Below are 72,089 nucleotides of genomic sequence, written 5' to 3'. Positions count from 1 at the left end.
CATACTATTCTCCATAGTGGTTTTACCAATTGACAGTCCCATCAACAATGTGGGAGGGTTCAGTTTTCTCCACACCCTCTCCAACATTTATTGTTTGTAGACTTTTTGATGATGGTCATTCTGGCCGGTGTGAGGTGATACCTCATTGTAGTTTTGATTTGCATTTCTCTAATGATTAGTGATATTGAGCATCTTTTCATGTGCTTTTTGGCCATCTGTATGTCTTCTTTGGAGAATTGTCTACTTAGATCTTCTGCTCATTTTTGATTGGGTTGTTTGTTTTTTCAACAATAATAAGCAACTTTTAACATCCTTGTCAACTATGTTCCAGATCCACTTCATCACATTACCTTTGATCCAATCTCACTGCTACGTATACCCACTTGAAGGCTCCCAAACTGTTCCCCTTAAAGTGTAAAATATTTTTATAATTTTTACTAACTTTTTCAACAACAGTAATTGAAATATCCTGTTACCTCATTTACTGATATAAATATTTTCTACTACTGTAACAAACCCGTGTTTTTCAAACCAGTGGTTGGAAAAAGTTGCTCTCTTCCAAATTTCCTGAAGTTTATTTATTTATTTATTTTAAAAAATTAATTAATTTTTTTTTTTGGCCACACAGCACGTGGAATCTTAGTTCCCCAACCAGATATCGAACCCATGCCCCCCTGCAGCAGAAGCGCAGTCTTAACCACTGGGCCACCAGGGAAGTCCCTACTGAAGTTTATATTTCATGAAATATTAGAACACAAAAAGGACCTTACATATGATCTAGTTCAGCAGTTTTCAGACTTGAGTACCTGTATCTTTGGTGGTATTTCCAAAGGTCATGCTGGCAAAGAGAGCTTAAAGGGAATCATTGCCCAGATCTTCAATTTCATATGAACTTTGCTAAAATTTCTCCCTTCCAAATTCCCCCATCACAAGTGCCTTTCTCTACCTCACAAAAGAAAGAAATATATCTTTCTTTCCTCTCAATTTGATCAAGGTGCACTTCCCTGGAGTGTAGTAAACTCCAATGTGTCAATTAATATAACATGAAATACTGGTTCAGGTTTAAAAGAGAATTTCTCTACTTGTAGGTGACAACTACATTTGAACGAATGTTTCCATTTCTTTGCTTTTAGTAAAATTGTAACCGAGCAGGACCTTAAGAGGCCTTCCCAGAATAGACCCCCATTCATGTCCTCCCCCTGCCTTTTGAATTATTCTATATTTGGATTTTAAGTTTATACATAACAGGAGCTGTTGGCCATTATATATGCCTCTTGTCTTTTTTTTTTTTTCTCAGTTTAGTTTCTACTAATTGAACCAAGGTGGTAGTCTCCGTCAATGTGGGCTGTGTTTATATTTCAAGGACATGATAAGAGTTAACTTCAAGTTTTCTCCTAAGAATATTTTTGTCCTCTCAGGGTCAGTGTTCCGAAAAAAAGTATTTTATTAAGCCAGCTTTCTCTAACTGCACATGCCAAAAGAACAAGTTTTGGAATTTCAAGAGAGTTTCACCTTAACCAATTTTCTCCAGAGTCTAAAGAATATTGTGGCCACACAGCATTAAATCACTTTTTTCCTTAGTCATAGACTCATAGCTATAGGCACTTCTGGGAAGCATGCTGTTAACTTCTTCCACCTGGTAGGGGTTTCAGTATCTGCGAAACAGCTCAAAGGACATGGCTCAGAATGTTATCTATAATCCTTGAGGAAGAACTAAAAGTCCTTGCCTTTTTTGAATGGCTGAAGTATTTTTATTTTGTCTTGCTTGACTGTTTTCCTTTCTGCATTTTCTCACTTCTCTGATTAAATTTATTCTTTGACTAAAGTTTTTCTATAGACAAAAAACAGGCAGAGGACATGGGTCCGGGGTCTATTCTGGGAAGGTCTCATAGGGTCCTGCTTGGTTACAAAATTGAAGGAGTATCTGTTAGAATGGTTGACGGAGTCATCATTAGTAATAATTATTAATCATACTTCATTACATGATTTTTTTATTGGAGTATAGTTGATTTACAATGTTGTGTTAGTTTTTGCTGTACAGCAAAGTGAATCAGTTATACGTATACATGTATCCACTCTTTTCTAGATTCTTTTCCCATATAGGTCATTACAGCGTATTGAGTAGAGTTCCCTGTGCTATACAATAGGTTCTTATTAGTTATTTATTATATATGTAGTATTGTGTATTTGTCAATCCCAGTCTCCCAGTTTATCCCTCCCCCCTGCCCCCACTTAACCCTCTCATCACAATAAGTTTGTTTTCTAAATCTGTGACTCTATTTCTGTTTTGTAAATAAGTTCATTTGTACCATATATGTACCACACCATCTTTATCCATTCCTCTGTAGATGGACATTTAGGTTGCTTCCATGCCCTGGCTATTGTAAACAGTGCTGCAATGAACATTGGGGTGCATGTATCATTTCATTACATGATTTTTGGAATATACCTTAAAAGGAGTTCAACAAATCAAATGGCATTGCTATAACAAAACTTTCTCCACTTCTATTTCCATTATTTATCTGAACAAGATTTCTCAGCATCTTTTTTTTTTAAACATCTTTATTGGAGTATAATTGCTCTACAATGGTGTGCTAGCTTCTGCCCCACAACAAAGTGAATCAGCTATACATATACATATGTCCCCATACCTCTTCGCTCGTGCATCTCCCTCCCTCCCATCCTCCCTATCCCACCCCTCTAGGTGGTCACAAAGCACCGAGCTGATCTCCCTGTGCTATGTGGCTGCTTCCCACTAGCTATCTATTTTACATTTGGTAGTGTATATATGTCCATGCCACTCTCTCACTTTGTCCCAGCTTACCCTTCCCCCTCCCCGTATCCTCAAGTCCATTCTCTAGTAGGTCTGCATCTTTATTCCCGTCTTGCCCCTAGGTTCTTCATGACCATTTTTTTTTTTAGATTCCATATATATGTGTTAGCATACGGTATTTGTTTTTCTCTTTCTGACTTATTTCCCTCTGTATGACAGTCTCTAGGTCCATCCACCTCATTACAAATAACTCAGTTTTGTTCCTTTTTATGGCTGAGTAATATTCGATTGCACATATGTGCCACATATTCTTTAGCCATTCATCTGTTGATGGACACTTAGGTTGCTTCCATGTCCTGGCTATTGTAAATAGAGCTGCAATAAACATTTGGTACATAACTCTTTTTGAATTATGATTTTCTCAGGGAATATGCCCAGTAATGGAATTGCTGGGTCGTATGGTAGTTCTAGTTTTAGTTTTTTAAGGAACCTCCATAGTGTTCTCCATAGTGGCTGTATCAATTTACATTCCCACCAACAATGCAAGAGGGTTCCCTTTTCTCCACAACCTCTCCAACATTTATTGTTTGTAGATTTTTGATGATGGCCATTCTGACTGGTGTGAGGTGATACCTCATTGTAGTTTTGATTTGCATTTCTCTAATGATTAATGATGTTGAGCATTCTTTCATGTGTCTGCTGGCAATCTGTATATCTTCTTTGGTGAAATGTCTATTTAGGTCTTCAGCCCATTTATGGATTGGGCTGTTTGTTTTTTTGATATTGAGCTGCATGAGTGCTTGTAAATTTTAGAGATTAATCATTTGTCAGTTGCTTCATTTGCAAATATTTTCTCCCATTCTGAGGGTTGTCTTTTCGTCTTGTTTATGGTTTCCTTTGCTGTGCAAAAGCTTTTAAGTTTCATTAGGTCCCATTTGTTTATTTGTGTTTTTATTTCCATTTCTCTAGGAGGTGGGTCAAAATGGATCTTGCTGTGATGTATGTCATAGAGTGTTCTGCCTATGTTTTCCTCTAAGAGTTTGATGGTATCTGGCCTTACATTTACGTCTTTAATCCATTTTGAGTTTATTTTTGTGTATGGCATTAGGGAGTGTTCTAATTTCATTCTTTCACATGTAGCTGTCCAGTTTTCCCAGCACCACTTATTGAAGAGGCTGTGTTTCTCCACTGTATATTCTTGCCTCCTTTCTCAAAGATAAGGTGACCATATGTGCGTGGGTTTATGTCTGGGCTTTCTATCCTGTTCCATTGAACTATATTTCTGTTTCTGTGCCAGTACCATAGTGTCTTGATTACTGTAGTTTTGTAGTATAGTCGGAAGTCAGGAAGCCTGATTCCTCCAGCTCCGTTTTTCTTTCTCAAGATTGCTTTGGCTATCTGGGGTCTTTTGTATTTCCATACAAATTGTGAAATTTTATGTTCTAATTCTGTGAAAAATGCCAGTGGTGGTTTCATAGGGATTGCACTGAATCTGTAGATTGCTTTGGGTAGTATAGTCATTTTCACAATGTTGATTCTTCCAATCCAAGAACATGGTATATCTCTCCATCTAATTGTATCATCTTTACTTTCTTTCATCAGTGTCATAATTTTCTGCATACAGGTCTTTTGTCTCCTTAGGTAGGTTTATTCCTAGGTATTTTATTCTGTTTGTTGCAATGGTAAATGGGAGTGTTTTCTTAATTTCACTTTCAGATTTTTCATCTTTAGTGTATAGGAATGCAAGAGATTTCTGTGCGTTAATTTTGTATCCTGCTACTTTACCAAATTCATTGATTAGCTCTAGTAGTTTTCTGGTAGCATCTTTACAGTCTCTATGTATAGTATCATGTCATCTGCAAACAGTGACAGCTTTACTTCTTCTTTTCCGATTTGGATTCCTTTTATTTATTTTTCTTCTATGATTGCTGTGGCTAAAACTTCCAAAACTATGTTGAATAATTGTGGTGAGAGTGGGCAACCTTGTCTCGTTCCTGATCTTAGTGGAAATGGTTTCAGTTTTTCACCATTGAGAATGATGTTGGCTGTGGGTTTGTCACATATGGCCTTTATTATGTTGAGGTAAGTTCCCTCTATGCCTACTTTCTGGAGGGTTTTTATCATAAATCAGTGTTGAATTTTGTCAAAAGCTTTCTCTGCATCTATTGAGATGATCATATGGTTTTTCTCCTTCAATTTTTTAATATGGTGTATCACATTGATTGATTTGCATATATTGAAGAATCCTTGCATTCCTGGGATAAACCCCACTTGATCATAGTGTATGATCCTTTTAATGTGCTGTTGGATTCTGTTTGCTAGTATTTTGTTAAGGATTTTTGCATCTATGTTCATCAGTGATATTGGCCTGTAGTTTTGTTTCTTTGTGACATCTTTGTCTGGTTTTGGTATCAGGGTGATGGTGGCCTCGTAGAATGAGTTTGGGAATGTTCTTCCCTCTGCTATATTTTGGAAGAGTTTGAGAAGGATAGGTGTTAGCTCGTCTCTAAATGTTTGATAGAGTTCACCTGTGAAGCCATCTGGTCCTGGGCTTTTGTTTGTTGGAAGATTTTTAATCACAGTTTCAATTTCAGTGCTTGTGATTGGTCTGTTCAAATTTTCTATTTCTTCCTGGTTCAGTCTCGGCAGGTTGTGCATTTCTAAGACGTTGTCCATTTCTTCCAGGTTGTCCACTTTATTGGCATATAGTTGCTTGTAGTAATCTCTCATGATCCTTTGTATTTCTGCAGTGTCAGTTGTTACTTCTCCTTTTTCATTTCTAATTCTATTGATTTGAGTTTTTTACCTTTTTTTCTTGATAAGTTTGGCTAATGGTTTATCAATTTTTTTAATCTTCTCAAAGAACCAGCTTTTAGTTTTATTGATCTTTACTATCGTTTCCTTCATTTCTTTTTCATTTATTTCTGCTCTGATCTTTATGATGTCTTTCCTTCTGCTAACTTTGGGTTTGTTTTGTTCTTCTTTCTCTAATTGCTTTAGGTGTAAGGTTAGGTTGTTTATTTGAGATGTTTCTTGTTTCTTGAGGTAGGATTGTATTGCTATAAACTTCCTTCTTAGAACTGCTTTTGCTGCATCCCATAGGTTTTGGGTTGTCGTGTTTTCATTGTCATTTGTTTCTAGGTATTTTTTTGCTTTCCTCTTTGATTTCTTCAGTGATCTCTTGGTTATTAAGTAGTGTGTTGTTTAGCCTCCATGTGTTTGCATTTCTTACAGATTTTTTCCTGTAATTGATCTCTACTCTCATAGCGCTGTGTTCGAAAAAGATACTTGATATGATTTCAATTTTCTTAAATTTACCAAGGCTTGATTTGTGACCCAACATATGATCTATCCTGGAGAATGTTCCATGAGCACTTGAGAAGAAAGTGTATTCTGTTGTTTTTGGATGGAATGTCCTATCAATATCAATTAAGTCCATCTTGTTTAATGTATCATTTAAAGCTTGTGTTTCCTTATTTATTTTCATTTTGGATGATCTGTCCATTGGTGAAAGTGGAGTGTTAAAGATCCCTACTATGATTGTGTTACTGTTGATTTCCCCTATTATGGCTGTTAGTGTTTGCCCTATGTAATGGGGTGCTCCTACGTTGGGTGCATAAATATTTACAATTGTTATATCTTCTTCTTGGATTGATCCCTTAATCATTATGTAGTGTCCTTCTTTGTCTCTTGCAATAGTCTTTGTTTTAAGGTCTATATTGTCTGATATGAGAATTGCTACTCCAGCTTTCTTTTGATTTCCATTCGCATAGAATATCTTTTTCCATCCCCTCACTTTTAGTCTGTTTGTGTCCCTAGGTCTGAAGTGGGTCTCTTGTAGACAGCATATGTATGGGTCTTGTTTTTATATCCATTCAGCCAAACTATGTCTTTTGGTTGGAGCATTTAATCCATTTACATTTAAGGTAATTATCGATATGTATGTTTCTATTACCATTTTCTTAATTGTTTTGGGTTTATTATTGTAGGTCTTTTCCTTCTCTTGTGTTTCCTGCCTAGAGAAGTTCCTTTAGAATTTGTTGTAAAGCTGGTTTGGTGGTGCTGAATTCTCTTAGCTTTTGCTTGTCTGTAAAGGTTTTAATTTCTCCGTCAACTCTGAATGAGATCCTTGCTGGGTGGAGTAATCTTGGTTGTAGGTTTTTCTCCTTCATCAGTTTAAATATGTCCTGCCACTCCCTTCTGGCTTGCAGAGTTTCTGCTGAAAGATCAGCTGTTAACCTTATGGGGATTCTCTTGTATGTTATTTGTTGTTTTTCCCTTGCTGATTTTAATATTTTTTCTTTGTATTTAATTTTTGATAGTTTGATTAATATGTGTCTTGGCGTGTTTCTCCTTGGATTTATCCTGTATGGGATTCTCTGCACTTCCTGGACTTGATTAACTGTTTCCTTTTCCATATTAGGGAAGTTTTCAACTAACGAAAATAGTTATAGGCTTTTCTCTTCCAGGCTGGAATCAGCCATTTATGTAAGGAATCCTGGTTCTTTTTGTAGAGAAAGGTATTTAGAAATTAATATCTCAGCACTAAATGAGTTTACTGCTCTGGGGTGTCATTGCTTTTAGGTTCTCAAATCAGTCAGAGCCACTTACACACACATACACACACACACACACATCTATATCTCCATGTCTCTATTTATCTGTCTATTAAAAACTATGAATTCATACTGATACTTCTAAATCCAATTCAGTATCCCAGGGTTCACTTTAATGGCTCTCTTCCATATTTTTAACTCTCTTCTCTCATAATGAGAAATCTGTCTCCCAGCGTATTTACTCAGTCCTAGAATACATGGAAACTTTAGCCAGCGGATCAAAGTTAACCTTATCAGTGGTGGAACTAATTGACATTCTTTGCCTCTGATATAATATATTGAGAAGAATTTTTTAAATGCCTAACTCTAATTCTTCTAGATTTGTTGTTATTAACATTTCTATTCATGCACAATCAAAATAAAATGATCATAATCACAATGAATTTTGGTAAATAATTATTAAACATAAATGTACAATTTTACCAGAAAAGCCTCTTAAATGCATTGTACTTTAAAAAATGATGGCATGTGTCATAATTGAATATTAATTATTATAAAATCAGAAAAACTTTTACAAAGTAACTGCCAGACACATTCTTCAAAAGTAATATACTCATAGGAAATTGGTTCAAGATGGCAGAGTAGAAGGACGTGTGCTCACTCCCTCTTGCGAGAGCACCGGAATCACAACTAACTGCTGAACAATAATCGACAGGAGGACACTGGAACTCACCAAAGGGGATACCTCACATCCAAAGACAGGGGAGAGGCCATGGTGAGACAGTAGGAGGGGCACAATCACAATAAAATCAAACCCTGTAACCACTGGGTGGGTGACTCACAAACTGGAGAACAATTACAACACAGAAATCCACCCACTGAAGTGAAGGTTCTGAGCCTCATGTCATGCTTCCCAACCTGGGGGTCCAGCAATGGGAGGAGGAATTCCCAGAGAGTGTGACTTTGAAGGCTGGTGGGATTTGATTGCAAGACTTCAGCAGGACTGGCGGAAACAAGGACTCTACTCTTGCAGGGCACACACAGAGTAGTGTGTGCATCAGGACCCAGGGGGAAGGAGAAGTGACCCCATGGGAGACTGAACCAGACCTAACTGCTAATGTTGGAGGGTCTCCTGCAGAGGCGGGAGGTGGCTATGGCTCACCGTGGGGAAAAGGACACAGGCAACAGAGGTTCTGGGAAGTGTTCCTTGGCATGGGCCCTCCCGGAGTCCACCATTAGCCCCACCAAAGAGCCTGTAGCCTCCAGTGCTGGGTCATCTCAGGCCAAACAACCAACAGGGAGGGAACTCAGCCCCACTCATCAGCAGACAAGGGGATTAAAGTTTTACTGAGCTCTGCCTAGCAGAGCAACAACCAGCTCTACCGACCACCAGTCCCTCCCATCAGGAAGCTTGCACGAGTCTCTCAGATAGCCTCATCCACACAGGGCAGACAGCAAAAACAAGAAGAACTACAATCCTGCAGCCTGTGGAACAAAAAGCACATTCACAGAAAGATAGACAAAATCAAAAGGCAAAGGACTATGTACCAGATGAAGGAACAAGATAAAACCCCAGAAAAACAACTAAACAAAGTGGAGATAGGCTACCTTCCAGAAAAAGAATTCAGAATAATGATAGTGAAGATGATCCAGGATCTCAGAAAAAGAATGGAGGCAAAGATAAGAGAAGATTCAAGAAATGTTTAACAAAGACCTAGAAGAATTAAAGAACAAACACCTAGAAGAATTAAAGAACAAACAAACAGAGATGAACAATACAATAATGAAATGAAAAATACACTAGAAGGAATCAATAGCAGAATAACTGAGGCAGAAGAACGGATAAGTGACCTGGAAGACAGAATGGTGAAATTCACTGCCGCAGAACAGAATAAAGAAAAAAGAATGAAAAGAAATGAAGACAGCCTGAGAGACCTCTGGGACAACATTAAATGCACCAACATTCACATTATAAGGGTCCCAGAAGGAGAAGAGAGAGAGAAAGGACCAGAGAAAATATTTGAAGAGATTAGAGTCGAAAAATTCCCTAACATGGGAAAGGAAATAGCCACCCAAGTCTAGGAAGTGCAGAGAGTCCCATACAGGATAAACCCAAGGAGAAACACGCTAAGACACATAGTAATCAAATTCACAAAAATTAAAGACAAAGAAAAATTATTAAAAGCAACAAGGGAAAAACGAGAAATAACATACAAGGGAACTCCCATAAGATTAACAGTTAATTTCTCAGCAGAAACTCTACAAGCCAGAAGGGAGTGGTAAGATATATTTAAAGTGATGAAAGGGAAAAATCTACAACCAACATTACTCTATTCAGCAAGGATCTCAGATTCAATGGAGAAATCAAAAGCTTTACAGACAAGCAAACCCTAAGAGAATTCAGCACCACCAAACCAGCTCTACAACAAATGCTAAAGGAACTTCTCTAGGCAGAAAACACAAGAGAAAGAAAAGACCTACAAAAACAAACACAAAACAATTAAGAAAATGGTAATAGGAACATACATATCGATAATTACCTTAAATGTGAATGGATTAAATGCTCCAACCAAAAGACACAGGCTCGCTGAATGGATACAGAAACAAGACCCATATATATGCTGTCTACAAGACACCCACTTCAGGCCTAGGGACACATACAAACTGAAAGTGAGGGGATGGAAAAAGATATTCCATGCAAATGGGAATCAAAAGAAAGCTGGAGTAGCAATACTCATATCAGATAAATTAGACTTTAAAAAAAGAATGTTACAAGAGACAAGGAAGGACACTACATAACGATCAAGGGATGCATCCAAGAAGAAGATATAACAATTATAAATATATATGCACCCAACATAGGAACACCTCAATACATAAGGCAAATGCTAACAGTATAAAAGAAGAAATCGACAGTAACACAATAATAGTGGGGGGCTTTAACACCTCAGTTACACCAATGGACAGATCCTCCAGACAGAAAATTAATAAGGAAACACAAGCTTTAAATGACACAATAGACCAGATAGACTTAATTGATATTTATAGGACATTCCATCAGAAAATAGCAGATTACACTTTCTTCTCAAGTGCACACAGAACATTCTCCAAGATAGATCACATCTAAGGTCACAAATCAGGCCTCAGTAAATTTAAGAAAATTGAAATGATATCAAGAATCTTTTCCAACCACAGCTATGAGATTAGAAATAAATTACAGGGAAAAAAACATAAAAAACACAAACACAGGGAGGTTAAACAATACATTACTGAATAACCAAGAGATAACTGAAGAAATCAAAGAGGAAATCAAAAAATACCTAGAGACAAAAGACACTGAAAACACGATGATCCAAAACCTATGGGATACAGCAAAAGCAGTTCTAAGCGGGAAGTTTATCGCAATACAATCCTATCTCAAGAAACAAGAAAAATCTCAAATAATCAGTCTAACCTTACACCTAAAGGAACTAGAGAAGGAAGAACAAACAAAACCCAAAGTTAGTAGAAGGAAAGAAATCATAAAGATCAGAGCAGAAATAAATGAAATAGAAACAAAGAAAACATTAGCAAAGATCAATAAAACTAAAAGCTGGTTCTTTGAGAAGATAAACAAAATTGATAAACCTTTAGCCAGACTCATCAAAAAAAGAGGGAGGGGACTCAAATCAATACAATTAGAAATGAAAAAGGAGAAGTTACAACGTACACTGCAGAAATACAAAGCATCAAAAGACACAACTACAAGCAACTCTATGCCAATAAAATGAACAACCTGGAAAAAATGCACAAATTCTTAGAAAGGTAAAACCTTCCGAGACTGAATCAGGAAGGAATAGAAAATATGAACAGACCAATCACAAGTAATGAAATTGAAACTGTGGTTAAAAGTCTTCCAACAAACAGAAGTCCAGGACCAGATGGCTTCACAGAGAATTCTATCAAATATTTAGAGAAGAGCTAACACCCATCCTTCTCAAACTCTTCCAAAAAATTGCAGAGGAGGAGCACTCCCGAACTCATTTCTACGAGGCCACCATCACCCTGATACCAAAACCAGACAAGGGTACTACAAAAAAAGAAAATTACAGACCAATATCACTGATGAATATAGATGCAAAAATACTCAACAAAATACTAACAAAAAGAATCCAACGATATATTAAAAGGATCATACACCATGATCAAGTGGGATTTATCCCAGGGATTCAAGGATTCTTCAATATATGCAAATCAATCAATGTGATACACCATATTAACAAACTGAAGGATAAAAACCATACGATAATCTCAATAGATGCAGAAAAAGCTTTCGACAAAATTCAACACCCATTTATGATAAAAAACTCTCCAGAAAGTAGGCATAGAGGGAACTTAACATAATAAAGGCCATATATGACAAACCCACAGGCAACATCATCCTCAATGGTGAAAAACTGAAACCATTTCCGCTAAGATCAGAACAAGATAAGGTTGCCCACTTTCACCACTATGATTCAACATAGTTTTGGAAGTTTTAGCCACAGCAGTCAGAGAAGAAATAGAAATAAAAGGAATCCAAATTGGAAAAGAAGTAAAACTCACTGTTTGCAGATGACATGATACTATACATAGAGAATCCTAGAGATGCTACTAGAAAACTACTAGAGCTAATCAATGAATTTGGTAAAGTAGCAGGGTACAAAATTAATGCACAGAAATCTCTTGCATTCCTATACACTAATGATGAAAAATCTGAAAGAGAAATTAAGAAAACACACCCATTTACCATTGCAACAAAAAGAATAAAATACCTAGGAATAAACTTACATAAGGAGACAAAAGACCTGTATGCAGAAAACTATAAGACACTGATGAAAGAAAGTAAAGATGATACAATTAGATGGAGAGATATACCATGTTCTTGGATTGGAAGAATCAACATTGTGAAAATGACTATACTACCCAAAGCAATCTACAGATTCAGTGCAATCCCTATCAAACTACCACTGGCATTTTTCACAGAACTAGAACATAAAATTTCACAATTTTTATGGAAACACAAAGGACCCTGAATAGCCAAAGCAATCTTGAGAAAGAAAAACAGATCTGGAGGAATCAGGTTCCCTGACTTCACACTGTACTACAAAGCTACAGTAATCAAGACAATATGGTACTGGCACAAAAAACAGAATTATAGATCAATGGAACAAGATAGAAAGCCCAGAGGTAAACCCACGCACATATGGTCTGCTTATCTTTGATAAAGGAGGCAAGAATATACAATGGAGGAAAGACAGCCTCTTCAATAAGTGGTGCTGGGAAAACTGGACAGCTACATGTAAAAGAATGAAATTAAAAAACTCCCTAGCACCATACACAAAAACCCCTCAAAATGGATTAAAGACCTAAATATAAGGCCAGACACTATGAAACTCTTAGAGGAAAACATAGGCAGAACATTCTGTGACATAAATCACAGCAAGATCCTTTTTGACTCACCTCCTAGAGTAATGGAAATAAAATAAAAAATAGACAAATGGGACCTAATGAAACTCAAAAGCTTTTGCACAGCAAAGGAAACCATAAACAAGATGAAAAGGCAACCCTCAGAATGGGAGAAAATATTTGTAAGTGAAGCAACCAACAAACGATTAATCTCCAAAATATGCAAGCAGCTCATGCAGCTCAATATTAAAAAAACAAACAACCCAATCCAAAAATGGGCAGAAGACCTAAATAGACATTTCTCCAAAGAAGATAAACAGATTGCCCACAAACACATGAAAGGATGCTCAACATCACTAATCATTAGAGAAATGCAAATCAAAACTACAATGAGGCATCACCTCACACCAGTCAGAATGGCCATCATCAAAAAATCTACAAAGAATACATGCTGGAGTGTGGAGAAAAGAGAACCTCTTGCACTTTTGGTGGGAATGTTAGTTGATACAGCCACTATGGAGAACAGTATGGAGGTTTCTTAAAAAACTAAAAACAGAACTACCCTATGACCCAGCAACCCCACTACTGGGCATATTCCCTGAGAAAACCATAATTCAAAAAGAGTCATGTACCACAAAGTTCACTGCAGCACTCTTTACAGTAGCCAGGACATGGAAGTAACCTAAGTGTCCATCGATAGATGAGTGGATAAAGAAGATGTCGCCCATATATGCAATGGAATATTACTCAGCCATAAAAAGAAATGAAATAGAATTATTTGTAGTGAGGTGGATGGACCTAGAGTCTGTCATACAGAGTGAAGTAAGTCAGAAAGAGTAAAGCAAATACCGTATGCTAACACATATATATGGAATCTAAAAACAAACAAACAAAAAATTTTTCTGAAGAACCTAGTGGCAGGACAGGAATAAAGATGCAGACGTAGAGAATGGACTTGAGGACATGGGGAGGGGGAAGGGTAAGCTGGGACGAAGTGAGAGAGTGGCATTGACATATATACACTACCAAATGTAAAATAGATAGCTAGTGGGAAGCAGCCGCACAGCACAGGGAGATCAACTCGGTGCTTTGTGCCCACCTAGAGGGGTGAAATGGGAGGGTAGGAGGGAGATGCAAGAGGGAGGATATATGGAGATATATGTATACGTAAAGCTGATTCACCTTGTTATACAGAAGAAACTAACACGACAATGTAAAGCAATTATACTCCAATAAGACTTAAAAAAAAAAAAACTACAATGAGGTATCACCTCACACTGGTTAGAATGGGCATCATCAGAAAATCTACAAACAACAAATGCTGGAGAGGGTGTGGACAAAAGGGAACCCTCTTGCCCTGTTGGTGGGAATGTAAGTTGATACAGCCACTATGGAGAACAGTTTGGAGGTTGCTTAAAAAACTAAAAAGAGAACTACCATACGACCCAGCAATCCCACTACTGGACATATACCCAGAGAAAACCGTAATTCAAAAAGACACATGCACCCGAATGTTCATTGCAGCACTGTTTACAATAACCAGGTCATGGAAGCAACCTAAATGCCCATCGAAAGACAGTGGATAAAGAAGATGTGGTACTACATATATACAATGGAATATTTCTCAGCCATTAAAAGGAATGAAATTGGGTCATTTGTAGAGACATGGATGGACCTAGAGATTGTCATACAGAGTGAAGTAAGTCAGAAAGAGAAAAACAAATATCGTATATTAACACATACATGTGGAATCTAGAAAAATGGTACAGATGAACCAGTTTGCAAGGCAGAAATAGAGACACAGATGTAGAGAACAAATGTATGGACACCAAGGGGGGAAAGTGGGGGTGGGGGGTGGTGGTGGTGGGATGAACTGGGAGATTGGGATTGACATGTATACACTAATATGTATAAAATAGATGACTAATAAGAAAAATATATATATACTCAAAGACAAATAAAGGTGGCAGAACTACTTCAGATTAAAGGAGACTAAACAGACATTGCAACTAAATAAAATGACATTGCATAATAGACCCGGTGGTAGTGGGGTGGGAGAAGAGAATATTTACATATTCTCCAAGCATCTTTTCACAAATTACTTAAGTACACAGTGGAGAAACCTGGGAGACATCACTTAACCAAGTGATCAAAGCAACACCTGGTCTGGGATTTTCTTTTGCTACAGAGGACATTATAGAGAAAATTAGCAAAATATGATTAAGGTTTGTAGATTAAATAAGAGAACTGTACCAATGTTAATCTCCTGATTTTGTAAATTTCTCCTGATTTTCACAATTGTACTGTGGTTGTGAAAGAGAATGTTATTATTTTTAGAAAACACACACACACACACAAAACAGGAAATACTTCTCTGTTTTATGGAGATATTTAGGAGAAAATGAACAACATGTTTTCTACTTCACTTTCAGATGACTGAGAAAATAAAATGTGTGAGAATATATATACCCAATTGAAAACATGTAAATGTACATTCATTCTCCAATTTTTTGATATAGGGCCAAGGCTATTCCTTTTTGATTGGTTTCACTGACTATAGTTCTGCCTCCTTATTCTGGAATAATCTTACATCTATAGAGAGTTGTCTAAGATAACCAGTTTTAGATTCTTTCAAATAGAGTCAGAGCTTAAACACATTTTTCAAGCAATCTCTATGTAGGGTCTGTATAGATTTTTAGGTTTTTTGCTAATCTTTTTCAATTCCTATTCACATTTAATCCCATAACATCTTTTTAGTCACTCACTTTTCCAAGATGATTCACTCTTATATAAACAACTCTTCATTGAATTCATATCTTATCCATTAGTGAAATGTTTGTTAACTATGTAGAGAACGTAAGGGTGGAGGGCCTAAAATGTCTCGACTAGTGACGATGTCTCTAGATAAATATTTTTGGAAGAAGGTCCCAAGGGATATTAGTAATAATAAAATAAAATAATGACGTTCACACCCACCAGCGCCGTGACGTTTCCAAGGCTGACCATAAAAGGCCAAAAAGTGGGCAGTGGCCCAATTCCTGGAAATCTTGACCCCTTCTCCAAAACAGTTGGAATAATCCTCCAACTTATTAGCCTATGAAATTATCCAGCCCATAAAAACGAACCACCACATATTTCAGGGCCTTTCACCTTCTGAGATGGTCCATACTCTGTGGAGTGTGTTTCTCCCAGGGCCTCTCTTACCTTTTGAGACGGACTGCATTCTGTTTATGGGATGTGTGTCTCTCTAAATAAATCCACTTCTTACCTATCAAAATTAATTAATTAATTGATAATGTTCCAAAAGTGAAGTAAGGTGGAATGTTACATGGATCTCCCCATCACTCCCAACCAAGTGATAGTAACAATGAACAGCATCAGTTGTTTTGTATACTGGGCAGACTGTTATGAACGATACTAATTAGAATATTTGGCACTAACCTATTAAGAAAAATTTATAATTGAATCTCATTGGTCTACTCAGAAAATGTACCAAGCAGTTTTCTTTTTTCTTTGTTGAAATGTAGTTGATTTACAATTTTGTGTTAGTTTAAGGTGTACGGCAAAGTGATTCAGTTATATATATACATTTGTTTTCAGATTCTTTTCCATTATAGGTTATTACAAGATATTGAATATAGTTCTCTGTGCTAAACAGTAGGTCCTTGTTTATCTATTTTATATATAGTTATGTATATCTGTTAATCCCAAACTCCTAATTTATCCCTCCTTCCACTCAAGTAGCTTTCTAAGTGCCAGGAATATATCAGAGAACAAATTCTCTCCTCATTATGGAGCATTATATTCAGATGTGGCAAGTGGGGGAAGGGAGATACTGACAGCCAGGAAAAAATATGCCAAATAAATAAGTAAATTATATTGTATGTTAGAAAGTGAAAGTTATATAGATTAAAAGCAAAGTGAATCCAGCAGTGGAAATATAAGGATGGGAAATTATTTTTTTAATAATTATGGGAAAGACTCACTGAGAAGCTGACTGAGTTGCAATTTGAAGAGGGTGAGGGAATTAATGTTCAAGACAAAGGAAACAGCTAGTACAGTGGTCCCAAGGCAAGACTATATTTGGTGTGCTTGAGAAATAGCAAGGTGACCAGTATGGGTGAAGATTAATGAGTGGGGAAGGAATAGAAGTAGATTCAGAGAAGTAAGGAGGGCGGTGGTGGTGGGAGCTGGTCAGCCCCCTGCAGACCACTTTAAGTAGTTCAACTTTTACTCTGAGTGAGATAGAGAGCCTTTGGAGAATTTCAAGTAAATGAATGACACGATCTGATTTAAACTGTAAAAGATTTACTCTAGTCATCTTGTTTAGAATAGATACTAGGGAGGGGTAAAGAGAGTTAGAAGGCTGAGGCAGGATTCTAGGCATCAGATAATGATGACTCTGACCAGGGTCATTGTAACAGATGGAGATATATTTCTAAAGTAATGCAAATAGGATTCCCCAAAGAGCTGGATATAAGATATGGGAGAAAGAGAGGAAACAAGGACAACTCCAAGAATTTTTGTCAGAAGAACTGAAAGTTGGTGGTGTTGCCATCAAATACCTTTACTGTGACAGTGAGTGCTTGCTTTGGCAGAACATATACTAAAATTGGAACGAAACAGAGAAGATTAGCATGGTCCCTGCACAAGGATGACACACAAATTTGTGAAGCATTCCATATTTTTGGTGAAAGACTTGTACTCAGAAAACTATAAAACACTGATGAGAGAAATCAAAGGTGACATAAACAGATGGAGAAATATGCCATGTCCTTGGATTGGAGAATCAATATTGTGAAAATGACTATACTACCCAAAGCAATCTACAAATTCAATGCAATCCCTATCCAACTACCAATGGCATTCTTCAGAGAATTAGAACAAAAAATTTTACAATTTGTATGGAAATGCAAAAGACCCCAAATAGCCAAAGCAATCTTGAGAATGAAAAACGGAGCTGGAGGAATCAGGCTCCCCGACTTCAAACTATAATACAAAGCTACAGTAATCAAGACAGTATGGCACTGGCACAAAAACAGAAATATAGATCAATGGTACAGGATAGAATGCCCAGAGATAAACCCACACACATACGGTCACCTAATTTATGACAAAAGAGGCAAGAACATACAAGGGAGAAAAGATAGCCTCTTCAATAAGTGGTGCTGGGAAAACTGGACAGCTACATGTAAAAGAATGAAATTAGAACACTCCCTAACACCATACACAAAAATAAACTCCAAATGGATTAAAGACCTAAATGTAAGACTGGACACTATAAAACTCTTAGAGGAAAACATAGGAAAAACACTCTTTGACATAAACCACAGCTCTTTTTTGACCCACCTCCTAGAGTAATGAAAATAATAACAAAAATAAACAAATGGCACCTAATGAAACTTAAAATCTTTTGCACAACGAAGGAAACCATAAACAAGATGAAAAGACAACCCTCAGAATGGGAGAAAATATTTGCCAACGAAGGAACTGACAAAGGATTAATCTCCAAAATATACAAGCAGCTCATGGAGCTCAATATCAAAAAAACAAACAACCCAATTAAAAAATGGGCAGAAAACCTAAATAAACATTTCACCAAAGAAGACATACAGATGGGCAAGAGGCATATGAAAATCTGCTCAACATCACTAATCATTAGAGAAATGAAAATCAAAACTACAATGAGTTATCATCTCACACTGGTCAGAATGGCCATTATCAAAAAATCTAGAAACAATAAATGCTGGAGAGGGTGTGGTGAAAAGGGAACCCTCCTGCACTGTTGGTAGGAATGTAAATTGATACAACCACTATGGAAAACAGTATGGAGGTTCCTTCAAAAACTAAAAACAGAACTACCATATGACCCAGCAATCCCACTACTGGGCATATACCCTGAGGAAACCATAATTCAAAAAGAGACATATACCACAATGTTCACTGCAGCACTATTTACAATAGCCAAGACATGGAAGCAACCTAAATGTCCATCAGCAGATGAATGGATAAAGAAGATGTGGCACATATATACAATGGAATATTACTCAGCCATAAAAAGAAATGAAATTGAGTTATTTGTAGTGAGGTGGATGGACCTAGAGTCTGTCATACAGAGCGAAGTAAGTCAGAAAGAGAAAGATAAATACTGTATGCTAATGCATATATATGGAATCTAAAAAAAAACGGTACTGATGAACCTAGTGGCAGGGCAGGAATAATTATGCAGACATAGAGAATGGACTTGAGGACTCAGGGTGGGGAGGGGGAAGCTGGGGTGAAGTGAGAGAAGCATCGACCTATACACACTACCAAATTCCAAATAGATATCTCGTGGGAAAGCAGCCACATAGCACAGGGAGATCAGCTCGGTGCTTTGCGATGACCTAGAGGGGTGGGAAAGTGAGGGTGGGAGGGAGGCTCGAGAGAGGGCATTTGGGGATATATGTATGCATATGGCTGATTCACTTTGTTGTACAACAGAAACTAACACAGCACTGTGAAGCAATTATACTCCAATAAAGATGTATAAAAAAAATCTGACAGTGAAAACCTAGAAGCCATATTGGTAACCCATGGACTTTTCCTATTTACCTCCTGTAATGCCTACTATTACTTTGGTTAGAAAAGTTCTGCTGAAAACTTTTAATGTCTATTTCAGATTGCCTTCTTTATTTTCTTTATGGAGTTGGCTGTGCTCAAAGAATTAGAGCTGAGCTTGAATCTGAATTAGAATTGGTCCCCAGAAATACTCCATTCAGACTTACACAGCAGTCTATTTTGGCACATTTCTTAGTGGCTGTTCATACTTGTTCTCTAACAATTTTTTCCTAGCATCTAAGTCAAGTTCTTTTTTTTTTTTTTTTTTTTAAATTTTTATTTATTTATTTATTTAAATTTTATTTATTTATTTATGGCTTGTGTTGGGTCTTCGTTTCTGTGCGAGGGCTTTCTCTAGTTGCGGCAAGTGGGGGCCACTCTTCATCGCGGTGCGCGGGCCTCTCACTATCGCGGCCTCTCTTGTTGCGGAGCACAGGCTCCAGACGTGCAGGCTCAGTAATTGTGGCTCACGGGCCCAGTCGCTCCGCGGCATGTGGGATCTTCCCAGACCGGGGCTCGAACCCGTGTTCCCTGCATTGGCAGGCAGATTCTCAACCACTGCGCCACCAGGGAAGCCCTAAGTCAAGTTCTTGATCTGGTGGCCAACATAACAGATGTCATTAATCTTGATCATAAAAGCTGTCACACAATAATTACAGTAAATTATTTTTTTGTTCATTTGTTTAGGGTTTGTTTGTTTTTTACCCACTGACCTTTGGTGGTTACTATTTAGGCACTTGTTTCTCTGTGTATTTATAAGTTGAGCTGATTGACAGGTCATGATCTATATGAATGATTCTTCTTTCTTTTTATCCATACTCTGATGGTTTTCATGTGCTGATAATTGCAGTCAATGTCAAATCTCTCAAAATTTCTTCCTCTCTGACCTAGTTGCTTGGCAGAAAACCTAGAAGTCATCCACACCACTCCATTATCACTCTCATCCATAACCAAGTCTATTTTCTTCTTTATTCTAATATCTGTTAGCTACAGTCTCCTCTCAATGTGCACCACACCTGTTTCAACTCATCCTTAACATTTCTTTCTTGAATTACTTGTGTAGCAAATACAGCAAAAATTACTTATTTAAAAGCCATTTATAGTTACTTCAACATTCTAGGAATTGCAGAAGTCATCTTTAGGGGCTCATTTGTTTGGAAAAACCCATTAATGGACCTCTGATTATAAAAGCTAAAGACACGTAGCTGAAACTAGTAGGAAAGCTCTACAAACAAAGCAAAATAATTATCCTCAATGTGTGTCAAGATTATTATTTGGCTAAATTATGATGGATTATTACTATTTTTATATTTCTTACTCTTAGAAGCCCTGGGACCTGGTAAAGCAGTAATATTAGAGAGAGACATCTGATTTGAGTAGAAACAAGTTCCAGAAACATGACAGAATGTTAGAGGAAGCCCTGTGACAGGGCAAGGTTAATAGACACAAGGGAAAGCACTACTGAAACTCAATTTTAAGTTTTCAGTTTTGTTTTCCTAATGATTTTTTAAATCTTTATTTAAGAATTATCTGCAGTAATATTAGGAAGAAACATGGACAAGAGAACAGAAGTAATCCTAAGTAAGGAGGAGAGGTAGTTTGAGAGGTAATCAAAAGATGTAAACATCCACTGAAAAGTTTGAGAACTTTTAGGCACCGGGACTGAATTCCTTGACGGATCACAGGGGAAAGGCTCAAATTACAGATGTTTGGGTATTAAAAGGAAAGTTAACTTTAGATGTGTGGGTATTTTGTGCCCACTTGGGATACACAGCCTGCTTTCAATATTGTTCTTTGTTCTCTTTCTGAGCGATCATTCTGTCTTTCGTATATAACCATATTTCCCTCCTGACTAACCTCTTTCATTAAATCCCTATTATCTTCTATACAAAGTAAAGACTGCTTGCTTGTCCTTTTCTCCTTAACTTCCAAATGTAAATCCTTCCATATCTTTAGATAACCTATATTTTATTCATTCAACTTCCAAGTTCCTTAGTGTGTCATATTTTCACATGCTTCAAAGTCTTTGCACTAATTATACCTGTGATGGAAATATTTCCTCCCTTATCTGAATGACGATTATTGATGCAGTTACAGATTTAGCCCAAGACAGAGCTTTCTTGATCCCCTTTATGTCGAGTTAGGAGATACTTATCCATGCTCTCAAAGTATCTGTGTACACTGCCATCAAAACCTATGCCAGACTCTGCTGTAGTTGCTGATTTTCTTGTTTATGGTGTCATGTTCATCTATGAATTCATACCAACTATCCCAGATACTAGCATCTACTGGGTGTTCAGTAAATATTTCCTAAGTAATCAAATCAATAAGTTATAGTAGTTGGGGAGCCACATGATGTTATAAAAAATACTCATTTACTTTTAATATAAAAATAAAATATTTAGTATAGATCAGTCATAAATTAAATACAATTCAATTTTTGTTTTATTACTTCAGAACTTTAAGTAAATGCATAGATGTATGTGTACAAATACAAGTATTTTCAGATATTTGTAAAATTTTATCATATTGTATCATAATATTCCTGCTTCTCTCACTCATAAAATAGTATGGGTTTTCCCAGTCAGTACATAGAAAGTAAATTATTATTTTTAACAGCTACATAAAATTCCATTGAATGGATGTTCTAAATTTTATTGACAATTGTCTCTTGTTAGACATATGCTTATTTCAAAACTTTCACTATCCTAAATGACTATGCATATTTATATTTGCCTACTTGTCCACTTGTTTCCTCTGGATCTATGCCTATGAGTGAATTCATAAATATCTTGGACTTAAGTGTTTAATAGTAAACACAGGGGGAAAGTCTGTGCTGTGTACATTTTGTACCCTTCTTATGGATATAAAAGGCTGAGGTTTTCTGCAAGTAACTGGGTGTGATGTTCCTGGTTTTTGCAACAGCTGCTTTCAAAAAGGGAAGAACATTACACTCTTCCGAAAAGAATCCATTTATGAAAACATTCATCTCTATGCTGACAAAATATAAAGCAATTTTACCAGAATGAATATAGTTTACATACCACTTTTGGATTTCAACAGGAAGAATAATTTTGGTTGCCACCTAACTTACTACTCTTTTTTTTTTTTCTAGAAAGAATAAGAGAAATGATTCTTTTCACCATAAATAAGTGACAACATCCTTACACAGGGAACATTAACAATAAAAAAAGATACAAATATCTCAGAACCCCACCAAGTTATATTTGCCCACTTGTACTGGCACTTTAGTAAGGATTTAAGTTTTGCTTGAAGTTCAAATTTTCCCTTCTTTCCAATTTCTTCATCCAAAATACAAGTTTCTGGCCTCTGGGATTATGTTCTTCATGATGGAAAGGCATTGTATGATTTGCTTTCCCTTAAGGATTTCTGGGATCTCTTGATAAAGACCTCAAAGAGTTTTCTAACTCTGAAGTAGGATATGCTTAAATGGAAAGGAAAGTGGGCATGGAGTCAAAATGTCACTGTGTCAATCCTTGTTCATCTACATAATAAACAATGTTGGGTAAACCATTTAACTTATTTAAGCCTCAGTATTCTTATCTGCAAGATGAAGAAATTATTAATTATTTCACAAGGTAGCGGGCAAGAGTACATGAAATGTACAGCACATTACCTGAGTAAAGAATGAGTCATTTGCGACTGTTAGCAGACGAGATTAGCTTGTCTTTCACAAAAGCCTTAGTTTCCTCCTCTTTGTTCTTTTGATGTCAGAATTCAGTATTTAGTATTCCTCTTTGTCCCTGGGAATAGGTTTTCCTTCCTCATGTTCAATATCTGATTTTTAGAGTAACTTTTCCTTCATTTTAAAAGAAGAAGTCTAATACTTTCCAATTTTGATACCCATTTCCCAGACCTTATGATTTTGCAGAAAGGAAAAAGACTTCTGCAATGTCTGCTTTCTCTTCTGGATATGCTATTCTGTAGCCCCCTCATACTGGCAATCCTGCTATTTTGTGCATGTATAACAGCACCAGCAAATTTTAATAAACCAAAGGAAGTGCCCTCTTTCCTGCATTCTTGCCTAATGGCTACAACTGGACTCTACTCCTGCCTCATATCCTATGTTTCTGTTTTTAATACTCAAGGGAACGCTTGCTCTGTCCTGTGTCCTAATCCTCTCTTATTTGGTCAGCCTGCTATTTCCCCCAACTTTGATCATTCTTATACCTTCACTATTTATTGGACCTAATTTTTAAATGACCTACTTTTATATCCTGCTTTTTTATTCTTTTAAATTTAAATCATATATGCCTGAATTTATTATTGTGGGCAACTTGGCCACAAAATAATCCAGCTGTGAAAGACAAAGCATCCAGCTCAGAAGACACTTTTAGAAATGCAGTGAAATTCTACTATCTGGGAGGGTCTCTGGGGTCAACTTCTAATATAATAATATCCTCAGCATAAATATTTTCCATTTTCTTCCATTTTATTACTTATTTACTCATATAATTATTTAAAATAGGGTTATCTTATATTATTGAACTGGAATTTGTTTTGAACCTCCGAGTATCAAGAGCAGAGTTAATAAGTTCTGCTTTTTTAATGCTCTCATAAGACTTTTTTTGGTAACTCTCTAAGTTCTAAATTAGATAGTAAATTCTTCGAGGGCAGGGATCATATTTATTTTTATTTTGCGCTTAGGACAGATTCTGGCATACACTGAGCTGCATTAACTAAATTACATGGACTAATAGATCCATTAAATGAAAATTTTCTCCATGGTCTACTCAGACATTACCTTAGAACAAGACTCAAATGAGAGATTGTATAAAAAAAAACTTTTAAACAAAATATTTTGAAATTACAGGATATTCTTTTATTCATTTACTCAGTAAACATATTTTCATTTCGTGCCCAGTATTATGTGCCAAGCTCAAAAAAATTACTTACATTGGAGTAGTTTTTAGCTTTATCCTGTGACTTGTTTTGTTAAACTAAATTTTGTTTTTGATAATTTATTCTAAGATTCATATTCTACATGTCTATTGATATTTTTCTATCTCTTGCAATTTTCCTTATGGGCCTTAATGACACAGTTTTACCTAGTATTTCATTCCCAAATCTTGACATTTTTAGAACTATGTTTTTCTTTACCTTTCCTGGGAGTTCCACATGCTATTACCTATTTATTTGGTAAAGAAATTTCTGCTAGATTGATTATTAACAGATCTTAATGAGCTCATATGTTATTACTCTCTGATACGATGTTTGCATTTTTGTCTAAGAATCATCTCATTAAGTTTTTTCACCATAATAGTTCATAATTCAGATATAGTTTTCACCTAGGTCAAGTTGCTTTCTGTGCATACATATTTTACTCTTACGTTTGAAGAAATAAATTTTGACACATATTTCAATAATCATTTGATCCAGATGATTAAATTTTATAAATATCTTCTCACCCAAAGGTGAAATTTTCAACATCTGAAAGTAATTCTAGTAAAAACTGTTGAAATGTATTTCTTACATAGTCATAAAGTAAATTGTAGGAAATGCTTTGGCAAAAAGTGACTAGAAGGTAAAAATTCATGTATGATTGGAAAACTTTTGAAAGGGGTTGAAATCAGAGAAAAAGCAAATAAAAATCAGTGGAACTATTTTTCTAAATTAAAAATAAAAGTAAACAGTCAAAACATTCTAGAATATGTTTCTCACATACTGAGAACTAAGATTTACAGTGTTGCAGTGCCAAATATAAACCTCAAATATGCAGGAAGATTTAAAAAGGTGTTTTTTAAGATGCAAGAAACTTGAATGAACTTTCAGGTACTGTAGCAGAATAGCAGGGCTCACACTTCTCCTTTCTCCTCTTATCAGTTCAACCAAGAAGGTCCTGAATTCAAACTCATGTTGACGGTGATTCCCTTTACTTCTCAGAAAAGGGGATTGATTAAATCCATAAATCGTTTCTTGTTTCTTGGAGCCATATATGCATGTGCTATGTCAATAGAGTACTGAAATTAGCAACCCTGTAGGGCTTTCATCTGCTCTGCATTGCTGTTTTTTTTCTCTTCACTTGTCTGGTGTCAAGTTAAGTAAAAAATTATCTTTCTTGTCTAATTTCTAAGACGATACAAGTTGAACTTTTTTATGTTCCTTCAAGATACATATTATTCCTCTTTTTGAAACCACTAACCCTTAACTCTCCTTTCAGTCAAACTTTTACTGTATCTGTTCCTGGGAATTGCAGTGGCCAGTTGCAGAATAAGAGAATTGTCATCTATCACATTTCTTTAGAATGTTTTCACAGGGGCTAGAAGAAAATATTTACACAATGGTCTGGTGAAAAAAAAAAAGTGGGATGGGAATAATGGGAAGTGGCCCCTTTCTTGTAGGATTGCAGTGTAATTGCTTCTGAGATTAGTAAGAATGATGAATTGTTACACAGTGGTGGGGAAGTTCTGAGTGGGTGACCCAGAGAGACATTGTCGTTGGATTTTGTTCTGCTCTAGCTTATCTCCCCTGGCTGTGATCACTGCTGAAAAAAATGAAGAAATAGGAACCATTTTAAATGATCTCAGTCCTCGCCTGGGCTCTCAGTTCTGTCATTAGGCTCATTCTACCACAATCTGTGCTATGTCACTTTCTCATATTTCACATAAAAAAAAAATCACTTCACTGAAGCGCTTCTCACCAAATTCCTTATTGACCTCTACATCACAAATCAAAAAACTCTTGCCAGCCCTCATTTTATTTGATATGTCAACATTATTTGACACATGGACTATTTTCTTTTTGTTTGTTTGTTTCTAATATTTTATTTTCTTGAGTATAGTGTTTCATTCTCCAGGATTTTCTCATATATACCTGAACATTTCTCCTCTCTTTTTCTTTGAAAACTTTTTCTGCTTTATTTAACCACTCCATACTGGAGTTTCTTGTATGTTCATCATTACCCATACTCTCGTGGCAAGTGACCTCTTTGATTTCTGTGTCTTCAATTGCCATCTGCATACTCTCAAGCTTACATCTCCAGTCCAGATTTCTCCTCCATGATTCTTAATTGCACATGTATTGTTTACTTATTGTCTCCTCTTGGATGTTTCAAAGAGATTTCAAATGTCACATGCCCAATTTTGAACTTGCTACCTTTCATTCCAAATCTGCCCTTTTTCCATCCAGTGTCTTTATCATAGTTAATGATAACCTTATCTGTTGTGCAATCCATAATCTTGAATTCTTTCACCCCTTCACCATCAATCATCAAGGTTTATCTTTTAGACTACCAGAATGTATTTTGCCCATATCCACGTGTTTTTTTCTCCCTCTATTCTTGGATCTCAAGAAGACATAATAGAATCACTGATATCCTTGAGCTATGGCACATTGTCATTATGCGTACATGTGTACACCTTATTTATTTAGTCAGTCAGTCATTTATTTCTAGGAATAATTAAATGCTGTTGAACCCACCGCTACAGCCAACATCCATACCATATGTCATTTATTACTGAGCCTCGTTAAAGCCTCCTATCTTGCATTATTACATCTACTTTTGCCCTTTTGCAAGCTCTTTTTATAATGTAGCCAGAGTAATTGTTGAAAATAGAAATTTGACCATATTACTATCTTGTTGGCTACCACTCAGGATCTTCTTTATGCCCTTAAGAAAAAGTTCTTAACATGGCTTTGAGTGTTCTGTGAGATCTGTCCCTGCCCTGCCTCTAAACTCATCAAATGCCAATCTCATCCTCAATTTCTATGTTGCAGCCATACTGCATTTGTAACTCCTTCAATGCAACAGTCTATTTCTTACCTCATGAACTAGAAACATGTTTTCCATTCTGCCTGGAGAAACTTCTGCTCTCTTATGGTAGCTATATAACTCATCCTTCAGAGCTCACCTTATAGGACACTTTCCCCTGGATGTCATACAAACCCTCTAGAATTGGTTGTTAGAGGTTAAGTCCACTTGCTATGTTCTTGCCCTCTATATCACATAGGACAATTTATTTGCTTATGTTTATGTTTATCATCCCTCCTAGACTATATGCTCAATGAAATGAGATGCCTTGAATGAATGAATTCGTAATGTATCCCAAGAAACTAACAGTATTTAATACAAGTAGATGTTTACATATATTTGTTTATTAAATGCAAAAATATAAAATATGGAGTGGAAACCATATTGTATTGAGTTTAGCTGGGTGAAAGGAAAAGCAAACTGTGAACAAAAACTGCTTTCTCACAAAGAACTCTTAAAAAGGAAAAGCTGGAATTGCAAGTCTTTGCTGAAGAATATTGGGAAACTCAAATATCAAATGCTGAGGAATGTCAAGTACGAACATGAAATCTAAGCTACCAGGAATAGATCAGAGTCTAGAGTTAAAGCAAAGAGTTTATATTACAGGATGTGTGGTGGGAAAAGAGCAAGAAAAGATTGAGAACAAGAAGAAAGGTCAGTGTCAGATTATCCATAACGTATTCAATAACTGCTGTGTACAAAAAGTGTAGTTGTGTTTGACTAGCTTAAAGAACAAATGCAAGGCTAAGCAAATGATAATTTTCAGGGGGATCGTGAGCATGGAGGGGCACCCATAACATTACTTGGTAGAGAAAAATAATTTATACTCAATATGGGTGTAATCTAGGCCAGCTGTAAACCATAAAAGTGTGATATTAGGTAGGTTAGCCATGGCAATTGTTGGATGGAGTAGAGAGAAAGATATCTAGTCTGTGGCTGGTGAGAAAATGGTACAAAGACAACATATTGCTTTTGTCTCATAAATATCTGTTGGAAGGCAGGACCCCCAGTTTTGAAGCACTCATTGATTTGAGGAGGAAGTCAAGATAGTAAGTGAAGCATAAGTGGATCATCTGGAACAAATTACTGGAACTGGTACATGACAAAAACTATCACAAGGCACGAACAAAAGCAGAAGTCCATTTACTAGAATTGGGGGAAAAGAAAATCGGTGTATGATGGAATCAAAGCCAACTATTTGTCAATAAGCAGCCTGTAATGCACTATTTATACACAACAAGCATCACATTATGCCAACATCCACACTTTATATGTTCAACGTAAATGATGAGTTTGCAAGTGTGAAGCTTAAATTTGTACTCAATGTGCTAGAATATTAGGGAAAATAATCTGAGAAAAAGGACAATATTGAGTTAATTAAAGTGAAGAGCACAAAGGAGTCAGAACACATTGCGCTCTGGGGTTTTGAGGGAAAAAAAAATCAAATATGAGGGACAAAGAACTTTCAAGGAAAGCTGAAAAATAATAGTTGAAGAGTTTGAAACCAAGGGAGTCCTGGCACTCTATCACAAAGGATAATTAGGTCTAGATGACCATTCTTCATGAACTGCAACAGAAGACTAGATAATTAATGGACTGTTTATTCAGTGATTGGTAGCGCCTAAAAAAAGAAAAATTGATCAGCATTACAAAGAGACTATAACTCAGGCAAATTAGAAAGAGAACACAGATATTCTCAACAATTGGGTGGTGGAAGGCTGAGTAAGGCATGGGTGTGTTCCATGATTTGTATAATAATACTATAAATCTGCAATTTGTATGTAGAGATTTTTTAAAACAGCAATACAGAAGTTTATTTCATTATAAAAACACTAGGTGATTCTAACAAAGCTAATGACTTCATTTAGAGAAGGAATAAATGGGAGAATGGACACAAGGACTTTGCTAACAAGCCCAAAATCTGTTCCAAAATCCAAAATGAGTTCCAAAATCTGGTACCACCTCTTTCTCTATTCCTGTTCCTTCTTCCTTTTGCCATGCACAAGCCCATATAAAAATATAAAAGTTTTCCTACCAAATTATTTTCTAACTTTCAAGTGCACTCAAAATTTTTCACATCTTCAGTTTTTCCCAAAATGGCTCTCATTGAAGGGTTTGCCTTGCACCGTGTATTGCTGTAAACCTGAAAGATGGGGCTAAAGCTAGAGTTTTCCCTTTTCTTTATCCTCCATCAAAAAGCATTCAATGCGACTTCTCTGTTGGCGCAGTGGTTAAGAATCCGCCTGCCAATGCAGGGGATGCGGGTCCGAGACCTGGTCCGGGAAGATCACACATGCCACAAAGCAACGAATCCCGTGCGCCACAACTACTGAAGCCTGCGTGCCTCTTGCAGAACAACTAAGCCTGTGTGCCGCAACTACTGAAGCCTGCGCACCTAGAGCCCATGCTCCACAACGAGAAAAGCCACCACAATGGGAAGTCTGCGCACTGCAACAAAGCCCCAATGCAGCCAAAAATAAATAAATAAATAAATTTATTTAAAAAAAAAAAAAAAGCTCACTAAGATTTTCTAAACAGCTTTATTGAGGTAAAATTGATATACACTACGCTGCACATACTTAAAGTGTTCAATTTTTTATTTTTGATAAACAGGTGTGTACCTGTGAAACTATCAACACAATCAAGACAATGAACATATCAATTACCCTCCGAAAGTTGCGTCATTTTTACCCCTTGGTGTAATCCCTCCTTTTCACCCTTCCCAATCTATCCCTAAGCAACCACTCCTTCCAGACACAATAGATTAGTTTGCATTTTCCAGAATTCTATATAAATAAGATCGCAAAGTATAAGATTCATTGCTGTTGTAACACGTATCAACAGTTCATTCCTTTGTAATGCTGAGTAGTAGTCTCACTGTTCGTTTACCCATTTACCAGTTGAAGGACATTTGGTTTGTTTCTAGTTTTTGCCCATTACAAATAAAACTGGTGCAAACATTCATGTACAAGTCACTAAATGGATATATGTTACCATTTCTCTTAAGTAAAACCTTAGAAGTTTGTTTAGTGTTCAAAAAATAATTGCCAAATTATTTTTGAAAGTGCTTACATCATTTAAATTCCATTAAGACTGTAGGAGAGTTCTAGATCCTTAACATCCTCAGCAACATTTTATGTAGTCAGTCTTTGTAATTTAAAACAGTCTATTAGGTATGTAGCTGTATCTCATTGTGGGTTTCTTGATAATTTGCATTTCCTTATGGACTAATGGTGTTTCGAATCTTTCCGAGCGCTTTTTGCCATCCTGTACATTCTTTGGCGAAGTGTCTGTACAAATTTCTTGCTTATTTTTAAAATAAGGTTGGTTGTTTTCCTATGATTGAGTTTTGAGAATTTTTTATGAATTTAGAGTACAAGTCCTTTATCAGATACATGATTGGCAAATACTTCTCCCAGTCTGTGGCTTGTCTTTCATTCTTTTGTGACTTTTAAAGAGCAAAACTTTTTAATTTTGATGATGTGCAATTTATCAAATTGTTGTCTTCATTATGGCAGTTTTATAAAAAAACTCGAAATAGGCTAGTGTTAATCCTCCAACGCGTTCATCACTTTCAAATTTGTTATGGCTATTCTAGACCCTTTGCAGTTCCAAATAAAATTTAAAATCAATTTTCCAGTTTTTATGGAAAAATGCTCACTGGGATATTGGTTCCGGTTACATTGAATTTAGAAATCAAATTGAGAAGCATTGAAATCTTAATAATATCTTCTAACCCAAGAACGCAGTATACCTCTCGAATTATTTAAGTCTTCTTTAATTTCTTTCAGGAATATTGTGTAGTTTAGAGTGTATAGGACTTTCACATTTTTGGTCGAATTTATTCCTAAATATTTTGTATAATTTTGATACTACTACAAATGGAATTTATTTTTTCAATTTTAATTTCTGATTTTTTTGTTGCTTGATTTTTGTATATTGATCATTTATCCTGCAACCCTGCTAAACTCAATTACTAGTTCTAGTAGTCTTTTTGTAGATTCTATTAGATTCTATTCTATTAGATTGTAATCGTCCTACACAGACGATTGTGTCATCTGCAAAACAAGACTGTTGTACTTCCTTTTCAATATGGATGCTTTTATTTCTTTACCTTGACTGATTGTACTGGTTAATATCTCCAGTACCATGTTGAATAGAAATGATTAAAATGAACATTTTTGTCTTTTGATCTTAAGGAGAAAGCATTCAGTCTTTCAGCATTAAATATGATTTTAGCTGTAGGTTTTTCATAGGTGCCCTTTATGTACCTAGTTCACTAAGAGTTTTTATTGGGAATTAATACAGCACTTTGTGAAAGGCTTTTTTACATCTATCAAGTTGATTGAATTATTTTTCTGTTTAAGTGTCTTAATATAATGAGTTGTGTATAATGATTTTTGAATGTTAAATTAACCTTACATTTTTGGGATGAACCCTGCTTGGTCATGATATATTATCATTTTATAAATTGTTAGATTTTATTTGCTAACATTTTGTTTAGAGTTTTGCATATATGTTTTTGAGAGATATTCATATGTAATTTTCCTTCCTTATAATGTCTTTTTCTGGTTTTGATATCAAGTCATATTGGCCTCATAGAACATGTAGGAAAGTAGTCACTACTCTTTATTTTCTGGAAATGTTTGTTTAGAATTGGTATTATTTTTTTTCCTTAAACATTTGTTAGAATTTACCAGTGAAGCCAATGGGAGTTGGAATATTCATTGTGGGAAGATTTTTAGTAAGTTTAATGCATATACATATATATGTATTAGATGTATGTTTATATTTTTTCAGGTTGTTTCTTCTTCAGTGGTCTTTTGTAGTTTGTGCTTTTTAAGGAATTTGTCCATTCGATATAAACTGTCAATTTATTGGCAAAGAGTATTTATACTAATTTATACTATACCCTTATTTTCATTTAATTCTGTAGAATTTCCAGTGATTCCCATTCTTAATATTGGCAATTTGTGCCTTTCTTTTTCCTAATCAGGCTAGTTTTAGTTCTAACCATTTTATTTGCATTCTCAGAGAACCAGGTTTGGGTTTCATTTATATTCTCTATTTTTCTGTTCTTTATTTCATTGATTTCAGCTTTGATCTTTAGTAATTTCTATCTTCTACTTACTGGGTTGAATTTTCTCTTCTTTTTCTAGTTTCTTAAATTGATGCCATTAATTGAGACCTTTCTTCTTTTTTAATATAGGTGTTTAGTGCAATAAATTTCCCCTTAAGTACTGTTTTAGTGACGTCCCACAAATTTTGATGTGTTGTGTTTTCATTTTTATTCATTCCTAAATATTTTTTAATTTCTTTTTTGATTTTTTTCTTTTTGAACCCAACAGCACATTAAAAGGATCATACACCATGATCAAGTGGGGTTTATCCCAGGGATGCAAGGATTCTTCAATATGTGCAAATCTATCAATGTAATACACCATATTAACAAATTGAAGAATAAAAACCATAAGATCATCTAATAGATGCAGAAAAAGCTTTTGACAAAATTCAACACCCATTTATGATAAAAACCCTCCAGAAAGTAGGCATAGAGGGAACTTGCCTCAACATAATAAATGCCATATATGACAAACCCACAGCCAACATTGTTCTCAATGGTGAAAAACTGAAACCATTTCCACTAAGATCAGGCACAAGACAAAGTTGTCCACTCTCACCACTGTTATTCAACATAGTTTTGGAAGTTTTAGCCACAGCAATCAGAGAAGAAAATGAAATAAAAGGAATCCAAATCAGAAAAGAAGAAGTAAAGCAGTCACTGTTTGCAGATGACATGATACTATACATAGAGAATCCTAAAGATGCTACTAGAAAACTACTAGAGCTAATCAACAAATTTGGTAAAGTAGCAGGATACAAAATTAATGCACAGAAATCTCTTGTATTCCTATACACTAATGATGAAAAATCTGAAAGAGAAATTAAGGAAACACTCCCATTTACCACTGCAACAAAAAGAATAAAATACCTAGGAATAAACCTACTTAAGGAGACAAAAGACCTGTATGCAGAAGACTATAAGACACTGGTGAAAGAAATCAAAGATGATACAAACAGATGGAGAGATATACCATGCTCTTGGATTGGAAGAATCAACATTGTGAAAATGACTATACTAGCCAAAGCAGTCTACAGATTCAATGCAATCCCTATCAAACTACCAATGGCATTTTTCACAGAACTAGAACAAAAAATTTCACAATTTGTATTGAAAAACAAAAGACCCTGAATAGCCAAAGCAATCTTGAGAAAGAAAAACAGAGCTGGAGGAATCATGCTCCATGATTTCAGACTATACTACAAAGCTACAGTAATCAAGAGAGTATGGTACTGGGACAAAAACAGAAATGTAGATCAATGGAACAGGATAGAAAGCCCAGAGATAAACCCATGCACCTATGGTCACCTTATTTTTGATAAAGGAGGCAAGAATATACAATGGAGAAAAGACAGCCTCTTCAATAAGTGGTGCTGGGAAAACTGGACAGCTACATGTAAAAGAATGAAATTAGAACATTCCCTAACACTATACAGAAAAATAAACTCAAAATGGATTTCTTCTTTGACCATTGGATTATTAAAAGTGAGCTATTTTGGTTTCCAAATATTTGAGGTTTTCCAGAGATATTACTGTTATTGATTTCTACTCCCATTGTGATCAGAGAAGATATTTTGTATGATTTGAATTACTTTAATTTGTTGAGAATTTATTTATGCCCCAAAACATTATCTATCTTAGGAAATGTTCTGTATGCACTTGAAAAGAATGTAAGTTCTGTTGTTATAGGAAGAAATATTCTGTATATGTTGTTCAGGTTATGTTGATTGATAGTGTTGTTCTGTTCTATTCCTACTGATTTTCTGCCTACTTGTTTTACAAATTGTTGAGAGAGATTTTGAAATATCCTACTATAATTCTGGATTTTCTATTTCTCCTTGTAGTTTTATAAGTTTTTGCTTCATGGATTTTGAAGCTCTGATGTTAATTTCACAAACATTTAGGATTGATATGCACTCTTGATAAATGTACCATTTATCATTATGAAATGATTTTCTTTATTTCTGGACATATTTATTCTCTGAAATCACTTTGTGCTAATTTTAACATAGTCACTCTGTCTTCCTTTAAATTGGTGTTAGCATGGCATGTCTTTTTCCAATCTTTTACTTTTATTCTACTTTTTCTTTATATTATTTAGACATTATATAGTTGAATTTTGATTTTTAATCCAGTCTGCCAATTTCAGCCTTTTAATTGGGTGTGCTCTATTTACATTTAATGGGATTATAGATACAGTTGGGTACAAATCTACTATCTTGCTCTTTATTTTCTACTTCTCCAATCTATTCTTTGTTCATTTTCCCTCTCTTTTACGCCTTCTTTTGGATTAATTAAATACTTTTTATGATCTCATATTATCTACTTTATTGGCTTATTAGCTATAACTCTGTTTTATTATCTTAGTGGCTGCTTTAGGTTTATAGTATACGATTTTAGCTCACCATAGTCTGCCTTTGACTACTTTACACAGGATAAATAAACTTTATAATAATATTCTTTCATTTGTGTTTTCATCCTTTGTGTTATTATTTTCATACATTTTCCTTTTACATGTTATAAGCTCACCTTGTATAGCTGTTATTCTTGTTTAAACAATCAATTATTTTAAAAAATAAATAATGATAAAAACCACATATTTACCTATGTAGTTACCATTTCTGGTGTTCTACATTCCTTGTGTTGAACCGTATTTCTATCTAATACCATTTTTATTCTGCCTGAAAGACTTCCATTAACATTTCTTGTGGTGTGGGTCTACTGGTGATGAATTATTTCAGCTTTTTAAAGTGAAACAAAAAATCTTAAAATTTGTATGGAAACACAAAAGACCCCGAATAGCCAAAGCAATCTTGAGAAAGAAAAATGCAGCTAGAGGAGTCAGGCTCCCTGACTTCAGACTATACTATAAAGCTACTGTAATCAAAACAGTATGGTACTGGTACAAAAACAGAAACGTAGATCAATGGAACAGGACAGAAAGCCCAGAAATAAACCCACACACCTATGATCAAGTAATCTATGACAAAGGAGGCAAGATTATACAATGGAGAAAAGACAGTCTCTTTAATAAGTGGTGCTGGGAAAACTGGACAGCTACATGTAAAAGAATAAAATTGGAATGCAACTTCTTAAGACATTGATTGAAAGTCTTACCTGAGCAGGTAACTTCTTGTAAAAGAATAAAGTTAGAACACTCTCTAACACCATATATAAAAAATAAACTCAAAGTTGATTAAAGACCTACATGTAAGACTGGATACTATAAAACTCTTAGAGAAAAATGTAGGCAGAACACTCTTTGATATAAATCACAGCAATATCTTCTTTGATCCATCTCCTAGAGTAATGGAAATAAAAACAAAAATAAACTAATGGGACCTAATTAAACTTAAAAGCTTTTGCACAGCCAAGGAAACCATCAACAAAACAAAAAGGCAACCTACTGAATGGGAGAAAATATTTGCAAATAACATGACCAACAAGGGGTTAATATCCAAAATATATAAACAGCTCTTGCAGCTCAACATCAAAAAAAAAAAAAAAAAACCTGATTTAAAAATGGGCAGAAGACCTAAATAGACATTTCTCCAAAGAAGACATTCAGATGGCCAACAGGCACAAGAAAAGATGCTCAACTTCACTAATTATTAGAAAAATGCAAATTAAAACCACAATGAAATATCACCTCACACCAGTCAGAATGGCCATCACCAAAAAGTCTACAGACAATAAATGCTGAAGAGGGTGTGGAGAAAGGGAACCCTCCTATGCTGTTGGGGGGAATGTAAATTGGTACAGCCACTATGGAGAACAGTATGGAGGTTCCTTAAAAAAACAGAGCCACCATGATCCAGCAATCCCACTCCTGGGCATATATCTTGAGAAAACCATGGTTCAAAAGGGTACATGCCACCCAATATTTATTGCAATACTGTTTATAATAGCCAAGACATAGAAGCAACCTAAATGGCCACCAACAGATGAATGGATAAAGAAGATGTGGTACTTATATACTATGGAGTATTACTCAGCCATAAAAAAGAATGAAATAATGCCACTTGCAGCAACATGGATGGACCTGGAGATTATCACAGAAAGTGAAGTCAGAGAAAGACAAATGTCATATGATATGGTTTATATGTGGAATCTAAAAAGAATGGTACAAATGAACTTATTTACAAAACAGAAATAGGCTCACAGACATAGAAAACAAACTTATGGTTACCAAAAGGACAAGTTGGGGGAGGTAGGGATAAAGTAGGAGGTTGGGATTAACATATAAACACTATTATATATAAAATAGATAATCAACAAGGACCTACTGTATAGCACGTGGAACACTATTCAATACTTTGTAGTAACCTATATGGGAAAAGAATCTGAAAAAGAATAGATATATGTATATGTATAACTGAATCACTTTGCTGTACACCTGAAACTAACCCAACGTTGTAAATCGGCTATACACCAGTATAAAATAAAAGTTAGGAAAAAAAATACTATTCAACCTCCTTTATTCCTAATGCAGAAAAAAACCAGTGAGAATTGTCTTTATTTCTCTTTATTTCTTTTTTTTTTTCTTATACCTTAAATCCCTTTCTCTTTTTTCCTTTTAGCAAAGTGTTTCTCATACTTTAGGACACAATTTAAGCATCTTATCACAGAAAAGAGTTTTCTAACTGTTTGTTCCTGTCTTCTAGGTGGTATGACTAGTTCTTTCTTTATTTTTCACACTGTGCTTTGAAACTATGTTTATTATTGCTATTAGATGTATTTCTCTTACTTGAATTTGACTTATTTAGAGCTAAAATCAAATCTTGTAAATTTTTATTTCACAATTTGTAGAATTTTTAACAGTCTTGGCTAATTTTATTGCTGCTCTTCATCCCATTAGAAAAGAAAAAGGAATGAAATAATGCCATTTGCAGCAACATGGATGGACCTAGAGATTGTCATGCTGAGTGAAGTAAGTCTTGCAGCAACATGGATGGACCTAGAGATTGTCATGCTGAGTGAAGTAAGTCAGACAGAGAAAGACAAATATCATATGACATCGCTTATTTGTGGAATCTAAAAAAATGGTACAAATGAACTTATTTACAAAACAGAAATAGAGTCACAGATGTAGAAAACAAACTTATGGCTACCAGGGAGGAAAGTGGGGGTGGGGGGAGGGAGAAGGACAAACTGGGAGATTGGGATTGACATACACACAGTGCTATATAAAAAATAGATAACAAATAAGGACCTACTGTAGAGCACAGGGAACTTTTCTCAATACTCCATAATGACCTATACAGGAAAATACTCTAAAAAAGAGTGGACATATGCATATTTATAACTTATTCACTTTGCTGTACACCTGAAACTAACACAACATTGTAAGTCAACTATACTCCAATAAAAATTTTAAAAAAGAGAAGAAAAGAAATGCAAGTGCTTTCTATAGGTAATCTGCCCAAAATTATTCATTAGACATATTTGATTATGCAAATAATATTAAAAGTTGTTATAACACTCAAGCTTTTGTGATTTAATTATATTTTGCCTATTTTACTTTAATTTTTTGACATAATTTAACTACAAAACAATAGCTATTTTATGCTTCTAATATATTAGTCCAAAACAAAGTGCAGAAATTTAAAATATTCGATTCAATAACAACAGTATATAATTCAGTATTTCCCCTTTAATTTTTATAAATCTGTAGTGAGTGTTTCTCAGTTTTCTTTGGTTGTTTCATGTCCCAAATGGAAGAAAACATCAGCATGAAAGAGAACCTCCCACTTTTAATTACTTCCCTTTTCTGGTTGACTCCACCTCCATTATGAAGTCTTTCTGTTTTTTTGTGGATGTGAAATGATTTTTAGAATTCTTAGTGGTCCTCTTCTTTAGGAGACCATTCCTAGGGAATAATACAAGAAGATTTAAGTATCATAAAACTTTGGAATGGACAAACTCAGAATGGTGCTACATGAAAACTCTGGATCTACTGGTAAAAGCTTCTCATTTGTTCTATTTACCCTTTAATGGAGTACAGCAATATTCTGGCAGTCAGTGGATCTGATTTAATAGTGATGGGCATCAGGAGGGTAAGTTATAGGAAAAGGGCAATAAGCCTATAAGGCAGTACCTTCTATCTTCCATAGATTCTAAATTGAAGATGTGAGATAAGGATTAGATTTGGCATCAAGTCTGTAAAACTGCTGAGGTGCAATTAAGTAAGGAACTAAAACTAACTGAATTGTATTGAGTTTGAAACTAACAGTTGTTAGAAAAATAGAACAAGTAGGAATGCATATTGATTGAAAGTTGATTCCCTAGAGGACATTTAGAATAACACCCCTGATTGGTGAAATCTACTTCGTGACCTATGTGGATGCATTAAACTTATTTAGCATTCTTACTCTTTTTTTTTTTCAAGCTTTTAGACTGAGGTATAACATACCACATGAAAGCATAGGTCGTAAATGCACAGTTCAGTGAGTTATCGTAGAGGAGTGACTACATAGCGTTTTTACTTTTAAATTACTGTTGGGTGAGAGTAAGAAGGAGAATTGAGTGATAGAGCATTTTATGCTATTTTTGGAGATAAGTCCCAATAGTGGGGGTTTCCAAATATGAACTTTGTCACTTTTTACTCCAATGTATTGTTCAACTACTATTTAGCAGGCACTGTGCCAGGTACTGGTGAAACTGGTGAACGTGATAGATATAATTCATTCCCTCATGGAACTTGCCATCTAATAATGTGGATCAGGTAGGCTTGGAGATGAGGGTATCAGTGGTTGAATATTGCTCTGTGTCTGAAGGGAGAACTGCCCACTTCTAAGTTTCATCAATGCCTTTTCAGTTTTCCAGGTTTTAAGGCTCAATCTTGCAATGCTTTTTCCATCCCCAACTCTCTTGTAATTCCTCGCCCCTAGATTGCCTATAAACATGAACGTTTTCAAAGCTACTTCACTGAGGCTGTACGATCCTGGGTACGAATTTTTCCTGCCTGCCTTGCCATTTAGGGGGAAGGATATTCTGTCTTGGTTTGACCTTCTTTATTAACCTCAAACCTCTGAAACCGTCCGTCTCCTCCAAAGCCTCTTTTCGGGAAGACTCTACTTTTGCTCTCTTTCGTCTTTTCACAGAATTTAGAAGATGTTCTGCCCACTTAAGTCCCTTCACTATTGCTGTGGTCTCAGTTCTCAGTGCCTGTTTGGTCACCCGTTCTCTTGGTGAGTACACTGTCAAATTTACTCACAACCTTAGCCCACTGTGACAAGAGTCACTAAAAAGCAAATAATTCTCCTGAAGGCTAAATAGCATCTAAGAACATGCTTCATGGTTTCAAAGTAGAAGATAATAGGAAAATATCTCCATTTCAATTTCCATTTGAGTCAATAAATTTGTTAGATTTTAACTAGCATTTTAAAAATTCATGGTATTTTCCATATATGTGTGAAATAGGCACTAAATTCCTTACAACTGGTCTTTCCATCCTCACCCTCAGCCTTCTTTCTACCGATCTTAGGATTCTGGAGAAACTTACATAGCTTATCCCTATAAAATTTTGTAATATCTTTTTTTATAGTAAACTATCCATGAGAATATATAAATTGACGTTATAAAGAATATCAGCCATTAAATAAAGATACCATACAGTATTGGATTACCCAGATTTACTGGTTTTATGTCATTGCTTAATTTGAAGCCTGTGATACTGACATTTGTTTTTTTAATTTCTATGAAATAACATTCTCCTATTGTACCATGGATAGGTGCAGAAATATTTCTCGAGTCTGGCTTTGAAAAATAAATAAGTAATCTAAAGAATAATAATTTTCTACTTGCTCTTTGGATCTTGACCAATTGCTGCCTTTACTTATTGTTACAGGAGGAACAGACAAGGAGCTGAGGCTAACGGCTGGTGAAAACAAGTGTTCTGGGAGAGTGGAGGTGAAAGTCCAGGAGGAGTGGGGAACTGTGTGTAATAATGGCTGGGACTTGTCTGCAGTCTCCATTGTTTGTAGGCAGCTGGGATGTCCAACTGTTATCAAAGCCACTGGATGGGCTAATTCCAGTGCAGGCTCTGGACGCATTTGGATGGATCATGTTTCTTGTCGAGGGAATGAATCAGCTCTCTGGGATTGCAAACATGATGGGTGGGGAAAGCATAACTGTACTCACCAACAGGATGTTGGAATCACCTGCTCAGGTAAGACTTGCATAAGTCAAGCCTTAACATGAAATGCTTTGTGAAAAAAAAATCTATGGGTTAAAAATTAAAAGGAGCCAGTTTTCTGTAAGTAATCTAGTCCACGTATAAAATTACCCAATCCATTGCTAAAAGACCAGAAAACACATGACAAAGCCCATATTAAAAAAAAAAAATCAAAAGAGATTCTGAATACTACAATCAATGAGGAAGTGACTAGCTTCAATTTCATATTAAGTAATCCTACTATAACTTACTACTTCTACATAAAAATATCATGATATCTAAGTTAATTCCTTGTCCCCTTTCCCCATAAAATGCTGCTTTCATGCATTGGCCCATAAATCATGACCCTTTTGCCCATTAATTGATAATCAACTTACTCTATCAGGAAATAAATATTCTTAGCACTAATCCTTTTTTGTTGGAGGAAGGATGTTTTGCACAGTAGAATTGCTTCTTCCACTGTACAATGCTATTCATTTACTATTACAAGGTAGTTTTAGTTTTAATTTATAAAACATTTCATAAGTTTCATCTCACTTGCCCTTACAATAGCCCAGACCTTTCTGCTGACGAATCCCAAGGTCATGTTTCTGACCCAGTTCAGATTCCTGGGCTTCCAATTTCTCTTTGCTCATGTCATTGACCTTTATGCAACTTTATCACCACCCAGCCTTTCTATTAGAGATCATCTCCTCCATAGGACTGATTTTAGATAGGACTAATCTCTATCCAGGCATGGTGGTGTAATGGGAGCAACAGAGGCTAGTATCTAGAAAATTGCTCAGCTGCTCATTAATGCTATTATTTTGAGCAAGTTGCTAAATCTTTCTAAACTTCAGTTTCTGAGCACCCAATGATATAATACATGTAAAGCTACTGGTACACTGGTAGGTAATAGGTGTTAAAAATTAACATTAGTTTCCTCGTGGCTCACTGCCTCTCATTACCTAGACAACTCATTTCTCTTTCTTCTTCCTTCTCTTCCTCCACGCTTCTCCTCTTCCCCCTTCTTCTTCTCTTCTTCTTGTCTTTTATTGTTAATCATTTTGCAGGGAAAGATAAGAAATAACAGTTGTAACATCTACATCAAACATCTACAGCAAAGTTTAAAATGATAATAAATCTTGCCAGGCTCTTACTATAATTATTGCTGTCTATAGAGTTGACTGTTTAAGCTAAGACATCAATGTAGTACTTTTAGCTCGTGTTCTGTTTTTCATACCTTTACATAAGGATCCTTTATATAAGGATGACATTAATCAAACTTGGTTTTTGAAGTTTATACACCTAAACCTCCAACTGGTGCGTAATAATAGAAAGGGATGTGTAGCCACTCAGGGACTCATGAGTTTCATGAGGTTTCTGAGTTCATATTTCTGAGGTTTCAGAGTCTGTATTTCTGAGATTCTCTACCCTGGTCAATGCTAAATCCTCAGAACATCTACTTGGGAAATTCTATTATTATCACATGCATAATAGTAAAGAGGATAGACTCTGGTGCTAGGTTGTTTTTTTGTTTGTTTGGGTTTTTTTGCATTCTGTCTCTACTGTTTTCTGGGTGTTTGATCCTGTGTCAATTATTTAACCTCAGTTTGCTTATCTGGGAAGTAGAGATAGTGGTAATGACACATAATGCTTAATGTTGCTGTGAAAACTGAAGATAGCATATGTAATACATTTGGAACAGCATATGCATATTTTGATTGTAAGCTATTATTATTATTCATGATACAAAATCTTGTTGAGCGGAGGTCCTTGCCTGGAGTTCAGTGCTTTTAAAATTGAATTACTTTTTCAAAAAAGAATTTCTAAGCATTTTATTCAACCATAAACAGTTTCTGGTTTTTAGGTGCCCCAAAATTTCATCCCAAGTCTCTTTTTCTCAGGTATTTTAGTCATCATAGAAAATCTAAGGATAGTGTATAGAGAGAATTTTCTTTATGAAAAAGCCATTCTTTGCTAAAAATGGTAGCAGGTGCTTCGGGGGAGGGAAAAGAAAGCTTTGATTCAGGAAAAAACTGGTAAGAAATAATCTTGATTAATTTTTTCCCCAATTTTTAATGTTTTTTTAAAAATTTGTTTATTTATTTATTTATTTTTGGCTGCATTGGGTCTTCATTGCTGTGCATGGGCTTTTCTCTAGTTGGGGCGAGCAGGGGCTACTCTTTGTTGCGGTGCGCGGGCTTCGTATTGTGGTGGCTTCTCTTGCTGTGGAGCACGGGCTCTAGGCACGCGGGCTTCAGTAGCTGTGGCATGCAGCTTCAGTAGTTGTGGCTCACAGGCTTAGTTGCTCCGCAGCATGTGGAATCTTCCCAGACCAGGGCTCAAACCTGTGTCCCCTGCATTGGCAGGCAGATTCTTAACCACTGCGCTACTAGGAAGTCCTAATGTTTAATGTTTTTGTATACCAATTTTGCAAACTATCATGCATGCTTATGCATTTTTTTTTTTTTTGCTTTTTCCTGTTTTCTAATTTCAAATTCAACTTCAAGCAATCATTCATGCTCTAAACTGATGGTCATAAAAAAAGATTAAAATAAAAATTTTAACTGTTCAACAAATGACTGGTTTGTCATTTTTGCTTCTTTGTAGTATGAACAAATTTTATTTTTTCAACCTTTTTATTTTTTTTATTTATTTTTTTTTTTCATGTAATGTCTGAAACATTTATATTAACATATTTCCATACTCAACCTTTTTAAATAAATACTTTGAGGCAAACGTATCTATTTCTACATAGAAGTGTTTATTATGCCTTAGTAATGGAAGGAAACAAAACAAAACACAAAGTAAAGTTTAATCTGTAAAAGTTTTTTTACAGATTAATCGTTGGTTGGTTTTCAAAAGATTAAAATTATCCAAAATGTGAACAGGGGCAGCATCCAAAATGAAGCATCATTTTTAAGGATAGGATCAAATCTCAACTGACTAGAGGAATATTATTTTCTAAAATCACTTCTGAATAAATATTACTTCTGAATTCTGGTCTTTTCTCCGCTCTAGATGGATCTGATTTGGAGATGAGGCTGATGAATGGAGGAAACCGGTGCTCAGGAAGAATAGAGGTCAAATTCCAAGGACAGTGGGGAACTGTGTGTGACGATAACTTCAACATAGATCATGCTTCTGTGGTTTGTAAACAACTTGAATGTGGAAGTGCTGTCAGTTTCTCTGGTTCAGCTAATTTTGGAGAAGGTTCTGGACCAATCTGGTTCGATGATCTTGTATGCAATGGAAATGAGTCAGCTATCTGGAACTGCAAACATGAAGGATGGGGAAAGCATAATTGCGATCATGCTGAGGATGCTGGAGTGATTTGCTTAGGTAAGGACTGGCCTGCGTTTTTTCTGTTCTCCATGAGAGGACAAAAAAAGGGGGTAAAAGTCTCAAAAGACTGAACTCCTAAAAACATAATGACGTCTGCTTCTTTTATCGCCTTATTATTACCTAATTTCAGGATGCAGTTCTGATACCTGTGGAATTTTTACCTTAACTGTAATTAGGATAAATAGGTTAGGGGGGAATGATGACAGTGAAACTGAGATCCAAGTCATGAGGGTAGAAGGAAGTGTTTAGAGAATAATCCACTCCCCCCATCCCTCCAAAAAAAGAAAGAAAAAGAAAAAAAAGTTAACTGTTAAAAACAGGTTAGAATTTTGCTTTCTGGATGTTTTGGAGCACCCCCCTTATCATCCTCTACCTACAAAAGTCTCCTCTTTAGCCATTTTGACCCACCCTTTCTTAAACCCACCTTTTCTTAAATCCACGGAATCAAATGATTAAAAAATTGGTTTCCTATTAAAACCTCACTTATGCTAGTGCTATGTTATGAGCAGGCACTGTGTCTGTCTAGAAACTTTCATGTTTCACGCTTGATTACGGGACAGGGACATGGCTTTGTGTGTACAAGACTGTCACTCTCCTTTCTTCACTTGAGTGCCGAGTTTGAAGAAGACCTAGTAAGTCTTGAACCCCAGGGAATATTTAGGAAACTATAACTAGGGTAAAAAGGTCCCTGTATTCACCAGGTATTTTTTCTTCAAATGAAGGAAATTCAATGCAGACTAACTTTAAAATGAGAGAATACTGACTCAGAAAACAGGGAAATCCAGGAGGTACAGTTGGCTCCATCCAAGCACTGCGCGGCTTGCGGGATCTTAGTTCCCCGACCAGGGATCGAAGCCCGGTCACGGCAGTGAAAGTTCTAACCACTGGACAGCCAGGGAATTCCCCAATTTGCTTTTTTCTTGTTGAATAATGTGACCATCTATAGTCTAAACCACAGAGAATGGGATTCCTACAGAAAAGATGGATTCTGTTAGCTGAAGAAAGTGAAAGGGATTTGGCATAGAAAAAACACAGTATGTACCTTCTGTTTTCCTTTACCCATCAAAATCTTTCTAGGTCCCCAATCAGCACGTTTCTTCTCAGTGTGTTTTATACATGCTGAGTAATCACAATAAACAGCAATTATGACAACAAAAACCAAAACTGCCTGAGGAAAAAAGCAATTTATTTATTATAAGATATTACTTAGAATCAAGTTCTGTTCTTTGAGGAATATTGATTGCGGGAAGTTGAAAGTAGTAATGGTGAGGGCCCTTTTCTCTTTACTTTGTTTTTAAACTACAGAAGTGGTCAGAAAGGGGTGAGGCATGTAATACAAACCAGGTAGTCTGGGTAGGCAATGAAGTCAGAGGCAAAAGTGAGTATTGAGGCAAACTGGAGTGTGTAGGTCCCACCTAGACACCTGCAAATATATATTTAAAAGGGAAAAAACCAAACAATTCCAACAAAAAATCTGTGGTGATCAAACAAGCAAATCTCTAGATAAATTTCAGTCCCTGGGCCTCCCGTTAGGAACTCTTCCTATAATGCATTCTCTCCATAGTGAAAAGCCTTGTCTTCTTTTTTTTATTTTTATTTTTATTGATTGATTGATTGATCTTTTCCATTATGGTTTATTACGAGATATTGAATATATTTCTCTGTGCTATACAATAGGACCTTGTTGTTTATCCGTTCTATATATAATAGTTTGCATCTGCTAGTCCTAAACTTCCAATCCGTAAAAAGTCATGTCTTCTTGCCTGATCCACTCCTCCTTCCATCTTTAACGATTTTCAGTGGTAATATATCACTGTTTTCTCCATCTCTCCTTATATCTCCCCCTCAACTCATCTCAGGTATAGCTGTTTAGAGTGCCTCCGTTCTTGTTTCTTTATCACTGACTTGTTTTGTTTCCCTCTTACAGAGGGAGCAGACCTGAGCCTGAGACTGGTAGATGGAGTCACTGAATGTTCAGGAAGATTAGAAGTGAAATTCCAAGGACAATGGGGGACAGTGTGTGACGATGGCTGGGATAGTAACGATGCCGCTGTGGCATGTAAGCAACTGGGATGTCCAACTGCCGTCACTGCCATTGGTCGAGTCAACGCCAGTGAAGGAATTGGACACATTTGGCTTGACAGTGTTTCCTGCCATGGACATGAGTCTGCTCTCTGGCAATGTAAACACCAAGAATGGGGAAAGCATTATTGCAATCATAATGAAGATGCTGGTGTGACGTGTTCTGGTAAGTTAAAACAAAACAAAACAAAAAGAAAAACAGAGGAGGAAGGACCTGTGTTCTTTAGGAGTAGGAATAGGTGTGAGATGTGAGAGAGAGAAATATCTAATAATTTCCTTGTTGGGAATTCTTTTACAGTTGTGAGGAATCTTTAACACATTCTTTATATGACTAGTTTGGTGGGTCCTCTGACTCTATTTTCTATAATAATTTTCCGACTGCTATTAGGGACCACACTTCAAATTCTAAATCTACCTGGAGCTCCAAAAGACAAAATGATGTAGGTCTTTTCTTTATATCTGATTTGCTCATATTTTTTAGCCACTGACAATTTTTATTAAGTTTTGAAACTGTAATCCCATTTCTAACAAAATTCATGGTCTATACTGGCTCTTCAAAAAGCCAGGAGATGGGTAAGCCAGAATTTCCAGTGTCTCAGTATTTGGGAAGGAACAAGATTTTTAAAATACCCTTTGGAAGCTAACCTCCATATGTATCTGTGACCTAAGTTTATGTTTCTTTTGCAGATGGATCAGATCTGGGACTGAGACTTAAAGGTGGAGGCAGCCACTGTGCTGGGACAGTGGAGGTGGAAATTCAGAAATTGATAGGGAAAGTGTGTGACAGAGGCTGGGGACTGAAAGAAGCTGATGTGGTTTGCAGGCAGCTGGGATGTGGATCTGCGCTCAAAACATCCTATCAAGCTTATTCCAAAATTAAGGCAACAAACACATGGCTGTTTTTAAGCAGCTGTAATGGAAATGAAACTTCTCTTTGGGACTGCAAGAATTGGCAATGGGGTGGACTTAGTTGTGATCACTATGATGAAGCCAAAGTTACCTGCTCAGGTAAGACTTTCAATCAGCGTGTTAAGAAGTTGCATTCCAATTTTATTCTTTTACGTGTAGCTGTCCAGTTTTCCCAGCACCTCTTATTGAAGAGACTGTCTTTTTTCCATTGTATATTCTTGCCTCCTTAGTCATAGATTAGATGATCATAGGTGCGTGGGTTTATTTCTGGGCTCTCTATCCTGTTCTATTGATCTATGTGTCTGTTTTTGTGCCAGTACCATACTCTTTTGTTGACTGTAGCTTTGTAGTATAGTCTGAAGTCAAGGATCCTAATTCCTCCATTCCTCCAGAATGATTCCTATCATTCCTTAATGATAGGGATTGCATTAAATTTGTAGATTGCTTTGGGTAGTATGGTCATTTTAACCATATTGATGCTTCCAGTCCAGAAACACAGTATATCTTTCCACCTGTTTGAGTCATCTTCAATTTCTTTCATCAGTGTCTTACAGTTTTCTGAGTACAGGTCTTTTGCTTCCTTAGGTAGGTTTATTCCTAGGTATTTTATTCTTTTTTATGTGATGGTAAATGGGATTGTTTCCTCAATTTCTCTTTCTGATAGTTCATTGCTAGTGCATAGAAATGCAACAGATTTCTGTATATTAATTTTGTATCCTGCAACTTTACCGAATTCGTTGATGAGTTCTAGTAGTTTTTTGGTGGCGTCTTTAGGACTTTCTATATACAGTATCATGTCATCTGCAAACAGTGACAGTATTACTTCTTCCTTTCCAGTTTGGATTCCTTCTATTTCTTTCTCTTGTCTGATTGCTGTTCCTAGAACTTTAGATACTATGTTGAATAAAAATGGCAAGAGTGGGCATCCTTGCCTTTGTTCCTGATCTTAGAGGAAATGCTTTCAGCTTTTCACCATTGCGTTTGATATCAGGTAGATTGCCTATCTGCACTTCACTTAGTTCTTATTCTGGAGTTTTATCTTGTTCCTTTGTTTGCAACATGTTCCTCTGTTGCCTCATTTTGCCTAACTTGCTGTTTTCAGTTCTACATATCTGGTAGATTGGTTACATTTCCCAACCTTAGAGAAATGGCCTTCTGTGGGAAATGTCCTGTGCTTTCAGCAGCACACTCCCCTCTGGTCACCAGAGCTATATGCTCTAGGGGTGCCCCCCATGTTGACTGCACAAGTCCTTCTGATGTGGTTGGCATGGGGTAGCTGGCTGCAGAGACCAGGGGTGTCCCAGGACTAGTGCTGTTTCACTGTGAGTTGAGCCAAGTTCTACAATGGGTGATTGCAGAGCCAGGGTTCTCAGATCTAGTGTCATACTGCTGGTGGGTGGAGCTTGTTCCTGACATGGCTGGCTGTGGGCTCCGGGGTGTCCCAAAGCTAGTGTTGGCCTGCTGGTAAGTGGAGCTGTTCCTGGGGCAGATGGCTGAGGGGTCCAACATGTCTCAGAGTTGGTGTCCACCTGCTTGTCAGTGGGACCAATGTCCAAGGGATCCTGGGGCTGGTGCCCACCTACTGGTGCATGAAGCCATATCCTGGGGCTAATGCCAGCCACTGGAAGGCAGACAGGTCCTGGGGTCCCAGCTATAGGGCCCAGGAATCCCAGAGCTGGTGTTGGCTTGCTGATGGACAGGGCCAGGGTCCCAGGGGTGCTGGTACTGGCCTCCTGGTGGGTGGGCTGTGTCCTGACAAGGCAGGTTGTGGGGCTACGGTGGTCCTAGGGCTGGGGTCTGTCCACTGGGGGATAAGGCTTGTCCCAGGGCTAGCACCAACCCTCTGGTGGGTGGAGCTGGGTCCCAGGGTCTCTGGCTGCAGGGCCCAGGGTTCCAGGAGCTGATTTTGGCCTGCTGGTAGGCAGGGCCAAGGCCCAGGGTGTCCCCAGGCTAGTGTCAGCTCACTGCTGGGTGGAGCCGGGTCCCAAGGGCTCTGGCTGCAGGGCCCTGGGGATCCCAGGGTTGGTTTGTCAGCCCACTGAGGGCAGGGCTGGAGCCCAGGGAGTCCTGGGGATGGTGCCTGCCCACTGGTGGGTGGAGCTGGGTCCCAGGGTCTCTGGCTGCAGGGCCCTAGCAGTCCCTGCACTCGTGCCGGCCCACTGTTGTGTGGGGCTAGGTCCTGGGCCCTCTGGTGGGCAGGGCCATGTTCCAGGGTAGCTGTGGGCTCAGGATTTCTCAAGAAGCCTGCCTGCTGGTAGGGGCAGTAGTGGGGGAGGGGTGTCGCTGCCTGATAAATTGCTTGGTCTCAGGTGTCTCAGTACTGGTGCTGACAGGCTGGTGAGTGGGTCTGGGTCCTGGTGCTAATAAGCTAAAGAGAGGATTCCAAAAATGACTTTTTCTAACACCAGTATCCTTGTGGTAGAATGAGCTCCCCACAATGACTGCTGCCAGTGTCTATGTTCTCATGGTGAACTCCAGTCACCTCCTGCCTCTCCGGCAGGCTCTCCAAGATCAGCAGGTGGAGCTGACCCAGGCTCCCTTCAAATTACTGCTTCTGCCCTGGGTCCCGGAGAGGGTGAGATTTTGTGTGTGTCCTTTATGAGTGGAGTCTGTATTTCCCACAACCCTCGGCTCTCCCAAAAGTAAGCCCTGCTGGCCTTCAAAGCCAAACGTTCTGGGGGTGCAGGACCCCTGGGCTTGTCTTCCTGGTGCAGGATCCCTGGGCTGGGGAGCCCGATGTGAGACTTAACTTCTCGAGTTGGATGCTTAATTAATTTTGATTCTTTCCTGTTTATTAATATAACCATTTGAGGTTATAGGTTTTCCACTGAGTGTACCAGTAGCTATATCGTATAATTGATGAATTGATGCTCTGTGACTCTGGGACACAGAACTTCCTATGACTGTTCTGTAGTCGTTGTGAATTGCTCTTTTTAGTATTATAAGGTTTCCATCTTTTATGGTTGAACAATTTTTTTTTTTCTGGCTATGCCACACAGCTTGTGGGATCTTAGTTCCCCGACCAGGGATTGAACCCGCGCGCTCGGCAGTGAAAGCAAGGAGTCCTAACCACTGGACTGCCAGGAAATTCCCAAAAACTTTTTGTTCTGAATCAAATTTGTCTGATATTAATATCTCACCTGTTGCTTTATTTTCTATTCTCTTACTTTCAACCTTTACAAATAATTTTGTTCCAGGTGCATCACTTGTACTCATAATAGAATTGGGATTTATGTTGAAAAGGACTCTGATAGAATTACTTTTTTTGAAATGGGAGATGTATTTGACCTTAAGTTAGTCATATTATGCATTATTATGTTGTCATATTATATATACATAATATTTATTGTCGTGTAATATGCTACAACTGAAAACATATTTCACTCTATGACCTTTATGGGGCCTTTACATGTGTTTGGGAATGTGTAAGCATATTTGTATGTCTGATAATTTCCTTCTAAATTTAGAAAGGGTTGTCTATTTTCCTATTAATTTATTTTATTTAATTAGTATGAAGTTCAGCTGCAACTACAAGAAAAACCACCTGAGTGGCTAAAGAAAAAAAAATTTTTTTTCTCATTTAAAATAAGTCAAATAGGTAAGAAGTTTAAGGCTGCTTGGGTGGTGCTGTGGTCACCAAGAAACACCTAGAGTTGTTCTTCTGCAGTAATTATCAAATCCTACTGGACAAGAATAATGAGTTGCCCTGCAAATGATGACATGTGTTGGTGAGCCAGTTTGATAGACCAGGTTCTGCCCTCTGAGAAGCTGCTCTCTGCGCACTATCCTTCATGAGCCCAGGCGCTCTTCTCAGGGCAGTACTTCCTAGTGCGTTGTTCTCATAGTCAATTCTGAGTTCAGTCTGGAGAGTATACCTGTCCGGGGGCTGCACATCTTTCACAACCCACTTTCTGCTGATACTGATTTAGGGACCCTTGGATTGCTTTTAGGGTTGAGTAATCATAAGCCGATGTCGGCTGCCCTCAAAGTCAGCAAAAAATTCTCTCCAAACTTAGTAGGCTTCTAGTCTGTTTTGCTTTAATCCAATGCCATGTGAAAGTAACAACAAAGAATAAATTACGTACTTTGATCTATCCTGTGACCAGGTCCTTCCTCTTAATTTATTGGCCACTGCCCTAAGGTCATTTGAAACCCTGTGTTTGGAAAGGCAAGACCTAAATCCTGTCTCTGCTGGTAGGCTCATTGTCTTTGTATGGAGAGCATCAATTTTATTGTCTGCTAAATCCACAATTTTATCACCACCTTAATTTAGGGGACAGGATACGTAGGGTTTGTTTTTCTTCAATCCTGTTAAGTTCCAAATTATAGGACTCTCAATTAACTACATATAGTAGCTGCAGGCAGAAGATGTCTCCCTCATGAGATTAGTATTTATCCTTCCATTTCTTCTTGCAGTCTAACTGCTTCTAGTCTGAGCTCATCTCTCTCTTAAGTGTTAAAAGTGGCAAGGAGGATTCATGTCATGTCAACATTCTGATATTTTTCTTTTTTTATACCTTTATAAAAGTATACTTTTCTTTTTTTACACTTTCCCCAATATGTTCTCAACTTTTTCAGCTTTAGTAAGCAGATGGTTTTCTTTTCAAGGTGACATTTGTCCAAATATCTTACCATGGATAACATGACTTATTAGCTTTCCAGCCTACAATATCTGAGTCATTAGTATATTCTGCCCATGAATTCCATTCAACCACATCCAAAATTTAGGTTTTATTACTAGAGTACCTCACTTATGATAACACATTCTGAATTATTTAGGATTCTACTAAGCTGCCTATAATAGAAATCGCAAATAGCATAAATCTGCAACTTAAGGTGGGCCCCTCTCTTTACAAAATTATATTTTTGTTTGCTATCTGCCGTATGTGCACTTTGCTTCCTTTTGTAAACTCTCTTACTATATTTCTGTAGCTTTTTGGAAGCTCTTCTATTAATACTTATTTTGGGGCCTAGATTTTAGCTCTCTCCTTATTTTTCTAGAAATAGAGTTTGTAATTTTATTTTTTGATTTACTTGATACTTTCAGAAGATTTCTAGGAAAAAATTATGGAAATATTGTCTCTGTGCCTGTCAAGTTCAAACTATGGATTCCATAATCTGTTCAAATTCTTAGACTTTTATAAAGCACAAGGTTTTATGGATGATAGGGGCCAGAACTCAGTAAAGCTGGAAGACTAGAAAGACAAAGTAACAATTTATCCCTGACACATAGTTTAGACAAGCCAGCTACAAAGAGGTCTAAGAATTTTGGCCACAAAATTGCTTTGAATCCCAGACCTTTTGTTTGTGATGACTGTATATTTGCTGTAGAGGACATCTGAACCTAAGAAATGGTTCATTTGAGTTGTGTTTTATTTTACTAAAGTCTAAAAAATAATTTTGAGACTAGAATGATTTATACTTCTTCAGAGTCTGGAAAGGAATAAATGATGAAAATGTATCAATGCTTCTTTAAAGCATATTGTGTATTTTATCTATTACTAAACAAAAGGAAGTAACTCTAATTATTTCTTATATTTGTTCTTCATTTCTCCATTTCTTCATTTATTCATTTCTACAGAAAGAAATTAATACAGATTCAGTCATTGATGTCAGGGAAAGTTTAACTTATTGATTAAAGGAGATAAATCCAGGCACAAAAATTCAATTAATGGCTTTTATGTTAAAATGCACTCATAGGTTTAACAGGAAAAAAAAATCCCTTAAAGGGGTAAATTACCAATATTCTAACCATGTACACAGAGTAAATGGTATAAGGAAGCCAATCTGTGGTACGGATTAATGCGTTACTAGCAGATTCATGAAATAAAGGCTGAGGATACAGTCTCCAAGACATTTCTGGGTGGAAGAATGTCTCTTTTGCCCTGGACTCAAATATTTTATGACAAATGAAATAAGAGGATACTTACAGAAGGGACTTGTTTTCAAGTGCTTCACAAGTTTTCACCATTAAAGAGAAAATTATTTGTTTTTGCTTTTTTTTGGTTGGGGGGAGGTTGTTTTTTCACTGGTTGTGTTTTATTTTGTTCAAGATTGATCTAGATGAGAGAGCAAGAGGTTAAAGGAAAGCTGAATTTGGCTCAATCTAAGAAACTGTTTTTATTCAAAGGTTTAGGTCTGTCCAAAAGTGGAATAGGATTATATGAATATTAGCTAATGATATCTTGGAGGAATTTCATGCTCAAATAATGATTCAACAAGATTAAGTCAAGGACTTGACTCAAGAATCTTTCATTACTTGTGTTGTAGAGGCATTATTTGCTTTAAAGTCTTAGCTGTGTTTAGAAAGCAACGTGTTCTTCAACTCAAATTTGGATGGAACTTGCTTTGTACATATTTAATGGATAAGTGGTGAAAGTTTTGCATGCTGAGTTATTCTATGCTTCTATAATAGAGAATATAGTCAGATCTAGAACACTTTAGGAAATTGGCAAGGGCTGATAGTATATCTGTGTCATGCTGATAGTAGTGTTGAGGGATCGTAAAAATTAGTGATATTTAACAGCAGGCATCTCTAAAAGACTTATGCCTTTTAGAAAGTCCAATTTCATATGCATTTCCTTCCTTTCCTCTCTTTTAAGATGAATTAAAGGAAATAGTTTGCACCTCGCACGTAACTTGAATTACCGCTGAGGATGTTAAAAGAAACTCACACTTGTCTTGATGAGTGTGATCTCAACCTGGCAAAGAATGTCCTTAAAAGCTGAGCCCCATTTCTTCAGCTTTATTTCTGGTGTGTCTTTTCATTACGTTTTAAATTCCAACCATGGTAAATTATCCATAATTTCTCAATTACATCATGTTATTTCATGACTGTATTCTTTAAATGCCATATCACACATTATTTACTTGGCAAACTCCTCATCTTTTTATCAAACTCAGTTCAGATTTAATAGAGCTGATGACTCCTTCATTTGTTAGTTTTGTATCTAAAATATGTATCTAGTTTTGGACTCAAATTATTATTTGAACATGTATATCTTCTACTAAATTATGTGTTCTTGAAGGAGAGAGCAATTAATGAGAAACTGAGCAGCCTTGAAAAGAAGTAACTTCTTCCCAGGTACATAAGGTTGGGAAATACATAATAAGTCGAGAAAAAAGTGTCTGCAGAGGTACAGAAGCTTAAGAAAGCATATTTAGGCTGAGGTGTCAGGTATGATTGGTAGAGTAATAGTTGTTAAGGCTTTTCAGGTGACATCATAGAGTATTTTCAAGTATGCTAAGAAAACAGTGCTTATTATCCCCCCTTAATTTGAATAGCTGGGTGATATTGGGGAAGCTGCCAAAGCTCTCTGTGCTGCAATTTCCTCAAAAGAAAAAAATGGTGATAATAATAATATCTACTCCCTCATGGGAATTACACAGCAAGTGATCAATACATGTTAGCTACTGTGGTTATGATTATTATTAGTAGTATTAGAATTATCTATCCTCACTGATAGACTGAACTCTGTGCCCATCCAAATGCCTAAAATATTGTAGGTGCTTAATAATATTTGTTAAAAAGATAAAGTATTATATAAGTAGTAAAGAAACACTGACTTACCTTGAAGACAAAGAAATTATGTGAAAATATTTGAACTTTAATAATACACTCATGGCCATGGTGTAGATTTATTGGAAAGAGGATTTAGAAGCTAGGAGACCACTTAGGAAGCTATTGCAAAAGTCTACATAACAGGGCTTCCCTGGTGGCACAGTGCTTAAGAATCCACCTGCCAATGCAGGGGACACGGGTTCGATCCCTGGTCGGGGAACTAAGATCCCACATGCCGCAGGGCAACTATGCCCGCGTGCCACAACTACTGAGCCTGCGCTCTAGAGCCCATGAGCCACAACTACTGAAGACCGTGTACCTAGAGCCTGTGCTCTGCAACAAGAGAAGCCACTGCAATGTGAAGCCCGCGCACCGCAACGAAGAGCAGCCCCCGCTCGCCGCAACTAGAGAAAAGCCCGTGTGCAGCAACGAAGACCCAACGCAGCGAAAAATAAATAAATTAAATAAATAAATAAAAAGTCTACATGACATATGATGACAAATTACATCAAAGTAATGATAAATATGGAGGAAAAATATGCTGGAGGACTGACACATGCTGGTGGCTTCTACATGTGCAGTGTATTGTAGGGGATCAAGATTCTAGGCTCTCTAGTATACTGCCTGGCTTCAAATCCTGGCCCTTCACTAATTTGCTGTGCGACCTTAGCAAATTACCACAGTTTTCTATGTTTCAATTTCCTTGTCTGTAAAACTGGAATGTTATTAATAGTTATACCCTAAGGCAATTGTAAGGATGAAATAATGTTTGTTAAATACTTACTAAAATGCCATATATATATATACACACAAAATAAGTGTTCACTTTAATATTCACTACTATCATTATTACCATTATTTATGGGGAGTTAAAAAGGGGGTTCAATTTCAGGTGATTCTAATTTGGTCCTGGATACCATTAATTGAGTAAGGAATACTGTGGGCTTGTCAGTACATAATTCATTCAATTTTGAACACCTTAAGTTCCAGATGTCCAAGTAGATCTGCTTATAAATATAAATTTAAAGAGAAATGTGTAGATGAAAACATATTTATTGGCAGTTGAGAGAAGATGTCCATTGAGAAGATGAGAAAGGAGGATAGAACTTTGGTTGGGGGACACATGAAAGGTTCTGATAAAGCCCTGTCAGGCAGGAAGGAGGAGAAAACAGGAGAAAAGGAGCATCTCCCGTCAAGTGTGACAGGGAAGAAGAGGTCTGCTGTTCATTTTGGAAACAGGAAGTATTGATATATTAAAAATCCTTAGCTAGAACCATTTGCAATGGTTGGGGCAGACCCCTTGGGTGAAGGACTGCATATAGGGCTAAAAAGTAGAGAGAATGGACACCCATTATCTGTGGTCTCCAATGTGATGTATAATATAGGCAAAATAATAAAAGGAAAGAGTAATCATGCTCCAGGAATTACAGGTTCCAGGAGGCAAAGTTCCAGAATTGTCTCTGATGAAGTGGTCTAATGAAGGATGGGGAGGTCTGGAATTTGCCAAGCCGAACTCTAGGCAGAAAAGCCAAGAGGAAAGAATAGCTTCCCTTTCTCACTTTTCACTCCCTGCCTCACTCTCATCATGAAGGAAAATCTTGGAATCATGTTCTCTCTCACTGAAATATTATTTTTCAGCCCACAGGGAACCCAAACTAGTCGGAGGGGACATTCCCTGCTCTGGTCGTGTTGAAGTGAAACATGGCGACACCTGGGGCACCGTCTGTGATTCTGACTTCTCTCTGGAAGCGGCCAGTGTGCTATGCAGGGAATTACAATGCGGCACAGTCGTCTCTATCCTGGGGGGAGCTCACTTTGGAGAAGGAAACGGACAGATCTGGGCTGAAGAATTCCAGTGTGAGGGGCACGAGTCCCATCTTTCACTCTGCCCAGTAGCACCCCGCCCAGACGGGACTTGTAGCCACAGCAGGGATGTTGGAGTAGTCTGCTCAAGTGAGACCCAGAGCACATGTTCAATTTGTTCCCATACTGTGAAGAGGGTAGGGTTAGGTAGTCACAGACATCTTTTTAAAGCCCTGTCTCCTTTCAGGGTACACAGAAGTTCGCTTGGTTAATGGCCAGTCCCCATGTGAAGGAAGAGTGGAGCTCAAGATTCTTGGGACCTGGGGATCTCTCTGCAACTCTCACTGGGACATGGAAGATGCTCACGTTTTTTGCCAGCAGCTTAAATGTGGAGTTGCCCTTTCTACCCCAAGAGGAGCACCTTTTGGGAAAGGAAGTGGGCAGGTCTGGAGGCACATGTTTCACTGCACTGGGACTGAGCGTCACATGGGAGATTGTCCCATGACTGCTCTGGGTGCATCGCTATGTCCTTTGGGGCAAGTGGCCTCTGTAATCTGCTCAGGTAAGAGAAAAGGGGCAGCCAACGATGAGCCTCTCCCATGGTGGTGTGCCTTAAGAGAGGGTGTAACTATGGCAAAGAACAGAAGGAAAAGGGAATGATCCATTTTGAGGGATCATGAGAAGTGTGCCAGAATATTAACTTCATTTGTCTTTTTAGAAGGAAAGTAAACTTAATTTTCATGGACCTCATAGTTATTTAGTGCTTACCATGTGCCTTCTCAGAGTACCTGATTCATTCCCAGCCTGGTTGACCCATCCACCTTTCTCTAAAGCTATGTTTGTCCTAGCTCACCTATTTAACACTCCAGCTGACCTCCTTTCCTCACCCCAACTTTTTGTATCTCTTGTGACTGATGACGTTTGGTGTTTGCAGGAAACCAGAGTCAGACGCTACCCCCGTGCAATTCATCATCCTCGGACCCAACAAGCTCTATTTTTTCAGAAGAAAGTGGTGTTCCCTGCATAGGTAAGAATCAGTGACCAGTCTATGAAAATGATCTCAAAATCCTTAGAAATGCATTTATATTTTATTTTCTCTTTGCAGGGAGTGGTCAGCTTCGCCTGGTAAATGGAGGCGGGCGTTGTGCTGGGAGAATAGAGATCTATCATGAGGGCTCCTGGGGCACCATCTGTGATGACAGCTGGGACCTGAATGATGCCCACGTGGTGTGCAAACAGCTGGGCTGTGGAGGGGCCATTAATGCCATTGGTTCTGCTCATTTTGGGGAAGGGACAGGGCCCATCTGGCTGGATGAGGTGAACTGTAATGGAAAAGAATCTCGTATTTGGCAATGCCATTCCCATGGCTGGGGGCGCCACAACTGCAGGCATAAGGAGGATGCAGGAGTTATCTGCTCAGGTAAGTTCTGCATAATTACAATAGATTATAATTATATAAGAAAGGACTGAGGTGGGGCAAAGGGTAGTGAAGGATATTAATCTGAGCAAATTCCCTAAAATACAGGTTCAGAGGGAACACTTGTGAGATTCAGGCTGCCAGAAGTGTGGATTTGATGAATTAGTGCTACCTCATGTGCAAGGCAGTATAATATCAGAAAGAGAAAAATTCAGAAGTGAGTTTGCATATCATGAAAATGACAGCAAAACTAATCATAAGTTCTTTTATAAACATATGTGGAGCTGGATATTGGGTAAGGATTTAGTGCACCACTTGATGATAGCTGTATTAATAAAGTAGATTAAAAAGGACAGCAGAAATACATTTGGTGCTACATTGTACAGAGAAGAAGATAATCACCATGCCCAAGTACTTTTTTTTTTATTTATTTATTTTTATATTTATTTTTGGCTGTGTTGGGTCTTCGTTTCTGTGCGAGGGCTTTCTCTAGTTGCGGCAAGCGGGGGCCACTCTTCATCGCGGTGCGCGGGCCTCTTACTATCGGGCCTCTCTTGTTGCGGAGCACAGGCTCCAGACGCGCAGGCTCAGTAGTTGTGGCTCACAGGCCTAGTTGCTCCGCGGCATGTGGGATCTTTCCGGACCAGGGCTCGAACCTATGTCCCCTGCATTGGCAGGCAGATTCTCAACCACTGCGCCACCAGGGAAGCCCCCAAGTAAGTTTTAATGACAGATAAATTACCATAACAGGACACTGCTCTTGTTTTGTATACATGGTAAGATTTTAGAAAGCATTGTGAAGTACAGAAATGTACTCAGTTGTAATGTTTTGGAAAAAAGAGTGCTATGACTTAGGGAAGTGAAAAATTCTGTATGCCAGAAGAGATTTTGCTATCACTCACATTCAGTGACGTAAATCTGGTAGAGGACATACACAACAAAACTGTGAAGTGTCAGAAAGGGAAATACTTCATTTTAAGGAAATGTATATAAAACATTGGTTTTAGTGTCTGAGTATCTCAATAAATTTTAACTATCAAGGACAACTGCCAAAAAATGAACAGAATAGGGTTAGAAAGCTAAAATTACAGTAATTTAGGGAGAAAAAAATCCAAACTATGTAATTCATAAAAGGCTCTGGGCCTTTGATTAAGATTTAGAAGTCAACTTAGAATCACTGTTGGCATTTTAAAGAGGTCTCTAATTACAAAATCCAAGACTAGAAAACCAGAAATATTTATAGAACAAATACTATATTTTAACAAAATCTACCAAATCATCCAGAAGTTTCTAAAGAATTACTAGTAATGAAATTCCTAGTGTATCGTACCTATTTTTAAATCCATTCTCACATCAGAGTAAAGGGAGAGAGTCCTCTGAATCTTCAGAAAAGATTTAAAACTGCTAACTCTCTATTTCACCCCAGAGTTCATGTCTCTGAGACTCATCAGTGAAACCAGCAGAGAGACCTGTGCAGGACACCTGGAAGTTTTTTACAATGGAGCTTGGGGCAGCGTTGGCAAGAGTAACATGTCTGCAGCCACGGTGGGAGTGGTATGCAGGCAGCTGGGCTGTGCGGACAAAGGGAGCATCATCCCTGCATCTTCAGACAAGACGATGTCCAGGCACATGTGGGTGGACAATGTTCAGTGTCCTAAAGGGCCTGACACCTTATGGCAGTGCCCATCATCTCCATGGAAGAAGAGACTGGCCATCCCCTCGGAGGAGACCTGGATCACGTGTGCCAGTGAGTATCCGTTGGACTATATGAAGCTTCCATTCTGTGGCTCCACTAGCATCTTCTGATCTAAGCAAGAATGAGTAAACTTTGGTTAATCCTTATTCTACCTGGATAATGTAATGGGTTGTATTTAATTTGGCCTATAGGTACTCAGGATCAGTGATCATTTCCCCGAAGACTATCATACTCTGATGGTCTTCTCAAAAGTTTTATTCAGTTGCTATCTCTGTGAACAAATGAGGAGAAGAGAATATATAATTCAGCATTTGACTATTGAGTCGCCCCATTTTTCTCTCAAATAGTATCTTGTTACACTTAATATTAAGAGAGAAGCAGTCAGAAAGATCAATCCTGAATTATTTTCTCATTCTACACCTTTTTAAACTGGAAGAAGATTTCTATCTACCTGGCAGTTTGAGAGAATTTAACATTATATATTTACAATGTTAACTTTATATATTTGACATTTCCTAAGTCACACTAACATTCTTTTTTTAAAAATTTTATTGGGGTATAGTTAATTTACAATGCTGTGTTAGTTTCAGGTGTCACACTAACATTCTTATGTCCAGGATGAAATACACCCACTTTGCTGGAGGGACATAGGCTTTCATAAAAGATGAATTTTGTAAAGATGTAAAATTTAAAATACACATTAAATAAGCAAACTTTTAAAACAGATTTTTTTAATATCATAATCCTTTTTTTTTAGACATCTTTATTGGAGTATAATTGCTTTACAATGGTGTGTTGGTTTCTGCTTTATAACAAAGTGAATCAGCTATCCATATACATATATCCCCATATCTCCTCCCTCTTGCGTCTCCCTCCTGTCCTCCCTATCCCACCCCTCCAGGTGGACACAAAGCACCGAGCTGATCTCCCTGTGCTATGCAGCTGCTTCCCACTAGCTAACTATTTTACATTTGGTAGTGTATATATGTCCATGCTACTCTCTCACTTCGTCCCAGCATACCCTTCCCCCTCCCTGTGTCCTAAAGTCCATTCTCTACGTCTGTGTCTTTATTCCTGTCCTGCCCCTAGGTTCTTCAGAACCATTTTATTTTTTTATTCCACATATATGTGTTAGCACATGGTATTTGTTTTTCTCTTTCTGACTTACTTCATTCTGTAGGACAGACTCTAGGTCCATCCACCTCACTACAAATAGTTCAATTTCGTTTCTTTTTATGGCTGAGTAAAATTTCATTGTATATATGTGCCACATCTTCTTTATCCATTCATCCGTTGATGGACACTTAGGTTGCGTCCATGTCCTGGCTATTGTAAATAGAGCTGCAATGAACATTTTGGTACATGACTCTTTTTGAATTATGGTTTTCTCATGGTATATGCCAAGTAGTGGGATTGCTGGGTCATATGGAAGTTCTATTTTTAGTTTTTAAGGAACCTCCATACTGTTCTCCATAGTGGCTGTATCAATTTACATTCCCACCAACAGTGCAAGAGGGTTCCCTTTTCTCTACACCCTCTCCAGCATTTATTGTGTCTAGATTTTTTGATGATGGCCATTCTAACTGGTGTGAGGTGATACCTCGTTGTAGTTTTGATTTGCATTTCTCTAATGATTAATGATGTTGAGCATTCTTTCATGTGTTTGTTGGCCATCTGTATATCTACTTTGGAGAAATGTCTATTTAGGTCTTCCGCCCATTTTTGGATTGGGTTGTTTGTTTTTTGTTATTGAGCTGCATGAGCTGCTTGTAAATTTTGGAGATTAATCCTTTGTCAGTTGCTTCATTTGCAAATATTTTCTCCCATTCTGACGGTTGTCTTTTCATCTTGTTTATGTTTTCCTTTGCTGTGCAAAAGCTTTTAAGTTTCATTAGGTCCCATTTGTTTATCTTTATTTTTATTTTCATTTCTCTAGGAAGCGGGTCAAAAAGGATTTTGCTGTGATTTATGTCATAGAGTGTTCTGCCTATGTTTTCCTCTAAGAGTTTTATAGTATCTGGCCTTACGTTTAGGTCTTTAATCCATTTTGAGTTTATTTTTGTGTATGGTGTCAGGGAGTGTTCTAATTTCATTCTTTTACATGTAGCTGTCCAGTTTTCCCAGCACCACTTATTGAAGATGCTGTCTTTTCTCCATTGTATATTCTTGCCTCCTTTATCAAAAATAAGGTGACCATATGTGCGTGGGTTTATCTCTGGGCTTTCTATCCTGTTCCATTGATCTATATTTCTGTTTTTGTGCCAGTACCATAGTGTCTTGATTACTGTAGCTTTGTAGTAAAGTCTGAAGTCCAGAGCCTGATTCCTCCAGCTCCATATTTCTTTCTCAAGGTTGCTTTGGCTCTTCGGGTCCTTTTGTGTTTCCATACAAATTGTGAAATTTTTTGTTCTAGTTCTGTGAAAAATGCCAGTGGTAGTTTGATAGGGATTGAACTGAATCTGTAGATTGCTTTGGGTAGTATAGTCATTTTCACAATGTTGATTCTTCCAATCCATCTATTTGTATCATCTTTAATTTCTTTCATCAGTGTCTTATAGTTTTCTGCATACAGGTCTTTTGTCTCCTTAGGTAGGTTTATTCCTAGGTATTTTATTTTTTTTCTTGCTGTGGTAAATGGGAGTGTTTCCTTAATTTCACTTTCAGATTTTTCAACATTAGTGTATAGGAATACAAGAGATTTCTATGCATTAATATTGTATCCTTCTACTTTTCCAAATTCATTGATTAGCTCTAGTAGTTTTCTGGTAGCATGTTTAGGACTCTCTATGTATAGTATCATGTCATCTGCAAACAGTGACATCTTTACTTCTTCCTTTCCAATTTGGATTCCTTTTATTTCTTTTTCTTCTCTGATAGCTGTGGATAAAATTTCCAAAACTATGTTGAATAATAGTGGTGACAGTGGACAACCTTGTCTTGTTCCTGATCTTAGTGGAAATGGTTTCAGTTTTTCACCATTGAGAACGATGTTGGCTGTGGGTTTGTCATATATGACCTTTATTATGTTGAGGTAAGTTCCCTCTTTGCCTACATTCTGGAGGCTTTTTATCATAAATGGGTGTTGAATTTTGTCAAAAGCTTTTTCTGCATCTATTGAGATTACCATATGGTTTTTATCCTTCAGTTTGTTAATATGGTGTATCACGTTGATTGGTTGCATATATTGAAGAATTCTTGCATTCCTTGGATAAACCCCCTTGATCATCGTTTATGATCCCTTTAATGTGCTGTTGGATTCTGTTTGCTAGTATTTTGTTGAGGATTTTTGCATCTATGTTCATCAGTGATATTGGCCTGTAGTTTTCTTTCTTTGTGACATCTTTGTCTGGTTTTGACATCAGGGTGATGGTGGCCTCGTAGAATAAGTTTGGGAGTGTTCCTCCATCTGCTATATTTTGGAAGAGTTTGAGAAAGACAGGTGTTAGCTCTTCTCTAAATGTTTGATAGAATTTCCTGTGAAGCCTGGTCTTTTGTTTGTTGGAACATTTTTAATCACAGTCTCAATTTCAGTGCTTGTGATTGGTCTGTTTATATTTTCTATTTCTTCCTGGTTCCGTCTTGGAAGGTTGTGCTTTTCTAAGAATTTGTCCATTTCTTCCAGGTTGTCCATTTTATTGGCATAGAGTTGCTTGTAGTAATCTCTCATGATCCTTTGTATCTGCAGTGTCAGTTGTTACTTCTCCTTTTTCATTTCTAATTCTATTGATTTGAGTCTTCTCCCTTTTTTTCTTGATGAGTCTGGCTAATGGTTTATCAATTTTATTTATCTTCTCAAAGAACCAGCTTTTAGGTTTACTGATCTATGCTATTGTTTCCTTCATTTCTTTTTCATTTATTTCTGCTCTGATATTTATGATTTCTTTCCTTCTGCTAACTTTGGGGTTTTTTTTCTTCTTTCTCTAATTGCTTTAAGTGTAAGGTTAAGTCGTTTATTTGAGATGTTTCATGTTTCTTGAGGTATCATTGTATTGCTATAAACTTCCCTGGTAGAACTGCTTTTGCTGCATCCCATAGGTTTTGGGTTGTCATGTTTTCATCATTATTTGTTTCCAGGTACTTTTTAAATTTCCTCTTTGATTTCTTCAGTGATCTCTTGGTTATCTAGTAATGTACTGTTTAGCCTCCATGTGTTTGTATTTTTGACAGATTTTTTCCTGTAATTGATATCTAGTCTCATAGCGTTTTGGTCGGAAAAGATACTTGATACGATTTCAATTTTCTTAAATTTACCAGGGCTTGATTTGTGTCCCAAGATATGATCTATCCTGAAGAATGTTCCATGAGCACTTGAGAAGTATGTGTATTCTGTTGTTTTTGGATGGAATGTCCTATCAATATCAATTAAGTCCATCTTGTTTAATGTATCATTTAAAGCTTGTGTTTCCTTATTTATTTTCATTTTGGGTGATCTGTCCATTGGTGAAAGTGGGGGTGTTAAAGTCCCCTACTATTATTGTGTTACTGTCATTTTCCCCTTTTATAGCTGTTAGCATTTGCCTTATGTATTGAGGTACTCCTATGTTGGGTGCATAAATATTTACAATTGTTATATCTTCTTCTTGGATTGATCCCTTGATCATTATATAGTGTCCTTCCTTGTCTCCTGTAATAGTCTTTATTTTAAAATCTATTTTGTCTGATATGAGAATTTACTCCAGCTTTCTTATGATTTCCATTTGCATGGAATATCTTTTTCCATCCCCTCACTTTCAGTCTGTATGTGTCCCTAGGTCTGAAGTGGGCCTCTTGTAGACAGCATATGTACAGGTCTTGTTTTTGTATCCATTCAGCCAGTCTATGTCTTTTGGTTGGAGCATTTAATCCATTTACATTTAAGATAGTTATCAATATGTATGTTCCTATTACCATTTTCTTAATTGATTTGGGTTTGGTATTGCAGGTCTTTTCCTTCTCTTGTGTTTCCTGCCTAGAGAAGTTTCTTTAGCATTTGTTCTAAAGCTGGTTTGGTGGTGCTGAATTCTCTTAGCTTTCGCTTGTCTGTAAAGGTTTTAATTTCTCCGTCAACTCTGAATAAGATCCTTGCTGGGTAGGGTAATCTTGGTTGTAGGTTTTTCCTTTTCATCATTTTAAATATGTCCTGCCATTCCCTTCTGGCTTGCAGAGTTTCTGCTGAAAGATTAGCTGTTAACCTTATGGGGATTCCCTTGTATGTTATTTGTTGTTTTTCCCTTGCTGCTTTTAATATTTTTTCTTTGTATTTAATTTTTGATAGTTTGATTAATATGAGTCTTGTCATGTTTCTCCTTGGATTTACCTTGTATGGGATTCTCTGTGCTTCCTGGACTTGATTGATTGTTTCCTTTCCCATATTAGGGAAGTTTTCAACTATAGTCTCTTTGAATATTTTCTCTTCTTTCTCTGGGATGGCTATAATTCAAATGTTGGTGCGTTTAATGTTGTCCCTGAGGTCTCTGAGACTGTCCTCAATTCTTTTCATTCTTTTTTCCTTATTCTGCTCTGTGGTAGTTAATTTCCACTATTTTATCTTCCAGGTCACTTCTCTGTTCTTCTGCCTCAGTTATTCTGCTATTGATTCTTTCTAGAGAATTTTTAGTTTCATTTATTGTGTTTTTCATCATTGTTTATTTGCTCTTTAGTTCTTCTATGTCCTTGTTAAACGTTTCTTGTATTTTCTCCATTCTATTGCCAAGATTTTGGGTCATCTTTACTATCATTACTCTGAATTCTTTATAGGTAGACTACCTATTTCCTCTTCATTTGTTTGGTCTGGTGGGTTTTTACCTTGCTCCTTCATCTGCTGTGTATTTCTCTGTCTTCTCCTTTTGCTTAACTTACTGTGTTTTGGGTCTCCTTTTTGCAGGCTGCAGGCTTGTAGTTCCCATTTTTTGTGGTGTCTGCCCCCAGTGGGTAAGGTTGGTTCAGTGGATTGTGTAGGCTTCCTGGTGGAGTGTACTGGTACCTGTGTTCTGGTGGATGAGGCTGGATCTTGTCTTTCTGGTGGGCAGGACCACGTCCAGTGGTGTGTTTCAGGGTATCTGTGATCTTATTCTGATTTTAGGCAGCCTCTCTGCTAATGGGTGGGGTTGTGTTCCTGTCTTGCTAGTTGTTTGGCCTAGGGTGTCCAGCACTGTAGCTTGCTGGTCGTTGAGCGGAGCTGGGTCTTAGTGTTGAGATGGAGATCTCTGGGAGAGCTTTCATCGTTTGATATTATGTGGAGCCAGGAGATCTCTGGTGGACCATGTCCTGAACTCAGCTCTCCCACCTCATAGGCACAGGCCTGACTCCCGGCTGGAGCACCAAGAGCCTGTCCTCCCCATGGCTCAGAATAAAAGGGAGAAAAAGAAGAAAGAAAGAAAAAAATAATAAAATAAATTAAAGTTATTAAAATAAATGAAACATTATTAAAAATTTAAAAATTAAAAAGTCATGAAAGAAAGAAAGAAGAGAGCAACCAAACCAATAAAGAAATCCACCACTGATAACAAGTGCTAAAAACTATACTAAAAACAAACAAACAAAAAAGACGGAAAGCAGAACCCTAGGACAAATGGTAAAAGTAAAGCTATACAGATAAAATCACACAAAGAAGCATACACATACACACTCACAAAAAGAGAAAAAGGAAAAAAAAATGTATATCTGTAAATTTAAAAAAAGGAATAGAGCAACCAAATCAATAAACAAATCTACCAATGATAATAAACACTAAATAGTAAACTAAGGTAAACATAAAACCAGAAACAAATTAGATGCAGAAAGCAAACCCCAAATCTACAGTTGCTCTCAAAGTCCACTGCCTCTATTTTGGGATGATTCCTTGTCTATTCAGGTATTCCACAGATGCAGGTACATCAAGTTGATTGTGGAGTTTTAATCCACTGCTCTTGAGGCTGCTGGGAGAAATTTCCCTTTCTCTTCTTTGTTTGCACAGCTCCTGGGGTTCAGCTTTGGATTTGGATCCGCCTCTGCGTGTAGGTCACCTGAAGGTGTCTGTTCTTTGCTCAGACAGGACAGGGTTAAAGTAGCAGCTGATTCAGGGGCTCTGGCTCACTCAGGCCAGGGGGAGGGAGGGGTATGGAATGCGGGACGAGCCTATGGCAGCAGAGGCCAGCGTGATGTTGCACCAGCCTGAGGCACGCAGTGTGTTCTCCCGGGGTTGTCCCTGGATCACGGGAGCCTGGCAGTGGCGGGCTGCACAGGCTCCCGGGAGGGGCGGTGTGGAGAGTGACCTGTGCTCGCTCACAGGCTTCTTGGTGGCGGCAGCAGCAGCCTTAGCATCTCATGCCTGTCTCTGGGGTCCGCGCTGATAGTCGCGGCTCATGCCCATCTCTGGAGCTTGTTTAGCCGGTGCTCTGAATCCCTTCTCCTCACACACCCTGAAATAATCGTCTCTTGCCTCTCTGGTAGGTCCAGACTTTTTCCCGGACTCCCTCCCGGCTAGCCGTGGCGCACTAGCCCCTTCAGGCTGTGTTCACGCTGCCAACCCCAGTCCTCTCCCTGGGGTCTGACCTCCGAAGCCCGAGCTTCAGCTCCCAGCCCCTGCCCGCCCCGGCGGGTGAGCAGACAAGCCTCTCGGGCTGGTGAGTGCTGGTCGGCACCGATCCTCTGTGCAGGAATCTCTCCGCTTTGCCCTCCACACCCCTGTGGCTGCGCTCTCCTCCGTGGCTCCGAAGCTTCCCCTGCCCACCCCCCGTCTCCACCAGTGAAGGGGCTTCCTAGTGTGTGGAAATTTTCCTCCTTCACAGCTCCCTCCCAGAGGTGCAGGTCCCGTCCCTATTCTTTTGTCTCTGTTTTTTCTTTTTTCTTTTGCCCTACCCAGGTATGTGGGGAGTTTCTTGCCTTTTGGGAAGTCTGAGGTCTTCTGCCTGCATTCGATAGGTGTTCTGTAGGAGTAGTTCCACATGTAGATGTATTTCTGATGTATTTGTGGGGAAGAAGGTGATCTCCATGTCTTACTCCTCCGCCATCTTGAAGGTCTTTCCTTTATTGGAGTATAATTGCTTTACAATGGTGTGTTAGTTTCTGCTTTATAACAAAGTGAATCAGCTCTACATATACATATATCCCCATATCTCCTCCCTCTTGTGTCTCCCTCCCACCCTCCCTATCCCACCCCTCTAGGTGGTCACAAAGCACCGAGCTGATCTCCCTGTGCTATGCGGCTGCTTCCCACTAGCTATCTATTTTACATTTGGTAGTGCATATATGTCCATGCCACTCTCTTACTTCATCCCAGCTTACTAAAACAGAGATTTTTAAAAGAGTTTCACATCTCTCTTTTCCCCTGTGACCTCCTGGGAGTTTTATCTTCTCAGAAATGATCTAGGTGTCTCTCTCTGGCTTTTCAGACAAAATAAGACTTCAGGAAGGAACCACTAATTGTTCTGGACGTGTGGAGGTCTGGCACGGAGGTTCCTGGGGCACAGTATGTGATGACTCCTGGGACCTTGACGATGCTCAGGTGGTGTGTCGACAGCTGGGCTGTGGCTTAGCTTTGGAGGCAGGAAAAGAGGCGGCGTTTGGCCAGGGGACGGGGCCTATATGGCTCAATGAAGTGAAGTGCAAGGGGAATGAGTCCTCCCTGTGGGACTGTCCTGCCCTATCCTGGGGCCACAGTGACTGTGGGCACAAGGAGGACGCTTCTGTGAAGTGCTCAGGTGAGTGCAGGGAGTCTGGACTGAGCTTGGGATCTCTGGCAACAAAGAGAGGGTGGACGGTGAAGTGCATTATGGAAGGTCTGGAAGTACCAACCCAGGGATCTAGTGGAGAAAGAATCATGATGTTTCAGTCTCAAGAATGATGAAAACATGTGTTGTTATACATTGGCCTTCTCCGAGGACAAGCACATAACTTACAAGTATCCGTGTGCAGAGAGACGAAAAACTAGGGGCCTCTAGTTTTGGGTGGGAAGGAGTAATTTTCTTGGTTGAGAGGCTAAAGCCTCAGACAGGAAACAGACATAGTGGTTCCATATATTACTCCCAGAACTGAGTCTCTCCTCTTTTCTCCTACAGAAATTGCAAAGAATGAAGGATCACTAAATGCCACAGGTATACAAGGGGTTTATGAGCATGGGACTAATTGTCTGCATTATTTAGAACCCCTCTTATTAAGATACTTTGGGTCAGAAGTTCTGAGGATTTGAAATTTACTTCAGCAATCCTGTATCTGACTTAAGAGAGGGATAGTAACTGGGGACCCAGGTCTTTTATCTAAGACGTTAACCTCTTGTGATGTTTATCTGTGCTCAGGTCACTCATCCGTTGTTGCACTTGGGATCCTTGGGGTCATTCTGTTCGCCTCTCTCACCGTACTCCTCTTGTGGATTCAGAAGCGAAGACAGAGACAGCGGCTTACAGGTCTGAACCAAATTATGTTGTCTCTAACGTTTCTATGGGGTAAGAAGTTTCTTGGGATAATAAAACAAAAAAAAAATTAGATTCCGGTATCAAATGGCCAGAAAGAAGAAACCTAGTAGAGATCTAAGCGGTTTCCCAAAAGAGGGAACAGGAATTCAGAGAAGAAAAGGGGCACTGCTTGTATTGATGATTGCTATACATTATGTACATGTATAATTGGGACATTATAGAATTGATAGTTTAGAATGAGTATGCTTGTACGGTTCAGGATGATTCCTTTATTGCCCAAACATTTATTTGCTTGTACTATATACTTATTACTAATTTCACTGTTCTGTCAAGAAATGTGCTAGGTTCTAAAGATGGTTCAGACTCGGATAATCAAATGTTTTTGTCTTCGTGGAATTTCCAGTCTAGTGGAAGAGATATATATGTAAACAAATAAATTGCAATGTATTATTATACAGTATTATGAATAAGGAACAAAGGGGCACAGAGAATAAAGTAATTTACTGAAAGGGGAAGGGGATTATTGGAGGCTTCTAGGAGGTTTTGAGACAAATTTTGAAGATAGAGATCAAAGAACTGGGTAAAGTGCATTCCAGGGAAAGAGAAAAAAATGTACAAGTGTAGAGAAGCTTAAAGGATGGAACGTTTATTGTTTTGGGGGGAAGTAAAAGTTGAGTTCAAGGAGAGAAGCTCCTGATAAGGCTGAAGAAGAGGGAAGAAACGAGTAATGAAGTTCTGTATTGCCCAGTAAGTTAATAGTCATTAGAGAGTATAGTGTAGGGGAGCAAAGTAGTCAGGCAGGCTCTTACAAAGTTCTGTTTGGCAATGGGATGTCTGAGGGGTTGAAAGAGAACCACATTACTGACAAGGATAGGATTTTGAAATTGTTGAGATGAAAGATGAAAAGGACTTTATAGTGGGAATGAAAGGGAAAGGATAAGTTTTATAAAGATGTTAGACAAATCTCCAGTGAATTACAGAAGACTGCCGGCTGCCTTGGGGGAAGAAACTGGGTTGTTATAAGATGGCAACTGGGGACCCAGTTTAGCCTCACCCTATTACATTTGAGTTTGTGGCATCATGAGGGTAAAGCTTGGTAGTAGAATGGAATGGAAACAAGACAAGGGCATGGGTAATGATTAGCTGTGTTTGCACTGCTGGGAAAAAGCACACATAGGGAGGGAAAGTTTTATTATGGCCCTCTGATCCCTAAACTACGACCTCTGTTGCCAGTTTCCTCGAGAGGAGAGAATTCTGTCCACCAAATTCAATACCGGGAGATGAATTCTTGCCTGAAGGCAGATGATCTGGACCTACAGAATTCCTCAGGTCTGTGAGTTCTTTGAGGGTCTGTAGCCCTGGGGTTCAGACCAGTAGCTGCAGTTTAGGCTGAGGCATTCTACTTTGCATAGTAGTGGAAAGAAATCTCAGACATAATAGGAAGTCTGTGATGTACAAAAGGAAGAAAAGCAGGAATGAACTAAAAATTATTCTTAGAGAACATAAAAATTGCAGTCATGAGGAGACCTCTGGCTAAGAGGTCCATGATTATTTCTGACAGAGGAACCATGTGGTAGAATATTATGACTTGGACCTCTTCTTATTAAAACAGAAATTAATCTTCTAAAAGTTAAACTTTTCCTATCTCTCATAGTTTCTTCCATTCCCACTCCCTGCTACTTTCCTTTCTCTAACTTATATTTATTATATTTTTCTAAAAGTTTAAACTTTCTATATCTTCATCCCATCAGAAGCCATCCCTATTCACAGGACTAGCCTTATTTCCCATTACATAATAATTCTTTCTTTGTCCTCTGACTTCTATTTAGCACCAATTCTACCTCTAGGAAGCGTAACTCTGCTGGGTTGTAAGAAATATTGCAATAGCCACTTACTCTGTGAAGGCTCAGTGCCTTCTCAATAGTCCTTACCTTCTGAGAGGGACCTGCCTCACTTCTTCAATCCAAGGGATTTGGTATTTGCCAAAACTAACACAGGGAAATATATATAAGGCATAGGAAAGACTTTCTGTGCCTCTTAAATCACACTGTTTGTCTTCCTAATTGTGAACATTGTTTTGTTTTTTTTAACATCTTTATTGGAGTACAATTGCTTTACAATGGTGTGTTAGTTTCTGCTGTATAACAAAGTGAATCAGCTATGCATATACATATATCCCCATATCTCCTCCCTCTTGCATCTCCCTCCCACCCTCCCTATCCCACCCCTCTAGGTGGTCACAAAGAGCTTCTAAGGCACTTGAGGGGAGGTCTGATTTATTTCCCAGTAATTATTTTCTTCTTTTCAGAAAATTCCAATGAGTAAGATGGTTTTAATGATGCTGGACTAATTTCTGTGTCTAAATCTCTTCCTATTTCTGGATGAAAAAAGGAGACCACTCTGAGGTACAATGAAAAGGAAAATGGGAATTATAACTCAGTGAGGTGGGTGAGAAGAATCTATTCATCATTGTTCAAAACAGTTACATTCCTTTTGAGAATTGAGGACACCTCTGGTATTAAAAAGAAAGAAAGAATGTATATACACATATATTTCCATATATATGTTTATGTTTGTATGTATATCCATACTCAGGATATGCAACAACTTTTTATAAATATGACTCTTGTCCATCCCTTAGTTACATATATTTTAAGCAATAGCAATTGTACATCATGTTGCTAAGGAGAAGCTGGGTAAGTAAATATGAATAACTTTTCTAAAGATATTATAGGAGTCATTTCAGAAAAGAGATAAAGACATATCTACAGTTGCATAATGCATGCTAGGGTAAAGATAGTATAAGATACTATAGGAGTATAGAAATCTTGCCTGAGACAGTTTGGAGAGATTGTGAAGATGTGATGTTCAAGATAAACATCAGATGACTGAAAGATAGACCATTCTAGGGAAAGGACATAGCATGTACAAAATGTAGCATAGAAGAGAATCACACCTTTGGGGAACAGTAAGTTTTTCATTCAAAAATATATTATGAAAAAAATATATATATATATATATATTATGTTAAAAAAATATTGAACATATTTGTGGTGACAAGTGGTGTCCTGAGCACTGAAGATACAGATATAAAAGATGCTATTGACAATGACATGATTGTTTAATGAAAGATCTCACAGTCTTTTTGTGTGAGTGTGGAGAGGCTATATGGAGGGAGGGGAGTGATGAGAATCTAGGCGGGGAAGGCTGGGTAGAGCCCAATGACAAATGGTCTTATCTGTTGTATTTCATGTTCATACTTTATTTTAGGGACTGTTGGGGAGATGGTGGGCTTTGGAAGATAAAGCTGGGGCAAGATATGATCAGATTTGCAATTTATAATTTGCTTTCATGAGGAAAGTGTAACCAAAAAAGTGAATAAGGCAAAAAATTTAAGTTATACATCAAAAATAAAAGATGGTGAAATGAGTTAGTGGGTACATCTTCTATTTTTTTAAATTAATTAACTTATTATTTATTTTTGGTTGCATTGGGTCT

The 72,089-nt window shown here is 37.4% G+C and overlaps 1 protein-coding gene and 1 non-coding gene across 2 annotated transcripts; both read left to right on the top strand.

The window, feature by feature from the left end:
- The first annotated feature begins 17,338 nt into the window (after positions 1-17,338).
- On the top strand, positions 17,339-17,445 carry LOC132373881 (U6 spliceosomal RNA). The gene has a single exon (XR_009505537.1). It is a non-coding gene; the product is annotated as a U6 spliceosomal RNA (small nuclear RNA).
- Positions 17,446-38,162: 20,717 nt separating this feature from the next.
- Positions 38,163-70,938, top strand: CD163 (CD163 molecule). The gene is made up of 16 exons (XM_059934445.1): positions 38,163-38,208; positions 39,353-39,439; positions 40,099-40,419; positions 43,429-43,749; positions 45,680-46,000; positions 46,522-46,842; positions 55,943-56,257; positions 56,355-56,669; positions 57,042-57,134; positions 57,213-57,527; positions 58,951-59,271; positions 67,572-67,880; positions 68,238-68,273; positions 68,475-68,582; positions 69,825-69,920; positions 70,900-70,938. Exons 1-16 carry the CDS (start codon positions 38,163-38,165, stop codon positions 70,914-70,916), a joined length of 3,342 nt encoding a protein of 1,113 aa, XP_059790428.1. The 3' UTR covers positions 70,917-70,938.
- The last annotated feature ends 1,151 nt before the right edge of the window (positions 70,939-72,089 follow it).

This window comes from Balaenoptera ricei, chromosome 10 (assembly GCF_028023285.1).
Source record: "Balaenoptera ricei isolate mBalRic1 chromosome 10, mBalRic1.hap2, whole genome shotgun sequence".
NCBI lineage: Eukaryota > Metazoa > Chordata > Mammalia > Artiodactyla > Balaenopteridae > Balaenoptera > Balaenoptera ricei.
Note: the sequence above shows the minus strand (reverse complement) of the source record. Positions and strands in the feature narration are given on the sequence as shown.

Coding starts and splice junctions, on each gene's coding strand:
- CD163 (XM_059934445.1), top strand. CDS start 38,163: ATGGACAAACTCAGAATGGTGCTACATGAAAACTCTGGATCTACTG. Junction 67,881..68,237: donor CGCTTCTGTGAAGTGCTCAG/GTGAGTGCAGGG, acceptor TTTCTCCTACAG/AAATTGCAAAGAATGAAGGA. Junction 68,274..68,474: donor AGGATCACTAAATGCCACAG/GTATACAAGGGG, acceptor ATCTGTGCTCAG/GTCACTCATCCGTTGTTGCA.